This window comes from Phaseolus vulgaris, chromosome 1 (genome assembly GCF_051622355.1).
Source record: "Phaseolus vulgaris cultivar YP4 chromosome 1, ASM5162235v1, whole genome shotgun sequence".
NCBI lineage: Eukaryota > Viridiplantae > Streptophyta > Magnoliopsida > Fabales > Fabaceae > Phaseolus > Phaseolus vulgaris.
The window spans coordinates 21156521-21228609 of record NC_143498.1 but is presented as its reverse complement, the minus strand read 5'-3'; the positions used below and the strand labels follow the sequence as shown (position 1 = coordinate 21228609).

General features: G+C 44.1%; 1 protein-coding gene across 11 annotated transcripts; it reads left to right on the top strand.

Moving 5' to 3' along the window:
* Positions 1-37680: 37680 nt before the first annotated feature.
* On the top strand, positions 37681-43440 carry LOC137813681 (disease resistance protein RRS1-like). Of its 11 annotated transcripts, none has more exons than XM_090300928.1 (8): positions 37681-38089; positions 38848-38929; positions 39016-39102; positions 39192-39309; positions 39394-39710; positions 40080-41144; positions 41256-41558; positions 41670-43440. In XM_090300928.1, exons 6-8 carry the CDS (start codon positions 40428-40430, stop codon positions 43095-43097), a joined length of 2448 nt encoding a protein of 815 aa, XP_090157054.1. In that variant the 5' UTR covers positions 37681-38089; positions 38848-38929; positions 39016-39102; positions 39192-39309; positions 39394-39710; positions 40080-40427; the 3' UTR covers positions 43098-43440. The 11 variants fall into 11 exon arrangements, with proteins under 11 accessions (XP_090157054.1, XP_090157049.1, XP_090157048.1 ...); XM_090300923.1 differs by having other exon boundaries at positions 38827-38929; XM_090300922.1 differs by having other exon boundaries at positions 38796-38929.
* Positions 43441-72089: the final 28649 nt, after the last annotated feature.

The following is a 72089-nucleotide window of genomic DNA, read 5'->3' as shown; positions in this document are numbered from 1 at the left end:
ACTTTTACTGGTGCCTCTACATTGCCCCAGGGGTTACATCTTCTCGCCCCCAGAAACACTGAGGACTTTCACTTGTGCCTCTACATTGCCCCAGGGGTTACATCTTCTCGCCCCCAGAAACACTGAGGACTTTCACTTGCCTCTACATTGCCCCAGGGGTTACATCTTCTCGCCCCCAGAAACACTGAGGACTTTCACTCTTTCTCGCCTGCACTCGCTCGACGGCGAGGAGGTCTTTTACTTGCCTCTACATTGCCCCAGGGGTTACATCTTCTCGCCCCCAGGAACACTGAGGACTTTTACTCTTTCTCGCCTGCACTCGCTCGACGGCGAGGAGGTCTTTAACTTGCCTCAGGACGCGCGAGGGCGTTGAGGTCTTTTAACTGGTGCCTCCGATCGCCGAAAGACGATGAGGACTTAAAAACTTTAACTGATGCCTCCAATCGCCGAAAAACGATGAGGACTTAAAACTTTAACTGATGCCTCCAATCGCTGAAAAACGATGAGGACTTAAAAACTTTTTAGAAAGCATGCAATATACCTTTACTCGCCTTAAGTCACGTATAAGTGACAAGGTCTTTCTTCAAAACTTTTTGGAAAACAGCAAGCATGCAATCTGAAAACGCCTTATACTTCGTAAACTCTTCTTTTATTGGGTGGCCTCATTAAAAACCCTCCTTAGGGAAAAAAGAGTGCCCCCTTCAAACTGTTTTATCAGAGACCTTGTAATGTAACTTTTGTGTTTGCCTTTACTTACAAAAGTTCTCAACTGTAATACAACTTCAAGTGCGTGGCGTTCCAAGTGCGAGGGATCGCCCCTCCTTCCAGCGTTTCTAAGCGGTAGGCGCCGTTCCCGAGCACCTCGGTTATCCTGAACGGTCCAGTCCACTTGGGCGACAGTTTATTCTCCATCTCGTACTGGTGGGCTTTTCTCATCACCAGGTCACCTTCTCTAAATTGCCTTGGCATCACCTTCGAGTTGTACCTTCGTTCAATCCTTCTCTTCACCGCCTCAGCTTTCAGTCTCGCCTCTTCCCTGACCTCGTCCAGTAGATCCAGGTTCAGCCTTCTCTCTTCATTCGAGTCTTCCTCTACATAGTTCTAGAATCTCGGCGAGCTCTCCTGGATCTCTACTGGAATCATCGCATCACACCCATAGACCAAACTGAACGGGGTCTCATGGGTTCCTGACTGCTCGGTGGTGTGGTATGCCCAGACTATACGGGGCACCTCCTCAGCCCAGCTTCCCTTGGCTTTTTCTAGCCTTCTCTTCAAACCTCTCAACAACACCCGATTAGCGGACTCCACCTGGCCATTTGTCTGAGGGTGCTCGACGGATGCAAACACTTGTTGAATTCCCACCCCTTCGCAGAGCTTCTTCAACAGGTGGCTTGCAAACTGAGTCCCATTATCCGACACCAGGCGTTTAGGCACTCCAAACCGGCACACGATGTTCTTCCACACGAAACCTTCGATCTTGTGTGCGGTGATCTGGGCCACTGGTTCTGCTTCGATCCACTTGGTGAAATATTCAATCGCCACCACCAAGTACTTCATCTGCCTGATCGCCAGCGGGAAAGGTCCCAGGATGTCGATTCCCCAGGTATGAAACGGCCAAGGGCTATAGATCGACTTCAACTCCTCGGGAGGCGCCTTATGCCAATCGGCGTGCTGCTGGCATTGTTTGCAACATTGGGCATACTTCTTGCAATCTTCTCTCATGGATGGCCAGTAGTATCCTGCACGGAGAGTCCTCGCGGCCAGAGCTCGACCCCCGACGTGGCTTCCGCATATACCTTCGTGGAGCTCCGCCATGATTCTCGTGCACTTCTCGCCATGTATACATTCCAGGAGCGGGTGAGTGAACCCAAACCTGTACAGATCGCCATCAATCAGGGTGTACTTGCTAGAATTCTTCTTTACCTTCCTAGCCTCAGTCGGATCCAGCGGGAGAAGGCCATCCGCCAGGCACCGCTTGTACTGGGTTATCCAAGTGTCTGGCTCATGGGTAGCGCAGACCTGCATCACGTTCACCTTCTCTCCCCGGCAAGCTCTAATTCTCGGCGATCTCAGAGTTTCTTGCGTCAGGGACTTATGGCTTCTCGCGGCTTTCTCCGTCGACTTGCTGATCTGAAGGACCAGGTGATCTGCCACAAATGCTCTCGGCGTCTTCAGAGTTTCTTGAATCACCGTCCTCTGCCTACCACCCTTGCCTGAGCTGGCGAGCTTAGCTAGCAAGTCAGCTCGGGCATTATGCTCTCTGGGCACATGCACTACTTCAAAGGAGGCAAAAGAACTCTTCAACTCCTGCACATATTCCAGATAGGCCGCCATTTGTGGATCTTTAGCCTGGAACTCGCCTGTTACTTGCCCTGTGACTAGCAGCGAGTCACTCTTAGCCATCAGCACCCTAGCTCCCATCTCTTTGGCCAGCAAAATTCCGGCGATCAGCGCCTCATACTCCGCTTGATTGTTACTGGCTTTGAAGGCAAACCTCAGAGATTGTTCGATCAACACGCCATTGGGTCCTTCCAATATGACTCCAGCACCGCTGCCCTGCTGGTTCGACGATCCATCCACCGAAAGTACCCAACGGAAATCGTCCCCTTCAACTCGCGTTGCCTCAGATGAGAGCTCGACCACGAAATCTGCAAAGACTTGCTCCTTAATCGGGCCTCGGGGCTCATATTTGATATCAAACTTTGACAATTCTACTGCCCACTTCACCATCCTTCCTGCAACGTCAGGCTTCTTCAAGACCTTCTGGATGGGCAGGTCAGTCATCACCAGTATTGTGAAGCTATGGAAGTAGTGGCGCAACCTCCTCGCCGAAAATACCACAACCAGCGCAGCCTTCTCCAGGGCCTGATATCTCGTTTCGGGGCCCTGCAACACCTTGCTCACAAAATAGATAGGCTTCTGAGCCTGATCTTGATCCTGGGCGAGCACCGCACTCACCGCCCTCTCAGTTACAGCAAAATACAACCTGAGAGGGTTCCCACCAGCGGTTTGCACAGAACCGGCGGGCTCGCCAGATACTCCTTCAGCTTGGCGAAAGCTTCCTCGCACTCTTTCGTCCACACAAACTTATTGTTGCGCCTCAAGCACTGAAAATAGGGATGGCCCTTTTCTCCGCTAGCGGACACGAAGCGGGACAGGGCTGCCATCCGACCTGTTAGCTGTTGAACCTCCTTCACCGTAGCTGGGCTCCTCATCGCCAGGATGGAGGCACACTTGTCAGGGTTGGCCTCTATGCCTCTTTCAGTCAAGAGGAAACCCAAAAACTTCCCAGCTTCCACGCCGAAAATACATTTCTCTGGATTCAGCTTCAATTTGAACTTGGCGATCGTCGTAAACAATTCCTCCAAGTCGGCAACGTGCTTGCTCTTTTCCGGCCAGGTCACGACCATGTCCTCGACGTACGCTTGCACGTTCCTTCCCAGCATCGGTGCAAGTACTCGATCCATCAGCCTCTGGTACGTGGCCCCCGCGTTCTTCAGCCCAAACGGCATCACCTTGTAGCAGTAGCACGACCTCTCCGTCATGAAGGCTGTTTTCTCTTCGTCCATGGGATGCATCTTAATCTGATTGTACCCCGAGAAGGCATCCAGGAAGCTCAACAGCTTACACCCCGCAGCACTATCCACCAGGGCGTCTATGCTTGGTAAAGGATACGAATCCTTTGGGCAAGCTTTGTTCAGGTCGGTGAAATCGACGCACATGCGCCATTTCTCGTTACTCTTCTTTACCAGCACGACATTCGCCAGCCATTCAGGGTATTGGACCTCCCTGATGTGGCCTGCAGCGAGGAGCTTCTGAGTTTCATCTCTAATCGCCTGCCTCCTTTCTTCGTTGAACTTTCTTCTTCTTTGTCGCACTGGTCTCACCAAGCTGTCCATCGCCAGATGATGGCACAGGAAGTCGGGATCAATCCCGGGCATGTCCGAAGCGGACCATGCAAACACGTCCAGATGCCGCTCAATCACCTTGGCGATCTGGTCCTGGAGCTCAACCTCCAGAGATCTTCCCAACTTGAAGATTTTTCCCCCGATCTCTTTCTCGAGCCACTGCTCGACAGGTTTTGGCCTGGATTCTCGGGCGATCACCGCCCTGGCGATTCCCTGTTCTCTCGCTTCCTCAGGGCGATTCCGCGCCTCTTCCTCCTCCAGACCAGCGTTTCCCTCCACTAGCTCAGCGTCCACCATCTCCACGTCCCTTCCGGCGGTCTCGTCCGCTACCGTCGATCTGGGCTTCACGCCGGGAGGTGGGGTGGTTGTCACATAACTCACTGATCTCTTGTTTTTCAGGCTATTCTCATAGCACTTTTTCGCTTCTTTCTGATCAGACTTGATCGTGATCACCACCCCCTCCATAGACGGCAACTTTACCTTCATGTGCCGAGTCGACGGAATGGCGCCTATCCTGTTAAGCGTGGGCCTTCCCAACAGGATGTTATATGCTGAAGGAGCGTTTACGATGAGGTACTTGATTTTCTCCGTCCTCGAACCAGCCTCATCTGCAAACGTGGTTCTCAGCTCAATATATCCCCTGACCTCCACCTGGTCACCAGCGAACCCATATAGGCACCCTCCATAGGGCCTTAGCTGGTCAAGGGGCAACTCCAGTTGCGTGAAAGTCGGCCAGAACATCACGTCTGCCGAACTTCCCTGGTCTACCAGAACTCGGTGGACCTTCCTTCCCGCCGTAACCAACGAAATAACTATGGGATCGTTGTCATGGGGCACAACGTCCCGAAGATCCTGCTTGGTGAACGTAATGTCTACCTTCGGCGAGTGATCTTCAAACATATCCACTGTCATCACCGACCGCGCGTACTTCTTCCTCTGCGATGCGGTGCATCCACCACCTGAGAAGCCTCCTGCGATGGTGTGGATTTCCCCGTGGATAGGCATCTCGTGTTGCTGGGCTTCTCCACCTGCTGGCTGGGAACTCGACGCTCCCCCCGTCCTCCTATCCAGCAGATAGTCGTTTAGGAACCCGCTCTTAACCAGATCATCGAGCTGATACCCTAAGGAAAAACACGAGTCCAAAGTGTGGCCAAAGCCCTGGTGAAACTCACACCAGGCGTCTGGCTTTGGTCCCAGCACCTTGTCGCCCACCTTCTCAGGTGCTTTCAACCTGGCAGATATATTGGGAATGGCGATCAGGTCTGCCAATCCCATAACAAACTTGTGCTTAGGTGGGCGATTGTATTCCCGGCGTGCTGGTTGCTGGCGTCCCTGGCTCCTCCCCTTGTTCCTCCTATCGTAAGGTTGGCAAGTCCTTTGGTCCCTCCTGGCCGCCGCCACTGTCTCCAGCACCCTTTGCGGCTGGATCCTGGTCTGGGCGCGTGGCCTAGCGGGAGCCACGCTCCCTCTCTTTTCGGCGACCTCACTTTCGTCGGCGATGTGAGCCACCGCAAGTCGCCTGACCTCAGCAAACGTTGCAGGGTGAGCCCTGATCAAGGCCTCGCAGAATGGTCCTGGCAGCACGCCCTTCTTGAATGCATAGACTAGCATTTCTTCATCTTTAGCCGGCGATCTGACCATCTGCGCTCCGAAGTGATTCAGGTAGTCTCTGAGGGACTCTCCCTGGTACTGCCTTATATCAAACAGATCATAAGACACCCTGGGCGGTGCCTTGTTCACGATGTATTGCTCGACGAAAACCTTAGAGAACTGCTAAAAACTAGTTATGTGACCGTTAGGTAGACTCACAAACCACTCCAACGCCGTTCCCTGGAGCGTGCTTACGAACATCTTGCAATACACGGCGTCTGACCCTCCCGACAACATCATCTGCGTATGGAACGTGGTCAGATGGGCCTCTGGATCCTCCACGCCGGTAAAGACAACCTTGACAGGGACCACGCTCGTAGGAATGGGCGTGTCAGTAATCGCCTGAACAAAAGGCATAGGGAAAACGCGAGGTGGCGATGACGGCGCCACCTCTTCAGCAGAAGAACGCCCTTGCTGCTCCTGAAGAGCTTGACGCAGCTCCTCAGTCACCTTGCTGAGCTCCTCATTCCTGGCGCGAGAGGCGACCAGGTCCTCATGCATTCTCGCCTGCTCTATGCGTGAGGCTTCCACAGTTGCCTGCAACGAACGCATCATCTCTGCCATCTGCGCCATGGTCATGGCAGCGGCGCCTTCGGCAGCGACGGGCGCAACTGGACTTGAGCGATTGCTTCTCATTTTTCTCATGAAACTCAGCGAATCACAGGATGCAGCGAACAATACTTACTTTAGCTACGATTGAGTCGGCGATCAATCGAAAAAACTGTGCGAAACTCTGGGAGAAAACTCAAGAACACCGTAAATCTTCAAAGAAAATTGTAACTTCAACAGCAACCACTGCTCTTCCCGCGGACAACCGAACGGACGAAAGAACTCAACTCCACCGAACAAATCGCGCGAAAACAGCAGGAAAACCTCACTTCACCGATCGAAAACCCAAGCGAACGGTGTGAAACGCGAATTCACCGAACAAATTTCAAGCAAACAGCGAACGATGGTTGCACCAGCACACAACCACGCAGAAGACTTAGAAAACCTCCAAGAACTCACGTTGTGGATGGGAGCAAGTTTTACACGGCCCCACGGTGGGCGCCTGATGATCCTGCCTGTTGACCAGAACGCTGGAAACTGCCTCGTCCAAGGATCGACGCGTGCACCGCTTCAAACCTCCGTTCCTCTACGAGATCCACCTCAAGAACCTGCAAAAGAAACAGAGCGGCGCCGCTGCGGCCGAACGCACTCCAACGCCCAAGTCAGTGACCGAATCACCAAATACTAAGAGAACAAGAACCGTGCAAATCCTCTCTCACAGTAAGCTCTATGACTCGCAAGCGTAAAGAGTATAATCTGAACGTGCGTACCTCAGAAAGTTCGTTGAGAACTCTTATATACCTGGTTACTTTCTCTCTCCTGGCAGTTACAGACCTAGACACGTGGCTCGCATCCAACTGTACACGTGCCATCATCTGGAGCCTCCTTGACTTGGGCGCTGCTTCTACTCTCGTTTTGCTAAGTTACCTATGCATGGTACTGCCCAGTACATAGCCAACTTGGGAGTGCGATCTCTACTGGAACTGGCGAGTTAGGGTGCCTTCGTACACCTTCCCTGTGGTCTCGTCGGCCGCCTTCATAATCTGCACCACCTTCATCTCTGGCGATGTGCTTGCTCTGGCGATCTCCAATCACTAGGTCGCCTGAGTTTTCATCTGGCGACTACATCTTTAACCGGGTGATCGCCGGTTCTGGTATGCTGGAGATCGGAACACGCCAACTTAATAACTGACGACTTCACGAGCCCCCCGACTTCCTTCCTTTCTGCCAACTTGGCGCCTTGTCAACACGCCTATACTGTAGCTTGACGCCACGTCATCACTTCCGACTACCAGGGCGGTACAGTTTTCATCTTGTTTCTTTCCATTATATGTTCTTTAATTCTACACCTCATCATCATCAACACCATATAACTGTACTTTAGAAGAAAACCTTCACACTTACTTAACCACTGGGTTAACTTTGTGTCCAATGGTAATAATCTTCTTTGGGTTTCTTGCCACATTCTACTTAAATCAAAAACTCATAAACAAAGTGCAAACCATAAAATGTGCAATCCTAAAATCAACTCACATTAAAGCACATCCCTTACGCGAAGCTGATGAATCGAAAAGCAAGGGGTATGAGTTTCAAGTGTGGACAACGCTATCATCCCTTACATTAATGCACAAAAAAGTAACAACACTTGTTGGTGTTCGGAGATGATGAAACGAAGAACAAAAGAGGAAAAATTATTGCGATTGAATTTAAGGAGGAAAATGACAGAGATCCTTTGGATTGTGGATTTATGAGTTTATTTGGCTTCATGGATGCTAATCAAGGTTGTAAGATTTCCCCATCAACATTACTATTAGAGGGTAAGGTGAAGAGAGTTTCGGTGTTGGTTGTGATTGACAGTGGTGCAAGCCACAATTTCATTTCTCCACAAGTGGTGTCAATTCTTGGAATTGTAGTGGAACAAGGTAAGCCTATAGGGGTGAGGCTAGGAGATGGGCATCGTGTGGCTACCGGAGGCAAGTGCAGGGGCATGAAAGTTCAATTGGGAGAGTTCCTAACTGAGGTGCATGCGTATGTGTTGGAATTAGGGAACCTATACATGATTTTTGAGGTCGTTTGGTTATAGAGGTTTGGTAAAGTAACCTTTGATACATATGACAATCAATTTCTATTGGAATAGGGAACATGTGGAATTGAAGGGTCAGAGAACAAGGGGCTACCATAGAAAGAGAATATGTAAGTAGTACAATAAACAACATCATTCTACAGTTTGATGTAGGGGTAATATGAGGAATTCTAAGCCTAGGAAAGAACAACAACTATATGAGAGGCAACGTGCTAAAATTCAAGTAGTAATAACACAATTCAATGAAGTATTTAGAGAGGCAGATGGTTTACACAAGTATTTAGTACTAGATTGAGTTGCATAAGGAGGCTGAACTAGGAGTGTTTGACCTTATCATTATTTGTACCACCATAAGGATGAGATTGCGAGATATGTGGATGATATGCTACAATAAGGTATCATTAGGCGCAACTCTAATGCTTTCTCCAGTCCAGTCATTTTGGTTAAGAAAAAAAGATGTTTCTTGGCATTTGTGTGTGAACGACAGGAAATTAAATGAAATGAGTGTACCAAATAAGATTCTAATTGTTGAGGAGTTGTGGTATAACACTACTTTTCATGGATCTATAGGAATCACCCTTTTTGGGGTAGTTTATGGGAAAAAATACCCCTTCGTTGATACCATTTTCGCATAGAGACACAAGGGTGGCACATGAGCTGGGGGATAGAGAAAAAATTGAAGTAGTTAATCTAGTTGTAGAATTAAATTTTTTTTGCCCATTTTTAGTTAAACCTAAGACCCATTCCATTGTAAAGAATATAAACTCTATAAATAGAGATTATATGAAGAGAAACATAAGTGCGACTTAGATAGATGTAGATTAGACACTTAGGTGCGATAATAAAGTAATTTAGTTTAGTTTTCTATTTTTTGTTAACTATTTTTTATGTTTCCAATTTTATAAAGAAGTTCTTCATTTTCTACAATAATTTTCTCCATCAATTATTATCCTTTTTCTTTTTATGTTTTGCATTTTTTTTCAAAGTTGAATTTGGTTTAGAAAATGGGTAATAGCGAAATAAAAATATTGTTAGACAATGCTCTATTTTAGTGTTTTCATCTTCAAAATACTTTTGAAACTCTATTTTTAATCGAAAGTAGTTTTGTGAGAACACACAAACTGATTTGTTGTGTTTTCTTCAGTAACAAGGATTCCAAATTTCAGGCTATTGCAAATTGAAGTTGAAGATTACTAACCATGGTTTTCGTTCCTTGCTTTTCATTCCAAATCTAAATTTCACTTTTCTTGTTTGCAATTTGTTTAAATTCTTGTTTTTTTATTTTTATTTTGCACTTCACAATTTCAGTTTACAAATTGTTCTCGCCGGTTGACTCGGTTGCTGATTGACTCGAACTCGCCTGTCTCCTCCTGAGAATCGAACTTCCTAGGGGTGAAGAACTTCTCACCTCCAAAGACAAAGGGCGTCTTTACGGTCGTTTGCACTCCGACGCTCAAGTCAGTAAGGGATAAAGAAATAGTAATGTGTGTAAAGCAGTTTCAGTCTTAGAAACGGCATACCTTGTTAGGGTTCTTACCACCCTATTTATAGGTTGTAACTAGGGTTACTTCTGTGATGCTCCCACGTCTCTGAGTGGGCTTAGGGTTCCCGGGAGAATGTCCCTGCGTCGCTATTACACGATCTTAGCGTAATCTGGCGCATGGGACTTCCCTTTCCTGGAGTGCATAGACCTAACAGCGTAGCCGCCAAGTTACCTACTCACGTCCCAGTGCTTGCGGCCTCATCTATTATGTAAGTGCCCTAAGTATTCACGTGCCAAATCCTAACCCTAACGGGTCTTAGCGCCTCCAGGGAACACTTGATTGTGCCATACCCGAATGTAGCATACACACCCCATGCATGATCCTCTCGTGATTTAGGCCTTTTTGGTATCTGGGTGTTAACTCATACTGTTTGTGGAGCCCAGCTTACGTGGCCCAATATTGCTATCAGTCCACCAATGTCCGATGTCCGATGTCTTTCTCTCAGGCCGATGATCGAGGTATGGCCTGTACACAAATTATGTTCAACTAAATCACAATTTAATTCAATTGCCATTTACTTTTCTAGCAATGCTTTGTTTTACGTTTCTTCAATTTATTTTTCTCACAATTTACATTTCCAGTCATTTATTTTTCTCGAAATTTAAGATTCAATCATTTAAGTTTCTCTACAATTTACTTTTGATACTTTCATTTTCTTTCTTTCCCATTATCTCTTCATATAACCATTAGAAGGTATAGTAAGTGATTTCTTTCCAGATGGTTTAATAGTTGTACGAAGAAATTTTTTGCATAATTCATTTTCCTTTATCCACAAATTTTTTTAAACGGTCTAGCAAACGATTGCAGACTGATGACTTTTTACGGCAAGTGCACCACGTTGTCAAAAGTAATAATGTGTCCCTAAGGATGAATATCGAACCCACAAGGAACAATTGAATAATCAAGTAAAATATTCACTAAATATAAATTAGAATAATAAGTTTGTTGAAATTTGTTATGATGGTAATGATTAATAAGAAAACAAGGCAAATAGTTGTTGCTTCAATTGGAAAAATAGGGATTGGGTTTCATCTTTCTCACTCTTTTGTATTTTGATTAGTCTTGATAATATTTTGCCCTTAGATTGATATTGATGCTCGTATAAAAATCATTTATATCGATTCCTCGCATATAAAACTATTAAGATGTTTCATAAATATCGATTTCTCGCATATTTATAAAAACAACTTAGTATTTACATCAGACGTTGATAGCAATTAACGTTTCAAGTCTATTCCTAGTACTCCAATATGTTAAGTATTATTGTTTAGGTCAGAACCATAAAAATACTTTCGAGTCAAATTTAAGATTCTAGATCAAGAATTAGAAGCAACATAATAATACCAATAATCAATCCAGAACAAAATATTATATTCAGATATCTCCTCAATACATAAGAGTTTGAACAGATTACTCCCAATCCCAAAGGGTAGAATTAACAACACATGTTCTAACATCTTCTATTCTCCCAATTGGGTTACAAGTCACTCAATGGTGTTTTCCTCTCAATCTTGCCCACTAGGGTTGTGCCTAAAGCCTCTTATTTAACCTATTGCATGTGCTTTAATGACTTCTTGCTTGGGCGCTAATGGGCTCGCTTAGGCGAGTAAAACGTAAAAAGGCACAACGTTACTGACGCTATCTCGCTCAAGTGAGATTCTACTCACTTGAGCGAGATCCACTAGTAGCATCTTGGCTTTTTGGGAATTGGGGAAGCTTTGGTGAGTGTTGATGCATTCCAACTTTCTCTTTTTAGCTTTATATATTTTTCTTTTGCCCAATTATCTCCATTATTCCCTAGAATTCTGAAATTAACACAAATTTGGAAATAAATCATTTTTATTCAAAATTAAAATCATAAAATATGTAAAAAAGGTATAAATTCATAAATTAGGGGTCATTTTATACTTATTTTAGCAATTAATACTCATAAAGGCCTACATTTTAATTTTAATATGAAATATTATTGAAATTTGACACTTATCACAAACTAAACAATTTAATGTTATGATTCAATGTTTCTATTTCATTCATTTTGTTTTTAGTTTACATTATATTTTAACTTCATGTATTTACTATTTTGTCATTTACTTTTCTGTTTTTTCATTTTCAAGTGTTACTCAACGATCTACTAGATGATTGTCTATAAATAGTCTAGTTCTTAGTTTGCTTTACATTTCAGTTTATTTTATATTACTGTTCCTGCCGGTTGACTCGATTGCCTTCGTACGTCTACGACGATCACACGCCCAATTATCTCTGCCTTCGTTTGTGCCTTTCTTCGATCAGACACCTAAAAATGCAAAGACAAAGGGCGCCCTAGAGGTCGTTTGCACTCCGACGCTCAAGTCAGTATAGGGTTAGGGAAACATCGAAACTTAGCTGTAAAACGCTCTCTGTGTATTTTGTGTGTAAAGCTGCGTAAGAATTTGCGTACCTTCTTAGGTTTAATACTACCCTTTATATACTCTAAGGTTTCCAGTAACCGCAATTAAGGTTACTGAGGGTGTGCCTTAGCGTCGCTATCACCCACTCTTAGGGTAATCTAGCGCGTAAGGCTCCCTTACTGGAGTGCAACCTCTGACGGGATGACCACCTGGGTACCAACTTGTGCACCTAATCTTTGGGGCCATCCGTCCTGGGGGTGCCCTGGCTGTTCACGTGCCATGCATGCAGTCTACCCCTGGAACGCAACCCTAATGGGCCTTAGCGCTTCCACGACTCTTTACTTGTGTCGCGCCTGAATGCGCTATCCACACAACACGCATGAGCTCTTTGTGACCTAGGACTCCGCCCTTCTCTTTGGATGATTTACAGATAACTGGTGTGCTTTTTGGGATCCACCTCTTGTGGCCCACCTCTCGACGTCCGATGTCTCATCGCCCTCGGATACTGCTGAGGACACATCAGTACATCCTGGTGATCGATGCCTGACCACTCCTCGACCCTCTGGCGTACTGTTTGCGAGGCACTCTGGGTATACCGCTCGTGGGACCCAGCTCACGTGATCGACGCCTGATTACTCCTCGCCCTCCTGGGTGTGGTGTCTGCAAAGCCCCGACCCAAGCCGCTCGTGGGACCCAGCTTACGTGACCCCACGTCTACTAGCGGTCAACGATATCTGAGGACTGGTTGGTACAATTACCATTTTAATTCCAATTTTCCCCTTGTTAATTTGTAAAAGAAAGATTACATACAATGGCTTTCACACGTGACATGTCCTTGGATTCAACCTAGACCCAATACCACATTAGGGGAAAACTTAGTTTTATTTTGAAAAATTGATGCAAATGAAGGTTCATCAACTTACAATCTTGTATGTTGAAGCGATGCAAGATCTCAGTAAGAAATTCTTATGATAAATTCAAATCTTGCTATCTTTTTCTCTCGACGAATTTGCATCCCTAAAATCTTGTTTGTTGGTCCCAAGTCCTTCATATAAAACTCCCCATCCAACTCTACCTTCAATTATTTGATTTGAGCTTTGTTATGGCCTACCACCTATTTTTCATTCACATACAACAACAAAATGATAAAATCATTCTCATTAAACCTACTGTAATAAGTACAATGGTATGAACTCAGTTTGTTTTAACCAAGGCTAATAATGAAGGAATCAAATCTCTTCTACCAACACTTAGGTGCTTACTCTAAAATGTGCAAAGATTTGGTCAACCTGCAAACCAAGTTTTCTTGTTTTTTAAAGCTTTATGGTTGGAGCATGACTACACCCTTGCTAACAATAACCTTGTGGATAATGGAGTCCGACAAGCAACACCACTTCACATTGTTAGCATAACAATACATTTTCTAGATTTTGGATCCAACTTTGTTCTTTCTTGGGAGTTGTACATCACGTACACAGGACAACCTAATACATGTAAGGAAGAATAATCAACCAGTTTTCCATTCCACTTCTCCATTGGTGTCTTCAAACCTATCATTTTTTATGGTGATCAATTGATCACGTAATAAGGAGTTTTAACCAGTTTTTCCCTAAAAGACTTGGTCACTCCCACTGTACTTATCATAACTCTTGTTTTATCAAAAGTAATTATGTTCATTTGCTTTACAAACCATTTTTTTAGGTGTATGTGAACCATAAAATTGTCTTGTAATACCCTTTTGCTTGTAGAATGCTAAGAAATCTCCATCTACATATTCTCCTCCATTATCTGTCCTCAAGAACCTACTTTTTCCCAATTTCAAGCTCTACTCGTGCATTTAATTCCTTGAATATTGCAAGCACATCAAGCTTTCTCTTGTTAGGGTACACCCAGTGTCTTCGAATAATCATCAATAAATGATACAAAATATTTTTTTTACCTCTGAGGGATAATACTGATGATTCCCACATATAAGCATGAATAAAGTTTAATGTGTTTGATTCTGATAGCCTCTCCAACAAACTTCAATCTATGTTACTTTCTTATCACACAATACTCACAAAAAGATAAAGCAACCTCTTTGAGCCTAGGTAAAAGATTACGTTCTTCAAGGATTTGAAAACATTTCTCTAACATATGTCCCAGCATACGATGCCACATTGTCATTGTTTCTTCTTGACTTCTTGATGAAACTGTTGCATTTTCTTTTTGCAATGTATCTTAGAAAACCACATACAAATTTTCCACGATCTTTTCTACTTTCACCATTGCTAGATTCCCCTTCACCTCCTTTAAAATTATAGCTTTAGTATAGATCTTACACTCGAGATCATCTAATTTCCCAATAGACAATAGATTTTTCTTCAAGTCCTTCATATGTGTACCCCTTGAATTGTGTAAACAATGCCATCATACATTTTTAGTTTGACAATACCAACTCCAACAATCTCTTAAGGTGCCCATGAACATGGATCCACTTGAGATAGGTTCATAAATGTAAAACCCACCTCGACGTGAAGTCATGTGCCAACTTTCACCTGAATCCACTGCCCACCTATCATGTAATTGTCTTCTACCATAAGAGCTAAGCTCACAAGAATATCTCATACAATTTGATAAGAGTATCCCAAATCTTATTCACAACAATCTTCTCCATAATGCTGGATAAAACCACATTTGCCATTACTAAGTGAATATTTGTGATAACATGATCATTCATTTCTTTCCACCTTATATTCATGATTTATACAAGTTTTTCTTTAATTGCATTTGTACATTTGTCATTTCTAAAAATTGTCTTCATCTTTAGTTTCCACAATAGGAAATTATTCTCATTGAACTTCTCTATCTCATATTTTATTGTCATGACTTTTAAACCAACTTATGCGCTTCACACTATGAATATTATTCTCTACTAAAACAATTATAGTAGATTATGAACTAATACACTAAATACAGGTTGTTCACTAATGGACATGCTTAAATACCAAGACTTTCCTTGATAGGCCTTCCTAGACATGTACTTTCACAATACCACACTTTATATCCAATAACAAGAATAATTCATTTCTGATGTGGAAAGTTAGACTACCTGCAATAATAGAGCATAATCATATTTTTCTATATCACTATTTTGGGGACAATAGACAATGATGTAATTTTACTAAAGGAAAGAAAATTAGAGTATCCTTCTCTCAAACTCTAAGGAGAAAATAATAACACCCTTTCTTTAAAATAGGAAAAACAACTATAAGAAGAACCTTATAGGAGAAACTAACTTTCTCAACCACTAATAGAAAAGAAAATGAAGAGATTTAGGTGTATTTTTTATGGCATTCTCATGGAGCTCTTATTGGATGTTTGTGGAAGATGGTGCGGAAGCTTAATGGAGGAGATGAACAAGGTCCTCCTAAGAGGTGTGGTGACCTTGAAGGTGCATGAAGAGTGTGGAAATGGGGAGGTTTGGCCAGCCCCTTTGAAGGTGGTGAAAGGTTTGAAGATTAAAAGCCTATTCCTAAGAGAGTTTAGGCAAGGAGTGAGAATGACACAATTTTGGCAGCATTTCACTATTCAATTAATCTTTTAAATACATGAGCCAAACCCTCTTATTTATAGTGTTTAGAGGGCTGGAAATCAAAAGAAAGTGGAGGGAAATTCAAATGAGAAGCATTTGAATTTGGAGCCAATTCCTAGTCACAAAGGAAGTGTGACTTGGTTTCTATTTTTGGCACCTCCTAAATCTATACCTACACCTTCTTTTGTGTCACATGGAAGGTGTGACTTAGCTTTATACATTTGCACCTCTTATATTTATATCTACACCTCCCTTTATGTTCTACTAAAAATACTCAAAAGTAATTACAAAAGAAAGACATCCAATGATGCTTAGTTTGCCCATATCTTCTATTTGTTGGGCTTGAGTTGAAGGTTGAACTTGTATTTGGGCTTGGGCTTGGGATTTTTTCTATCATGGGCTTAGGCCTCTTCCATCATCCCCTCCCTCTTGAAAAGGATTTGTCCTCAAATCCAATGCTTCTTCGTCATCATCATTATGTGGATGTATGTGGCTGGATGGTTTCCATCATCCCCTCCTTCTTGAGAGGATCTGTCCTCAGATCTACAGGTTTGATCTCGAACAACAACCTTATTCCTATTTTGAAAACTAGGCTCGTCCTCCAGGATCAAATGTCCATCTCTGTGAGTCATCAAACAAATCAAATGTGTTAGTTTGAGTAGTTGTGTAAACATTAATTTTAGGAAGTTGTCATTCCTTTTGTTTTTCTATTGTTTTTGGCAACTTCTCATAATATTTCTCTATTTGTTGTTGTGTTTGTTCTTGAATCCTCTCATGCATTTTCTTAACAAAATCATCTTTTGTAACTCCTTCCTTATGCACAAAGGTATGTGGATTAGGAAGGGGTAATAAATCTAAAGGAATAAGAGGATCAAACCCATATACAACTTCAAATGAAGAAATGTTAGTAGTCTTGTGAACTACTTTATAATTATCCCTAGAGTTGTGATTGTCTCTCATGATTACTCTAAGCATAGTAGAAAGAATGATATTTTCAACTTCATTTTGGCCATTTGTTTGAGGATGATTAGAAATTGAAAAGTTCAACTTAGTTCCAAGTTTTTCCAAAAGAATCCTCAAAAAATGGTTTTCACATTTTGGTTCTTTATCTAACACTATGCTTGGAGATAAACCATGAAGATGTAGCACTCTCTAGAGAAGAGTTTATCCATGAAAATCGAATCAAAACCTTTTGTTTTCCTAGGAAGCTCTAATATGAAGTTTGTGTCTTCCCAAGGATCATTTACAAAAGGTGAAGGAGTATAGAGTTCTTGAGACATTGCCTTAGGTGTAGTTTGAAAACAATAATTGTACCTAAGGTAATGTCTTTGAACCTCTTTTCTCATGGGTGACAAAAGTTTTCCTTTTAAAAGCTCTAGAGTTTTATCAACTCTAATTTGGCCCATGAGTTCTCCTTCATGAAGAATTTTTCTCTTATGTGTTAAGATAGTCTCGTTGTTACAACCATTGTTTATGAGAATTTGTACACTTGGCAATGGTTGTCTCAATAAGACATGACAAGTTTCTTTAGGCACTACCTAACATAAAAAATTCTGTTTGTAGATGCTTATAGATAACTTGACATTCACTTGGTGATATCCTAGCACATATGAGAAATATTCCATTTCATCTTCATCTATGCAAGCTTCTTTTAAAAACTCTTCTTTTTTTATTATGCTTGCAAGTGTTCCTTTACAAGAGGTAAGGCTAGGTTGTTCAACAAGAAGCATGTTTTCAAAGGTATTTTTAAATCTTTTGTCTTGTTGAATGACCTTGTGGGAAGGAACACTCTTCTCCCACGCCTTTTGTTTCTCAAGGGTCTTCTCATGCTTTTCTTTTTCTTTTTCTTTTTCTTTAGCTTCCCTTTCGACTTCCTCTCTTTTCTTTTGTATTTTTCTTTCCTTTCTTTATGGGAAGCAAACAATTTTTCTACCCTCATTTCCCAATCTAGGCAAGCTTCTATATTTTCTTTTCCATGGAAATGGGGTTGGTCTACCCTAACCTCTCTTGGGTTTTCTTGTTCTTTTCTATCTCTTCTATGTCTTCTAGGGGGTGCTTAATAATAATCATTTATTCTAGGGCTTCCCTCCCCAAAATAATCATGATCTTTAGAGATAGATGCATGAGAAGGTAATTTTTTTAAAATGTGAGACTTCTCATCCTTTGCTTTAGTCAATTCATTAGTTTTAGCCTCATTCTCCAATTGTTTAGATGAAATTGATTGCATATCCTTGGAAAGTTGTTTCAAAACAGATTTCAAGGATTTCACCTCACTTTTAAGAGATTTAGAGGAGTGAGAAGACATGACTAAAGCTTTGTGTTTAGAAATGTTTTACTTTTAAGAAAGAGGAGGGAAGCTAATGAAGGTAGTTTTCCAGGTAAGAGAGGTGAGTCACAATGGACTACTTAAATACCAAGTCTTTTCCTTAGCCAAAAACTATCCCTCAAGACCTTCACACAAATCTTTCTTTAGGTAAATCACTTGAAACACAATGAGGATGTAGAAATCAAATTTTGAATGCAAGAAAACAATGCAAACTATTTAACAAACAAAACAAATAATCAAAGCTTTAAACAAGACTAAACAAAAGCAATTAACAAATGCTAAATTAGATAGTTCTAAACTAGTCGGCCCTAGGTGAGGCTTCTTGGACACTTGGAGCCCTTGAAGACACACTCACCGTCTAATTGCGTAATTAAACAAGTAATTAACAAGAGTTAAGTTGAAAGAAATTAAGAAAACTCCCTTTGTTGATCTTTTTTTGCTATTGGCACTTCCTTGGTTGTCTTTTCTTTGTTGGGCCCTCCAAGTGTTTGTGGTGTTTTTTGGTAAGTAATTGTTTCTGCCCTTGCCTTTGTTCCTCTTAGAATTATGGACTTAATTCTCCAATCCAGCACCTATCAAGCAAACTAGACCTCACTCAAGTCAAATTTCCACTCAAATAAGCACCAATTGAGAATGAATCCAGCACCAAATTTAGAGGCCAAAGAATTAAAGCAAGAAACAATTTAATTAGAAAAACAGTACCACACAAATGGAGTTAAATTGTGACAACTAGAAAGAGTTCCAAAGAAATATTAGACAAGCAAATAAAGGTACTCAAATAAAGGTAGGCACACAAAATGGATCCTAAGAATAGCACTAGAATTGATTTCAAAATAAAAAACAGCACCACTAAAAAAAATTGTTGTGGCCCAGAGAGCGTGATTTCCCCCGATTTATGCTGAGATGTCCTTTTCATATTTGCTTCTGAAAATTTATATGAAAATAATTCAAGATCTTAACTAAATTCTGGCGTTGGTTTCACTCCAAACGCATGAACCATTTTTTTTTAATAAATTTTTCAAAATCAGTGTTCAGTTACGCCAACTGTAGCGCCAGATTTGCACATTGTTTTTATAATATTTATCATTTTTTTTCTATTGACTCTTTTGAGCTGATTCTTTTTTTGTCTTTTCTGTAACACGTCAATCTTGCATAATCCAGAGAATCAGAAATTTCCTATGTGGGAAAATAATTTTCTTAAACAAAACAGCCAGCACAGAGTTTTGTAAAATAGGGGATTCTGTAAAAACTGAAAAAAAAACAGCAAGATACCAAAAGACAAACACAATGGAATTGATGAAAAGGAATTTGTGTAGATCTAAACACAAATATGAACTCAAGCTAAAAATAAAAGGCACCAAAGGATCAAAAACACAACAAATTCAAAACAAACATTTAGACCAAAATCAAGAAACAAATAAGCCAAACAAAGTACTACTATGATTTGATGACATTTTGGAAAAACATGACTAGACAAAACACATATAGATTCAGAAATTAAAAGACTCAAAGAGCATAAAATGAACCAAATAAAATTGCAATAAGGACTCAAATACCTAATATAAAAAACAGCAACACAAAGGTGTATGGAATCCTACCACAAATTGCACAAGGATTGCTCAAGATCAATTAAACAAAGTGCACCGATTGGATTTTCCAAATAGCACACCAAATCAAAGTAAAAAATTAAAAACAGCAAGACAAGTATTAAAACAAGATGAACAACATGAAATAAAGAAGAACTCAAAATGAAAAAGACCAAGAACTACTCATCTTTGAAGAACCTATGCTCATGATACCAAATGATGGCATTCTCATGGAACTCTTCTTGGATGTTTGTGGAAGATGGTGCGGAAGCTTAATGGAGGAGATGAACAAGGTCCTCCTAAGAGGTGTGGTGACCTTGAAGGTGCATGAAGAGTGTGGAAATGGGGAGGTTTGGCCAGCCCCTTTGAAGGTGGTGAAAGGTTTGAAGATTAAAAGCCTATTCCTAAGAGAGTTTAGGCAAGGAGTGAGAATGACACAATTTTGGCAGCATTTCACTATTCAATTAATCTTTTAAATACATGAGCCAAACCCTCTTATTTATAGTGTTTAGAGGGCTGGAAATCAAAAGAAAGTGGAGGGAAATTCAAATGAGAAGCATTTGAATTTGGAGCCAATTCCTAGTCACAAAGGAAGTGTGACTTGGTTTCTATTTTTGGCACCTCCTAAATCTATACCTACACCTTCTTTTGTGTCACATGGAAGGTGTGACTTAGCTTTATACATTTGCACCTCTTATATTTATATCTACACCTCCCTTTATGTTCTACTAAAAATACTCAAAAGTAATTACAAAAGAAAGACATCCAATGATGCTTAGTTTGCCCATATCTTCTATTTGTTGGGCTTGAGTTGAAGGTTGAACTTGTATTTAGACTTGGACTTGGGCTTTTTTCTATAATGGGTTTGGGCCTCTTCCATCAATTTTCGTAAGTAAACACTGAGCTTCTTTTATAATGTGAAAAGTAAGCACCAAAGTAAATTCTCCCTGATATAGGACTTCTCTTCTCACACGAACAAATATTTTTCCAATAACACAAGCTTGATTACTACTTTAGCTGAAGAATATTACCCAAAATTAAATCATACAACTTCACCTTGGAAATCAGCAATCCAGTTGAATTATCATTGAATTGCACCGATCAACTCGTTTAGGATTAACGAATGTCGTACAGAGATAAAAAAAAATGTGAATGCAAATCACGTGAACCCAGAGGATTACCACAAAAAGTTTGAATCCTAAATTTCTATCTGTAACATCTAAATGAATTGCAAAAATTTAAAAAATGTTATGGAAATTCTGAAACTAATGACAAAAAAGTTTAATCTAAGCATTAATTACCAAATGGAATACTAGTAATCTCATGTAGGGTTGTTTTGAGAATTTCCACTAAAGGATTGACAAAACAAAAAATGTAGAAGGAATCATACACGAAGAAACACTAATAAGACTCATCCAACAAGCCACTTAAAAGCTAGAGTTTATAAAAGTCTCTAATTACAATATGATATTTCTTCCTGCACCCCATTATTACTAAATGCACCTCATACTAATAAAGAAAAAGACTAAACTGCACTCCCTCAATGCACCACACTTCCATTATCGTCACCACTACCAATTCCATCATCATCAATGCATTTTCATTCTCCACTACTGATCCTGCCTGTTGACCGTGACACAAGAACCTTGCCTCGTCAAACCTGGATCGACTTTTGCGCCGTGTTAGCCTCCGTCCTTCACCGCGATTCACCTCAAGAACCTACAAAAGACAGAACGGCACCGCTGCGGCCGATCACGCTCCGACGCCCAAGTCAGCGACTGAACCACCAAATACTAAGAGAAACTCAAGAACTCTAAGGAACCGTGCAAAAGTTCTCTCTCAGCGTACTCAAGACTCGCAAGCGTAAAGAAAAAATCTAAACGTGCGTACCTCAGAAGTTCGTTAGAATCTCTTATATACCTGTGCACTTTCTCTCTCCTGACAGTTAAACATCTGGACACGTGGCCCGCATCCAGCTGTACACGTCTCACCATCTGGAGCATCCTTGACTTGGGCGCCACTTCTTACTCTTCAGGGTTTTAGCTAAGTTACTTATGCACGACACAACTCAGTGCATAGTTGCCTTGGAGCGTGATCTCTTCTGGGTGGCGAGTTCGGGTGCCTTCGTGCACACCTTCCCTGTGGTCTCGCCGGCCGCCTTCATGATCTACTCTTCTTGCTTCACCGTGTATGTTCATGTGAGCTATCTCCCGAGCTCATCCTCTGGCCAACTGGGAATGACTATCTGACTTCATCTTCGGCGATGTCCTTGTTTTGGCGATCTCTAATCACTTGGTCGCCTGGGTTCACATCTGGCGACTTCATCTTCAACCCGGTGACTGCCGGTCTTGGTATGCTGGAGATCGGAGCACGCCAACTTAACAACCGGCGACTACATGAGCCCCCCGACTTCCTTCCCTTCTGCCAGCCAGGTGTCCCGTCCAACACGCCTATATAATAGCTTGATGCCACGTCATCACTTCCGACTACCAGGGCGGTACACAAGCCCCCCCAGTCTTAAGCGAAGACTTGTCCAGCGAAAAGACTAAAGGAGTCACGTCAATACCGATCTACGTGGCGCTGGCGCAGAATCCCAAGCGTTTGTACTTTCTGCTTTCCTGACACTCCACCAAACACTCTGCCAATTGCTCGACACGTGGCTTCATGAACGGTCATCTTTAGTTGTCGTTTACGCTTCCAAAAATCATTTGAAAAACCCTTAAACCCATTTCGTCTTTACTGTTCCATCATCTCTTTGCCTTCTCAAACGCTCTGAGTTTCTTTTGCAAAAACCCACGACGCTCTTCAACCTTCTGAATCCTCAACTTCCTTCAGCGTTCGTCTGATCATCGAAAGGTACTCCCTTTACTTCTTCTGTTGAGTTTTGCTGCATTTTAACCGATTCGCATCATCCATTAACTGCCTGGTGCATACGCTGTGGGTTGTTTCTTCTGCTTCTCCCTTCTCGTAACTTAGGGCTTCGTCTCCATTACAACGAACTTTCGTTCGTTCGTTTTTCATCCTTCCTTCACAATCGAGTCAGCCTCTGCAACCTTCGCTCACCTTTCCCTTTCTTTTTCCTTTGCAGTTTCCGCGATGGCTCGTTCAAAGATCACCGCGAATCCTCCTCCCTCGTCACGAAACCCTCCATCTCAAGCTCATAACCCACCGCGAGCACCTGGTGCTTCCTCCTCCCAGGCTGAGAGGCCTGCAACCTCTCATCCCAACCTTGCTCAGGCAACTCCACCCATCGCCGGAGGTGCCTCCATCCCTTCCCCAGACTACAAGAAGCTGTACCCATGGGCCACCTCGACTTTGCTGAAGGAGACCTCTTCAGTAAACTCGCCCCTGGCGGTGCTTCGATTGAAGAAAGGGGACGAGCCCAACCTCTCATTCCACAAGGAGCATGACGACAAGCTGACGGTGCTACCTTGCCCCCCCCGACGTGCCAGTTTGTGCAGACGACAAAGGGAACAACGGCGAGTTGTTCTGCTTTGTGTACACCACCTTATTCAAGAAGGTGAAACTTAGGTTTCCCTTTACTCGTTTCGAAAGGGAGCTACTAACCGAGCTCGACATCGCCGCCGCCCAGCTCCATCCCAACAGCTGGGCATTCGTGCGGGCGTTTCAGATTATATGCGCGCACTTGGGACTACCGGCCTCGGTGGACGTGTTCCTCTTCCTGTTCGAGGCCAAGAACCCTGGAGATCGCCTTTGGGTGAGCCTGAACGGGATTGCTGGGAGGTCGATCCTCTCTATCTTCCAGCAGTCCTACAAGGATTGGAAAGGCAAATTTGTCCAAGTGCGCCAAAACGACCAGGACGCTTCACTGCTCGACGACTTTCCCTTGTACTGGGTAAACAAGGGAAACAAAGACTCCAAGGGAAGCTTCAGGAAGCCAAGGAGCCCTGACAACATGGGCGCTTTGGACAAAGACCTGTGCCTCTTCTGGAAGAGCGTGGCGTCCGCTAACATCACCTTCCTCACTTCTGCGATCATCACCTTTGAGTTCTACGAGGGCCAACTCGAGGCTCGCATAGGTTAGTGCTTACCTCAATATCTAAGTCATTGCCCTGTGCTGTACCTCTGTTAACTGTTGCTGGGCGTCTTGTCTGTTGCGCACAAGACTTGGTCTTTATTTTCTGCACCACTTGTTTGTTTCGTTTGCATACTTACTCATGTGTTTATCTTTGTCTCTGAGCTGACCTATATACCTTTGTATTATGCAGATCTCATGCTGGGCAAAGGAAAACTGGTCGAATTGAGGGCGCTCGCCCGAGCCCATGGGTTGGCGTCGGGCTCCTAGACTGTGCCCAACTCAGTGGTGGAGATCGCCGCTGCCCAGGGCAGATCGCCCCCTAAAGGCCCAGCTCCTTCAGAAGCCCTGCCCGCCCAACAACGCAAAAAACTCATCCTCAGGAAACCAAAGGAAAAGTGGCAGAGATCGACCACTCGCTAGTGGAGGACGCTATGAGCACCGAACTGAGGGTGGCGCGCAAGGAAGCCACCGATCTACGCCACAGGGTGCACCTAGAGCCAGCACCAGGCTCCCTCAGCGCCTCCACCACCAGCGATTGCCCACCTTCCCCTTGCGGTTAAAGGGATGTGGGAACCCTTCTCAGCAAAACTCAAGATGATGGCAGAGGACCTCCCCTCCATCATATCAAAAGCTGTGGAGAGTTCCAACAAGAAACTTCAGGATGACATCTCCGTGCTCCAAGAGGAGAATCGCCTATTAAGGATCGAGGCGGAGAAGTTGTCCTGCAACCTCATGCTGGCAGAGATCGACCACTCGCTAGTGGAGGACGCTATGAGCACCGAACTGAGGGTGGCGCGCAAGGAAGCCACCGATCTACGCCACAGGGTGCACCTAGAGCCAGCACCAGGCTCCCTCAGCGCCTCCACCACCAGCGATTGCCCACCTTCCCCTTGCGGTTAAAGGGATGTGGGAACCCTTCTCAGCAAAACTCAAGATGATGGCAGAGGACCTCCCCTCCATCATATCAAAAGCTGTGGAGAGTTCCAACAAGAAACTTCAGGATGACATCTCCGTGCTCCAAGAGGAGAATCGCCTAATAAGGATCGAGGCGGAGAAGTTGTCCTGCAACCTCATGCTGGCAGAGATCGACCACTCGCTAGTGGAGGACGCTATGAGCACCGAACTGAGGGTGGCGCGCAAGGAAGCCACCGATCTACGCCACAGGGTGCACCTAGAGCCAGCACCAGGCTCCCTCAGCGCCTCCACCACCAGCGATTGCCCACCTTCCCCTTGCGGTTAAAGGGATGTGGGAACCCTTCTCAGCAAAACTCAAGATGATGGCAGAGGACCTCCCCTCCATCATATCAAAAGTTGTGGAGAGTTCCAACAAGAAACTTCAGGATGACATCTCCGTGCTCCAAGAGGAGAATCGCCTAAAAAGGATCGAGGCGGAGAAGTTGTCCTGCAACCTCATGCTGGCAGAGATCGACCACTCGCTAGTGGAGGACGCTATGAGCACCGAACTGAGGGTGGCGCGCAAGGAAGCCACCGATCTACGCCACAGGGTGCACCTAGAGCCAGCACCAGGCTCCCTCAGCGCCTCCACCACCAGCGATTGCCCACCTTCCCCTTGCGGTTAAAGGGATGTGGGAACCCTTCTCAGCAAAACTCAAGATGATGGCAGAGGACCTCCCCTCCATCATATCAAAAGCTGTGGAGAGTTCCAACAAGAAACTTCAGGATGACATCTCCGTGCTCCAAGAGGAGAATCGCCTAATAAGGATCGAGGCGGAGAAGTTGTCCTGCAACCTCATGCTGGCAGAGATCGACCACTCGCTAGTGGAGGACGCTATGAGCACCGAACTGAGGGTGGCGCGCAAGGAAGCCACCGATCTACGCCACAGGGTGCACCTAGAGCCAGCACCAGGCTCCCTCAGCGCCTCCACCACCAGCGATTGCCCACCTTCCCCTTGCGGTTAAAGGGATGTGGGAACCCTTCTCAGCAAAACTCAAGATGATGGCAGAGGACCTCCCCTCCATCATATCAAAAGTTGTGGAGAGTTCCAACAAGAAACTTCAGGATGACATCTCCGTGCTCCAAGAGGAGAATCGCCTAAAAAGGATCGAGGCGGAGAAGTTGTCCTGCAACCTCATGCTGGCAGAGATCGACCACTCGCTAGTGGAGGACGCTATGAGCACCGAACTGAGGGTGGCGCGCAAGGAAGCCACCGATCTACGCCACAGGGTGCACCTCTTCGCTCAAGAGAAAATTGAGCTGGAGAGCAAGCTGGTCCCCTACCGTCTCAAAGTGGCCGACCTGGAAGCGTCGATCAAAGCCGATGCAGCCAAGGTAGAAAACCTTGAGAAGAGGTCAGTAGATCGGGAGGTCTTCTTGGGGAAGGTCGAAAAAGAGAGAGATGACACCATGGCTAAACTCGCCGAGGCCAAAGAGGAAAATGAGAAGATCGCCGCATTGCTGGCCCAGGCGCAGGCGGAATCCAAGAAGGTTGCTGAAGACCTCCTTCAAGCTCGTGAAACAACTGAAGAACTCAAGAAACGAGCTGAAGAATTAGAGCAGCAGACCGAGGGGCTCAAGAAGCAAACTGAAGAACTCGAGCTAAGCTCTGCCCAAATCCTCGCTGCTGGGTTTGACGCCGCCTTGGAGCAATTTGCCTGCCAGTACCCTGATTTGGATCTCTCCATGGTGTCGCTGAACAATGAAGTGGTGGATGGGAAGATTGTTCCTTCTGAAGACTAGCTGCTTCCCTCCATCCATTATTCCTATGTTTTCTCTCTTACACACACTTACTTGTAATAATCTTTCCCCTTTTCTGTACATGTATTTTGAACTGATGCCACTGTGTTATGACATTTCCTGCTTCTTTATATAATCTCTCTGTTAACTTTATTTTCCTTGTATAAATCTCTTAAACGAAATTGACTTAGCAACTCCGCGAGCGCAACTGTTCACTAACTGCTTCGAACCATCAACTTTCGAATGATAGTCTTCTAACAACTTGTAACTTTAAGGCAATGAACCTCAGCGCGAAACTACCTTCCAAATAACTAGCTTCAACTCAACTAACAGTTTAAGACATAGCTCACCTGGTCGCCAAAGAGTCTTGGCGATACCAGCTTCCTCTTACCTTCACAACTTGGCCATTATTCCCTCATCTGGGGGTAGAGGCGCCTTTCGGATCCTTCTCTACCTCTCCTGACCTTCAGAACAGTAAGCCGGATAGCTAAGTGTTCTCTTCGAACCTACCTTAGCTATCCTTTAAACTTCTTCCACCCTCCACACCGTACCTGAACTCGCTCGAGACGAGAAGGATTTTATCTTGCCTGAACTCGCTCGATGGCGAGAAGGTCTTTAACTCGCCTGAACTCGCTCAGCGGCGAGAAGGTCTTTAACTCGCCTGAACTCGCTCAGCGGCGAGAAGGTCTTTAACTCGTGCCTCTACATTGCCCCAGGAGCTACATCTTCTCTCCCCTGGAAACACTGAGGACTTTTCACTGGTGCCTCTACATTGCCCTAGAGGTTACATCTTCTCTCCCCTGGAAGCACTGAGGACTTTTTACTGGTGCCTCTACATTCCCCCAGAGGCTACATCTTCTCCCCTCTGGAAGCACTGAGGACTTTTTACTCTAACTCGCCTGCGCTCGCTCGACGGCGAGGAGGTCTTTATCTCTTTCTCGCCTCAGGACGCGCGAGGGCATTGAGGTCTTTTAAACATTGCCGGTGCCTCCAATCGCCGAAAGACGATGAGGACTTTTAACTTTAACTGATGCCGCCAATCGCCGAAAAACGATGGGGACTTAACAACTTTTTAGAGAGCATGCAATCATAACTTCAAAACTTGACTTAAATCACGTTCGAGTGACAAGGTTTTTTTTTTCTTCAAAACTTTCGCAATAACGACAAGCATGCAATCTAAAACAACTTTAAACTTCGAAAAATCTTCTTTATTGGGTGGCCTCATTAAAAACCTTCCTTAGGGAAAAAAGAGTGCCCCCTTCAAACTGTTTTAACAGAAAGCTTGCAAACTCTACGTGTTTGTTTTTACTTACAACGCTTTTAACTGTAATATAACTTGAGGTGCGTGGCGTTCCAAGTGCGAGGAATCGCCCCTCCTTCCAACGTCTCTAAGCGGTAGACGCCGTTCCCGAGCGCCTCGGTTATCCTGAACGGTCCCGTCCACTTAGGCGACAGCTTGTTCTCCATCTCGTACTGGTGGGCCTTCCTCATCACCAGGTCGCCTTCTTTGAACTGCCTTGGCATCACCTTCGAGTTATACCTTCGTTCAATCCTTCTTTTTACTGCCTCAGCCTTCACTCTCGCCTCCTCCCTGACCTCATCCAGCAAATCCAGATTCAGCCTTCTTTCCTCATTCGAGTCTTCCGCTACAAAGTTCTGGAATCTCGGCGAGCTCTCCTGGATTTCTACTGGAATCATTGCGTCGCATCCATAGACCAGGTTAAACGGGGTCTCATGGGTTCCTGACTGCTCGGTGGTGTGGTACGCCCAAATTATACGGGGTACCTCCTCAGCCCATGATCCCTTGGCTTTCTCTAGCCTTCTCTTCAAGCCTCTCAGCAAAACCCGATTGGCTGACTCTACTTGGCCATTCGTCTGAGGGTGTTCGACAGATGCAAATACTTGTTGAATTCCCACCCCTTCGCACAGCTTCTTCAACAGGTGACTTGCAAACTGAGTCCCGTTATCTGACACTAGACGCTTGGGCACACCAAACCGGCACACGATGTTCTTCCACACAAAGCTCTCGATCTTGTGCGCGGTGATCTGGGCCACTGGTTCTGCTTCGATCCACTTGGTGAAATATTCAATCGCCACCACCAAGTACTTCATCTGCCTGATCGCCAATGGAAAGGGTCCCAGAATGTCGATTCCCCATGTATGAAACGGCCAAGGGCTGTAAATCGACTTCAACTCCTCGGGAGGCGCCTTGTGCCAATCGGCGTGCTGCTGACACTGCTTGCAACACTGTGCATACCTCTTGCAGTCTTCTCTCATTGTTGGCCAGTAGTAGCCTGCACGGAGTGTTCTTGCAGCCAGAGCTCGACCCCCGACGTGGCTTCCACAGATCCCCTCATGGAGCTCGGCCATGATTCTTGTACATTTTTCTCCGTGCACACATTCCAGGAGTGGGTGTGTGAACCCAAACCTATACAACTCGCCATCGATCATTGTGAACTTGCTAGAATTCTTCTTTATCTTCCTAGCCTCCGTCGGATCCAGCGGGAGAAGGCCATCCGCCAGGCATCGCTTGTACTGTGTTACCCAGGTGTCTGGGTCATGGGTCGTGCAGACCTGCGTCATGTTCACCTTCTCTCCCCGACATGCTCTTATTCTTGGCGACCTCAAGGTCTCTTGAGTCAAAGACCTGTGACTCCTCGCCGCTCTCTCCGTCGACTTGCTTATCTGAAGGACCAGGTGATCTGCCACAAATGCTCTGGGCGTCTTCAGAGTTTCTTGGATCACCGTCCTCTGCCTACCCCCCTTGCCTGAACTGGCGAGCTTAGCTAGCAAGTCAGCTCGGGCATTCTGCTCTCTGGGCACATGCACTACTTCAAAGGATACAAAGGAACTCTTCAACTCCTGCACATACTCCAGGTAAGCTGCCATTTGTGGATCTTTGGCCTGGAACTCGCCTGTTACTTATCCCATGACCAACAGCGAATCACTCTTAGCCATTAACACCCTAGCTCCCATCTCCTTGGCCAGCAAGATACCGGCGATCAGCGCCTCATATTCTGCTTGATTGTTGCTGGCTTTGAAGGCAAACCTCAGGGACTGTTCAATCAGCACGCCGTTGGGCCCTTCCAAGATGACTCCAGCACCGCTACCCTGCTGGTTCGACGATCCGTCCATCGAAAGCACCCAACGAAAGTCATCCCCCTCAACTCGTGTCGCTTCAGACGAGAGCTCAACCACGAAGTCTGCGAAGATCTGCCCCTTGATCGGACCTCGGGGCTCATACTTAATATCGAACTCCGACAGCTCCACCGCCCACTTCACCATCCTCCCAGCGACGACGGGCTTCTTCAGGACCTTCTGGATGGGCAAGTTGGTCATCACCAATATTGTGAAGCTGGGGAAGTAGTGGCGTAACCTCCTTGCCGAAAAAACTACTGCCAGCGCAGCTTTCTCCAAGGCCTGATATCTTACTTCCGGGCCCTGCAGCACCTTGCTGACAAAATAAATAGGCTTTTGGGCCTGATCTTGGTCTTGGGCGAGCACCGCACTCACCGCCCTCTCAGTCACAGCAAAATACAACCTGAGAGGGGTCCCCACCAGCGGTTTGCACAAAACCGGCGGGCTCGCCAGGTACTCTTTAAGCTTGACGAAGGCCTCTTCACACTCCTTCGTCCTGGCAAACTTGTTGTTCCGCCTTAAACACTGAAAATACGGATGGCCCTTCTCTCCGCTGGCTGACACGAAACGAGATAAGGCGGCCATCCGACCTGTAAGCTGCTGCACTTCCTTCACGGTAGCCGGGCTCCTCATCGCCAAGATGGCAGCACACTTATCAGGATTGGCTTCTATTCCTCTTTCAGTCAAGAGAAATCCTAGGAACTTTCCCGCCTCCACGCCAAAGATACACTTCTCGGGATTCAGCTTTAACCTGAACTTGGCGATCGTGGTGAACAACTCCTCCAAGTCCGCGACGTGCTTGCTCTTCTCCGGCGAGGTCACGACCATGTCATCCACGTACGCTTGCACATTCCTTCCCAGCATTGGTGCAAGTACTCGATCCATCAACCTCTGGTACGTGGCCCCCGCGTTCTTCAGCCCAAAAGGCATCACCTTGTAGCAGTAGCACGATCTCTCGGTCATGAAGGCAGTCTTCTCTTCATCCATGGGATGCATCTTGATCTGGTTATATCCCGAGAAGGCATCCAGGAAACTCAGCAGTTTACACCCTGCAGCACTGTCCACCAGGGCGTCTATGCTTGGCAAAGGATATGAATCCTTTGGGCAAACCTTGTTCAGATCGGTGAAATCGACGCACATGCGCCATTTCCCGTTGCTCTTCTTCACCAGCACGACATTAGCTAGCCACTCAGGGTACTGGACCTCCTTGATATGGCCTGCAGCGAGGAGCTTCTGGGTTTCATCTCTGATCGCCTGCCTTCTCTCCTCGTTGAATTTCCTCCTTCTCTGTCGCACTGGCCTGACTTGGTTGTCCATTGCTAGATGATGGCACAAGAAGTCGGGGTCAATTCCCGACATGTCTGAAGCAGACCATGCGAAGGCATCCAGATGCCGCTCTATCACCTTGGCAATCTGGTCTTGGAGCTTAGCCTCCAAGGATCTTCCCAACTTGAAGACCTTTCCCCCGATCTCCCTTTCGAGCCACTCCTCGACGGGTTTGGGTCTAGCTTCCCTGGCGATCACCGCCCTGGCGATTCCCAGTTCCCTCGCTTCCTCTGGGCGGTTTCTCGCCTCTTCTTCCCACTCGGCTTTCTCTCCCTCAGCCTCTGCGTCCATCATGACGACGTCTCCTCCGGCGGCCACCTCCATCGCCGCCTCAACAACCCGCCACTCTATTGGCTTGGGCTTCACACCGGGAGGCGGCGTCGTCGTGATGTAACTCACTGACCTCTTGTTTTTCAGGCTATTCTCATAGCACTTCTTCGCTTCTTTTTGGTCAGATTTGATGGTGATCACCACCCCTTCCATCGATGGCAGCTTCACCTTTATGTGCCTGGTCGAAGGCACAACTCCTATTCTGTTGAGCGTTGGTCTTCCCAACAGAATGTTATATGCTGAGGGAGCGTTCACGACGAGGTACTTGATCTTCTCCGTTCTCGAGCCCGCCTCATCCGTGAAAGTAGTTCTCAACTTTATATACCCCCTGACCTCCACCTGATCGCCCGCGAAGCCACACAAACACCCTCCATAGGGCCTCAGCTGGTCAAGGGGCAACTACAACTGTGTGAAAGTCGGCCAGAACATTACATCTGCCGAGCTTCCTTGGTCCACCAGCACTCTGTAGACCTTCCTTCCCGCCGTAACAAGCGAGATGACTATTGGATCGTTGTCATGAGGCACAACGTCCCTGAGATCTGCCCTTGTGAACGTGATGTCCACATCTGGTGAGTGGTCCTCAAACATATCCACCGTCATCACAGACCTCGCATACTTCTTCCTCTGTGATGCGGTGCATCCACCACCCGAGAAACCTCCTGCAATGGTGTGGATCTCTCCGTGGGTAGGCATCTCATGCTGCTGAGCCTCACCACCTGCTGGCTGGGAGCTCGACGCGCCCCCCGTCCTTCTATCCAGCAAGTAATCATTTAGGAACCCGCTCTTGACCAGGTCGTCGAGCTGGTATCCTAAAGCCAAACACGAGTCCACGGTGTGGCCAAACCCCTGGTGGAACTCGCACCAGGCGTCTGGCTTTGGTCCCAGCACCTTGTCGCCCACCTTCTCGGGCGCCTTCAGCCTAGCTGATATATTGGGAATGGCGATCAGGTCCGCCAATCCCATGACAAACTTGTTCTTCGGCGGGCGATTGTACTCCCGACGTGCTGGTTAAGGGCGCCCTGGGCCCCTGCCCTTGTTCTTCCTTGGATCATAAGGATGGCGAGTCCTTTGATCCCTCTTGGCCGCCGCTGTCTCCAGCACCCTCTGCGGCTGGATCCTGGTCTGGGCGCGCGGCCTAGCGGGGGCCACGCTTCCCCTTTTCTCGGCGACCTCACTCTCGTCGGCGATGTGGGCCACCGCAAGTCGCCTGACCTCAGCAAACGTGGCGGGGTGAGCCCTGATCAACGCCTCGCAAAAGGGTCCCGACAGCACGCCCTTCTTGAATGCGTAGACCAGCATCTCTTCGTCCTTGGCCGGCGAGCGGACCATCTGCGCCCCAAAACGATTCAAGTAGTCACCTTATGTCGAACAGATCATAAGACACCCTGGGCGGCGCCTTGTTCACTATGTACTGCTCGACGAAGATCTTCGAAAACTGTTGGAAGTTGGTTATGTGATCTGTAGGCAGGCTCACAAACCATTCCAGCGCTGTTCCCTGGAGTGTGCTCACAAACATCTTACAGTACACAGCATCTGATCCTCCTGACAGCATCATCTGCGTATGGAACGTGGTGAGATGTGCCTCAGGATCCTCCACGCCGGTAAAAACAGCCTTCACAGGTACCACACTCGCAGGGATAGGCGTGTCTGTAATCGCCTGAGCGAAAGGCATGGGAAACACGCGAGGTGGCGTTGACGGCGCGACCTCTTCAGCGACTGGGCGGCCTCGCTGCTCCTGAAGAGCTTGGCGCAATTCTTCAGTAACTCTGCTAAGCTCTTCATTCCTGGCCTGAGAGGCGACCAGGTCCTCGTGCATTTTTGCCTGCTCTATGCACGAGGCTTCCACATTCGCCTGCAACGCACGCATAATTTCCACCATCTGCGCCATAGTCATGGCGCCGTCAGCAACAACGGGCGCAACTGGACTTGAACGGTTGCTTCTCATCTTTCTCATGAAAACTTGACAGATCACAAAGAGCGATGAACAGCACCTCCTTCAGCGACGATCGATTCAGCGATCAATCGGTCAGAGCTTCGCAAAACTTCGAGGAACTTCAAGAACACAACCTCACCAGCAAACCTTCACAGAAACTCACAACTCCACCACAAACCACCGCTTCTTCCACGAAAATCCAAACAAGCGGCGAAACTCAGATCTCACCGATTAAAACTCGCGTAAGCAGCAAAAAACCTCACCTCACCGAACAAAAACTCAAACGAACGGTGGAAAATGGTTGCACTAGCACACAACCAAACAGAAACCGCAGAAACCTCCAAGAACTCGCGCTGTGGATGGGAACAGGTTTTACACGGCCCCATGGTGGGCGCCTGATGATCCTGCCTGTTGACCGGGACGCAAGAACCTTGCCTCGTCAAACTTGGATCGACTTCTGCGCCGTGTTAGCCTCCGTCCTTCACCGCGATTCACCTCAAGAACCTGCAAAAGAAAGAACGGCGCCGCTGCGGCCGATCACCCTCCGACGCCCAAGTCAGCGACTGAACCACCAAATACTAAGAGAAACTCAAGAACTCTAAGGAACCGTGCAAAAGTTCTCTCTCAGCGTACTCAAGACTCGCAAGCGTAAAGAAACAATCTAAACGTGCGTACCTCAGAAGTTCGTTAGAATCTCTTATATACCTGTGCACTTTCTCTCTCCTGACAGTTACACATCTGGACACGTGGCCCGCATCCAGCTGTACACGTGTCACCATCTGGAGCATCCTTGACTTGGGCGCCACTTCTTACTCTTCAGGGTTTTGGCTAAGTTACTTATGCACGACACAACTCAGTGCATAGTTGCCTTGGAGCGTGATCTCTTCTGGGTGGCGAGTTCGGGTGCCTTCGTACACACCTTCCCTGTGGTCTCGCCGGCCGCCTTCATGATCTACTCTTCTTGCTTCACCGTGTATGTTCATGTGAGCTATCTCCCGAGCTCTTCCTCTGGCCAACTGGGAATGACTATCTGACTTCATCTTCGGCGATGTCCTTGTTTTGGCGATCTCTAATCACTTGGTCGCCTGGGTTCACATCTGGCGACTTCATCTTTAACCCGGTGACCGCCGGTCTTGGTATGCTAGAGATCGGAGCACGCCAACTTAACAACCGGCGACTACATGAGCCCCCCGACTTCCTTCCCTTCTGCCAGCCAGGTGTCCCGTCCAACACGCCTATATAATAGCTTGATGCCACGTCATCACTTCCGACTACCAGGGCGGTACAACTACAAAATAAGAAGAGTGAGCGAACTCATTAGAAAAAGCTCATTCTAGAAGACATTTCATGTATTAAGCACAATTTGTTGAAGAAAACGCGTTCCAGAAAGTATTACATATGTTCTAGAAATTTTGTTTCGAAAACCTCATTTTGGAATACATTTCATGTGTTCTGGAATACTTGTTAGGAAAATCCCATTCCATAAATCCTATTCTGAAAATTTTGTTATGAAAATTCTGAAAAGCTTGTTCCAGAATATTTTCAGAACAGGTAATTTGGAAGTCACTTTTATGAAAAAAAAATGATCATTTTAAAAGTTATGGGATGTAGGAAAAAAGTATTACAATAAATATAGAACATAGAGGCAAGTCCAATAAAAACCTAAAGCCATTACAACAAAAATACCAAAGTACTATATTACCTCTATGCCTCTGCTTGGTCCTTTGGGAGCTATCATCCATTATGTCATCTAAATGTATTTGAAACTTGTCAATTATGAAAAAAAAGTCTTATTACGGAATACAATAAGTGAACTCTTCTTCTAGTCTTCTTTTTTATTTATCTTTTTGGACAAAGATTGGAAGAAATGTTTTGGACGAAGATTGGAAGAAATGTGTTTGCAGAAGCATTTTGAATTTCGTGGTTGAAGTGTAATAGAGGAATATATGAGAGTGAGAGATGATGTCAACTCACTAGGAATGAGTTTAAGTTAAGTTTTGAAGGAGACTAACCTAGGGAGAACTTATGAATAAGTAGAATGACAAAAAAATGACAACATTTCATTACTAATTTCAAGTTAAAAATATACAAGAGAGAACACTCCTATTAATAGGAGGCTTAAGGAAGAATGTGAAAGAAACTTTAAGTTGAAACCTTGAGCCCAAGTCTAGTCATGCCTTCTCCACGAGTGAAACTTGAAAGGAAAGCTACAAAATCTAACTTGGAGTCGAAGTAGCATGCCCCTTCACTTGTATGACTAGCATAGGGTTTCAATTGGGCTATGACCCAAGAGAAACCCTAGTTAGGTTTCAAAAAATCCTAATCTAATATATATCCAAATACAAGTCCCAAATCCTAGTCTACTTGGTTCAAATTTATGGTCAAATTATTCTATACTACTTGACCTAATACATGACCCATGAAATTCTAATCTACATTATACAATTATTTAAATCAAAGCTTGAACCAAACCGAGTGATCATCATTTTAGACGATACAATTATTTAAACCAAAATTTCATGAGAAGAAATTCTTTTACTAAATTTTATAACTATTCTTCATAAATAAACTTTTCAGTTATGAATTTCTTCCAATTCTTTAAAATGTGTAGTTTTGACATCATTATTTTTGTTTATCAAGTAATTGATAAAAACCCATCTAACCTCGAAACATTTGGCTAAGAAGATTGGAAGTAGAAAATGGATCTCAAAAGACTCTCATCTTAGGGAGAATTAATTTTTGTCTGCTCTTATATTTTTATCTAGTTTTATAAACATTGTTCAGAGTAGTATAGGAAGTGTTTTGGACCAGTTAGAGTAAGGTGTAAATAGAAAAGCAAGAGTCTAGCTAGAGTTACTGATGAGAATCAAATAAAGGAGGCTTTTATTAATGAAGGAAGAGGACATTCGCCTTCACATTTGAAGTTCTTCCTTCTAGTATTCTCAAAATTAAAAGAAGACATAAAATAAAGATAAGGCCCAAGCCCAAAAAGGCCAAGTCCATCCCATGAGGGGCAAGGCCAAGCATTAAAGAGCATCATTTGATTTACTCTTGTAGGAGGTGTGGATATTAAATAAGGAAGTGTGAAAATGTAAAATAAAGTCACATTATCCATGTGACTTAGGAGAGTAGGTGTAGGTGTAGTTTTTAGGAGGTGTCATAGTAGAAAAAGGTCACACCTCCCATGTGACTTGTTTTTTGTGGGAATTTCAAATGAGTTTTATTTGAATTTTCCCACCTATTTTCCAGCACCCTCACACTATAAATAGAGGTGTGGGCTTTTGTAAAATTCAGATTGGAAATTAGCAATAGAGAAACTCTACTCAATTTGAGAGAGAATTTGTGAGAATTTGATTTCTCCTTCACCTTGTCTTATCTTGAGTGCATTTGGTTCTCTCAAGTGGCGGCACTAGCTCACTCATCTTGGAGCCTTCATACTCTAAGTGGCGTGATCATCAAACCAAAGCATCCATCTCCATAAGTTCTTCTTTCTTTCATCTCCATTTTATACGAAGCTTAAACATGTCTTAGTTTCTTTTGTTCGGTTCATCTTCCTTTCCTTGCACTTTTGTTCGGCTGTTTTCATTTGATTCTGTTTTAATCCAGTTCAGTAGCTTCTTTTCATAATTTTGTTCGGTTCATTTGCTTTCTTAAGAGTTTTAATCGATGCCTTTGCCTTTTTTACACAATTTGTTCGGTTCAATTGACAATAGATGGCTCCTCCATATGAGTTTGGTGTTTGGTGCAAGTCTTGGTGAGTTCTTGAAACATAGAACCTTGATCCAATTCTATTATAAGTGCCTAAGCTATCTCCAACTCAAGTTGAGTCCATAGAATGTCAAAGAATCATCTCTTCTTTGCTAGTCAATTCATATCAGTTACAATTGAGCCTCCTTAGATCCAATGCAACTCTAGACCATCTAGGGTGCACAAATAAATTACTAGAGTGCAAATAGAAAACATGAAGTGGTAAGGAAGACTTGAAGATCCACATGTCATCCCCTCAATGGAGATGACTCCCACCAATGCCAAAAGGCCATTTGTTTTCATGGAAATGAAGAAGATTCTCTCCAATTAGAGGATGACACTTGTCAACCTCTAATTTGAGAGGATTTGCTCCAATTAGAGAGAGTCATTTATCCTTCTATGAGTAGAGAGTTTTTAGGGTTAAAGCTTACACCTTGGCTACCCATAGCACTATAAATACAATTGCTATCCCCCTTGTAAATTACCTTTGAATAGATTATTGAATTGCTGCAAAAATTTCACCCTAAACTAGACATTTAGCTCACTCTTTTCTAGTCTTATTTTCAAGTGTTTTAGCAAGGAACCTTTTAGGAGTTGGCTAACCTCTCTTAAGCTTCATTATCATTCTCCATACACTAATATTTCACAGTTTCTTTCACTCATTTTAGCCACCCAATCCCACCAAATTCCGCACCCCAAAATACAAAACAAAAGATTCATAACAATGCAAGTTAGGATTGAATTAGTAATACTCTTAATATTTGACTCTTTCTGCCTTAATGTGCATCATGTGGTAGCGCTTTGGTTATCTCAGCCATTAATTTGAGGGGATAGTGGGAGTTATATATATACACGGTTACTCCTACTTGTCTTCAACTATTGACGACAGTAAATTCAAAAACAATCTTCAACCCCCACTTCATCCAACCCTTTAAATTATTCTTGTGCTGATTATAACACCACTCACGAGTTTGCAAGGTGGAAAAGTCAAGAGACATAAACGAGTTTGCTTAGAGGATGTGGGACCTATGCTTACAAAAAATCGAAGCCTGTATTCTTGACATGCCATGAACAGTGTTCTGACATCTCTTATGTCTAATTCTGCTCTCATACTTGAGTAGGAGGTTGAACGTTTTGATCCCATTTAATTTTATGCACTATGCAGTTGTTGTCTAGTTATTCTGCGTAGGGATCTCAGAAGCTCTAGTGTTGAAGTGAAGAATCTGCACGGGTATTCATTCTTTTCTGTTCCAGGAAGTTGTACTGGATCTCTGGTCAGGCCTCTTTCTCCATTTCCACTTAGAAATAATAGAAGTTAAAGGGATATGACTTAGTTGAATTTCTTATTGTTTTCCACGTTTTAACACAGAATATTTGCTTAAAGAATGTAAATTTTGCCTAAGAAAATAGACTATGGATGGTTCTGTGACTGTCTAAAATGTAAAATAACCCTTGTTAAAAAATATTTGGTGTGGCAGATTGAACTTTTCATTGAAGTAATTAAATCCATTCATATATTTTGTATTATTGGTCAAGCTTGCTTTAGTTCCGACAATAGTTTTAAGGGCATCAACATCTAGCTGCAGTTCATATTGATCATCTAATATTCTGTTTTCATCTACTTTCAGTTATTACATTTGTGAAATTTTAACTGATATGTTGGTTTAATTTCTGGAGTCTTCCATCTGCTGACTGTCTATTCTATTGCGAATATGTGTTTCATATTTATATTCTTTTCCATTTCAATGTTTTTCTCAGGGCCAAGATTGTTTAAGGCCAAGTTTATGTTCAGCAGTGCCTACTATTAATAATAGAAGTTGAACCATGTATGCTGAACTTGAATCTTGTTTGGTTTGATTGAAAGCAAGCACACATTGGTTATACTAGACATTTAAGATTTATTACACATTGGATAGAAGTGTATACATAAAGTGTATTCAATGTTGACAGTGTTTTCTTCTGTCTATTTAATTGCTGCAGTGTTTTGAACATTGTGCATATTTTTTATCAGTGGTTGGTATCTGTCTGACAGTGAGCTGTGTTGAAAATGTCAACGTGAAATTAATCTGAAGTTGAAGTTTATGACTTCGGGTTTCTTTGTGCCCGGAAATAGTGTAATCTTCATTATTCATCATGTTTCTAGTCTTTTTTTTCGTCAAATCATTTACTTAGCTCCTGATTTGTTCAAATGGACTATCAGGTTTACCAAGTAAAAAGCAAGGCACTAATCAAGGAAAAATAAATCTCCAAGGATTTCAAAAGGCCTCAAAATCACGATAGCAATTTGGTAAACATGTTTATTTGTTATTTGGTAAATAAGCAGAAGTTTGATGTTTGAACTTTTGATCCCATGTTACAAAGATTTACACATTGTAGGTACAGCATTGGGAATTCACAATGGCTGAGCTTCAAATGATAAGTGCTGTTGCTTCTTTCTCTAACTCTTCCTCCATGGTGTCTTCTAAAAAATATGATGTTTTTCTAAGCTTTCGAGGTGAGGACACTCGCATGAACTTCACAAGCCATCTTCATGAGGCTTTGAAGCAAAAAATAACTTGAAACCTATATTGACTACCAGCTTGAGAAGGGAGATAGAATCTCACCAGCACTCACCAAAGCAATTGAAGATTCTCGTGTATCGATTGTGATACTCTCAGAGAACTATGCTTCCTCAAAGTGGTGCTTAGAAGAACTCAGCAAGATTCTGGAATGCCACAAAAACCATGGACAAATTGTGATTCCAGTGTTTTACAACATAGACCCCTCCCATGTTAGGAAGCAAACAGGGTGCTATGAGCTAACCTTTGCAACACACCATGGAGAACTCAGGTGCAACAAATGGAGAGCTGCTCTCACTGAAGTAGCCAATTTAGCTGGGTGGGATTCTCGAAACAGGTAAATAAAATTATTTGATATTGAGTAAAGTCTTAAAGAAAATATGGGAATGATAACATATTAAATTAGATTCTGTTTGCAATAGAAAGTTAAGAATAATATAATCATGACATAGATATCAAATTATAGTTCAACAAAAGTAGCCAAATCTTGATATCAACATACATATACAAGTGAACATTGAGAAATATAGTTTTCTTTCCTTCTTTTTGTGTGCTTGTTCAATGCAATTACTACTTTGCAGTGAAGATTCTTTGTCTTTTTAATCTGTTTAATTTATAGTAAAAGATAATTACTTTTACTTTTACTTTTTCTTTTTGAATGTTATACTTATAACACATTTGTTTCTTTGTTTCCCTTCTTTGCCAGGATTGAATCTGAATTCCTTAAGGAGGTTGTTAAAGATGTTCTACGAAAACTGACTCCTAGATACCCAAACCAACTTAAAGGACTAGTTGGAATCGAGAAAAGTCTTAAACAGATTGAATCGTTATTAAAAATTGGTTCAAGTGAAGTTAGAACCGTTGGAATATGGGGCATGGGCGGAATAGGTAAAACCACTCTTGCTATTGCTTTATATGACAAATTGTCTTGTGAGTTTGAAGGTCGCTGTGTCCTAACTAATTAAGAGAAAAATCGGACAAGCTCGAAGCTTTACGTGATGAACTTTTCTCGAAATTGTTAGAGAATAAAGATCATGGGATTGAAAATTTTGACATGAGGAGGCTTCAACGTATAAACGTGTTCGTTGTTCTTGATGATGTGGGTACCTCAGAGCAGTTAGAAAAGCTAATTCTAGAATACGACTTCCTAGGACCAGGAAGTAAAGTCATTGTTACAACTAGAAATAAGCAAATACTTAGTCTAGTTGATGAAATATATGAGGTTGAAGAATTGAGCTCATATCACTCTCTTCAACTTTTCTGTTTGACTATATCTGGAGAAAAGCAACCTAAAGATGGATATGAAGATTTATCAAAAAGAGCAATTTTGTATTGCAAAGGTATTCCTCTGGCTCTAAAAGTTTTGGGTGCAACTTTACGTAAAAAAAGTAAAGTGGTATGGGAATGTGAATTGAGAAAACTCCAAAAGCTTCCAAATATTGAAATTCATAATGTGCTAAAATTAAGTTATGACTGCTTAGATCGCTCTCAAAAGGACATATTTTTAGACATTGTATGCTTCTTCAAAGGATGGGAGAGAGATAGGGTAACAAATATTCTGGAGGCTTGTGATTTCTTTGCAGCATCTGGGATAGAATCCCTTTTAGATAAAAGTCTCATAACAATTTCAAATTATAATCACATAAAAATGCATGACTTGATACAAGAAATGGGCTGGGAAATTGTTCATCAGGAGTCTATCAAAGACCTTGGAAGGCGAAGTGGATTATGGAAACATGAGGAAGTGCGTGATGTTTTAAAATATAACAAGGTAAGTACACGATACAATATGATGGAATTGCTTCTATTTGATATTTCTTGTATCGTTTTAGAATGTTGCTAGTATATAGACTTGCTAATTATCATTTCAATTTTTTGTTAGGGGACTGATTTTGTTGAAGGCATAATTTTAGATTTGGAGAAATTAGGTGGAGATTTGTATTTGAGTTGTGATTCCCTTGCAAAGATGACTAACATGAGATTTCTTAGAATCCATAGACGAAAATGGGGCTGCAGATTTAGTGTGCACCTTCCTGATGGTATTGAATCTTTGCCTAATAAACTGAGGTACCTTGAGTGGGAAGGATTCTGTCTTAAGTCTTTGCCATCAAACTTTTGTGCTGAACAACTTGTAGAGCTTCACATGTGGAATAGCAAGCTTAAAAAGCTTTGGGATGGTATTCAGGTATGTATTAATTTGTACAGGCTACAGTACCAACTGGTAACTGTTCCTTTCAACCTAACAGTTATGAACACAATAATTGTTTAATAATGTTGTGCTTCTTTCTTGCTACAGAACCTTGTGAATTTAAAGACAATTTTCCTTGATGACTCTCGAGACTTGATTGAGATCCCAGACTTATCTATGGCGGAAAATCTTGAAAAAGTGTCCCTTTATGATTGTGAAAGCTTATGTCAGCTTCATCCATCCATCTTATCTCTTCCCATACTTAAATATTTAATTTTAAGTGGTTGCAAAGCCATTCAGAGCATAAATCTTCATTCAAAATCTCTTAATGTACTGAGACTCAGAGGTTGTTCATCTCTCAATGAATTTTCTGTGACATCAGAGGAGATGACACATTTGGACTTGTCTCAAACCGCTATACGTGAATTGTTGTCACCAATGATCTCTCTCCCCAAGCTTACATATTTGTACTTAAGTGGCTGTAGACATATTGTAAACATCAATGTTCATTTAAAATCTCTCCGTGTACTAACACTTGTTGGTTGTTCAAATCTCAAAGAATTCTCAGTGGCATCAGAGAAGTTGACACTATTGGAGTTACCTGACACTGCTATATGTGTATTGCCATCATCAATTGGTCACTTGTTGTCTTTAGAAGAGTTAGACCTACGTGGAACTAATATTGAGTGCTTGCCTGCAAGTATCAAAAGCCTTTCAATGTTAAGAGTGCTTTGGTTAAATGATTGCAAGAAACTGGTATCTCTACTAGAGCTTCCACCATCCTTAAGAGAACTTTATATAAATGATTGTTGGAAACTTGTGTCTCTGCCGGAGCTTCCACCATCAGTGAAAGAGGTGAGTGCCTTTAACTGTCTTTCTCTAGAGGAAAGCATCACACAAGAGCTAGTGTTACGACACATCTTACAAAATTGCATACCCTCCAAACATCAACAATATCTTTACAATCCTGTGTACATTGATGGTGGTTATTTCATCTTTCCCTGTGACCACGTCACCTATAATTGTGGGTTTCATGCACCAGAGAGTTCAATAACTATTCCTTCTCTTCCTAAATCTCACTTGTGGGGTTACATTTTTGGCATCATTATTGCTAAGGGACCAATGTCAGATCATCAGTTTTCTTGTTCTATCTATCGAGAAGATATATTGGTAGGTGGTGTTCATCGAAGGTTTATAGGCTGCGAAAGTTTAATTTCAGATCATTTGTTATTTTTGTACCATGATGTTAGCAATTTTGGTGGAACAAATGAAGTGGATGGTCCTTTTAATAGCATTACATTTGTGTTTGAATTTAATGGTGATAATGACACCATAAAAGGGTGTGGGGTCTTTCCGGTATATGGGACATCATCTGGGTTTAAGTTGGTGAGTAGTAGTAGCAAGGAAATCTTCTATGATGTTGAGTCACAACCAAGAGCAAATGGAGCTAAAATTGGAGGTTGTGATAAACAAAATTGGGAACAACTTTCAGTAACCAAGAGAAGAAAGACTGTACCTGATACTCTCTTCCTGTGATCACTTACTCGGTATGAGTTAGAATACTCTTGGTTATAGAAAAACATTGCTTATGTTGCAGATTTTCTTTTGAATCACTTGGAGAATATTGATGGGAATTAAGCACCACCTTGTTGGGAAAGTCAAAGCAGCAGCAATCATTAGTAAGTGTTGTGGTCTACCTCTTTTCATTTAGAAGTAAAAAAGGATTCTAGTGTGCTATTTAATCTATGTATCCATGGAGATACATGAGGGTTAACAAGTTACGGTATTGATGATTCAAAATTTAGATGTAAAAGTACAATCATGTGTTGCTTGTAACTTTTACTACTTTATTTCCAAGTATTGGAATTAATTTGTTTCATTCCTTCGAGTTTTGTACATTATGTGTCATATTTTGAGATAAGGTAGCTAAACAAGATTAGTAAAGTTTTAGAGGAAAAATACATTGTCTCAAAACTTTAAGATGTTCTTGACATGATATAATTGCTACAAAGTTCCTTTCATCAATGTAGAAGGAATTTTTAAAAGTTCATTTGATGACCGTCACAAAACCATCATAGTAAAAAATGGAGCTTTGAATGATAGTTATGAATTGTTGTTATAAGTAGCTTTTAACAATAGTCAATTGATGTTATAAGTAGCTTTTACTAGCAATTATGGATATAAGTAGGGTCATATAGGGAAGAGAAACACTCTAGTCAACCATTAGAGTATGTTCTAGCTTGAGCTACTAAAGATTATTTTAGTTGATTTTCAAGAATGATTATTAAATTAATTGTTGTCGTATGTACAATATTTTTAAAGTCACTCTACTTTTAAGTTTTACTCTAAACATAATAAAGTGTAAAAATAAAAACTAGTCTAAGAGATGTAATGATAGAAAAACACTTCCATGTGCATGACAATTTTTTTTTCTTTAATGTTTTGGTTTGATTTTCTTCACTGGATGATGATGAATAGCGGAAGCAGGTAAGAAGTGTAACAATGTCACAATTTGGAGATGAAAATTATGAGTTTAAGTCTAGGTGCAATTAGGCCAACACTACTATGAAAATCTAGAATGCGACTAGCAAGAAGACAACTCTACAAAAAACTTTGACAAGTAGAAGTGTCTCAAAAATTGGACAACAATTTATTACTCAATTTAGTTAAATTTCATGTACAAAGAACAACTATCTATTGAAGATGAAGTTTGCAAGAGAAGCTTATAATCCTAGATGACCTAACCATAACCCTAGCTTAGAGAACAAGTTTTGTAATTCCTTTCAAATGAGAGTTTGAAATTGTCACCCCTTCATTGGTACAAATCCTCTCCATTGGGAGAATGACAAATAGTAAAGGCAACACATGTCCATGTAAGAAGTACCTATCCCTAGCTTGTCAGTTTTTGACCTAACTTACATCCCTTATTCTCTTTGGGAGTAAGGGTCTCTATGATGTTCTCTCTTCCTATTTGTCCCCTATCCATGTTTACTCTTAGATTTTTTTTTTTGACTTTGCATGTATTGAGAAAACATAGTTCTTAGCTCTTCCTTTATATATTTTTTTGTATTTTGTAGTTCATCTCTCAAAAAAATCTCCCTTATGACCCTTCTTACTTCTATACACACTATAATGATTTGAATGATCACTCATTGTTTATTCAAAAGTTTTTTTTCACAAAAAAATTCACAATGTTCAAAAATTGAGCAAAAAGGATTTTCACAAATGGTTTTAATATTTTGGTGAAGTTTCTAAAACGAAAAGTTGTTGAAAGTTAACTAAGTAGACTAACAGGAAAAGATGATGGTTCCCAAATAGACACGCTTAAGTACCTGGTATTTCCTAGCATGAGTTTTCCTCATATCACTTTCACAAAATCTCTTAGTAAACACTTCAAAACGATTTTGTCCAAATGTGTTTCTGCAATGAAATGCTAAAGACTTGAAGATCAACAATTAATTTTGAGATTATTAAGACCTAATTATCACGGAGACCTAAGAAAGAAAATAAAAAAGTAAATTTATGACTATATAAATGAAAGCAAGTAAAAACAAAATGAAAATCTTAAGTGAAAATGCAAGTAACACTTTAAGCCTCTTGACACATTTATGTTGAATAAGGTGCTTTGATGATTTCCAAATTAAGCTTGAAGACTTGAAGGATATGCTATTGTGTGTGTGTAGTTAAGAAGATTTTGAATTGTTAATTTACACATAGTTATGATCCAAACTCATATGATTCTAAATAACTTTTGAAAGTTTTGTTTTTTAAATTTGTGTTAATTTTAGTCAGTTGTTTCGTGCTTTAAATTAGTTGAAAAATCTTTTGTTCAAAGTTTGGTGACTACAACCAGTTTTTCAACCATTTGATTTATCGTTTCAACCGATTGAATTACATTTAGTGTTTTTAAAAGGATTTAAATTGTTTTCTTTTGTCTTTTCTGTGACGCAAAAACAGTCGGTTATTTTGAAAAATGAACAGCTTGTTTTATGTGTTGTCTTTAATAGAAAAAGAAATTAATCAGTTTGTTTTAAAATCAATCAAGTATTTTTTTTAACATAAATTAATCAATGATTTAAAAATGATTTGTTTTCTTTTTTCTTTTCGGTGTCACAAAAATAGTCAGTTATTTCGACAAATGAACTGGTTGTTTTATATGTTGTTTTTAACCACTTTATAAAGACTATTTTGTGATCAATTGAAAAAAATAGTTTTATAAAAAACGTTTTCAAAAAAAGATCAAATAACTTTTAATCAATTTTGGAGTTATGGATCATTGTTTGTGTGTGAAGTAGGAATTTTGGTTTTCTATTCCATTGTTCTACAGTTTTGTAAAGCCCAGGTGTATTCTATTTCTTTCTTTTCAATGTTGTATGGCATGTAAATCAATTTCAGATAGAGTTTATGGAAACTGTGGTGTTGTTAAGAGTGTTGTGTGTTCTTGAGGGGTTCAATATTAACATTCTTAGTGTGGTTTGTAATCTAGTTTTTATTGCATAGTGAATTCTCAGTGGTTAGCTGAGGGCTGGATGCAGCTCTCGGTTAAGAGTGAGCTATAAATATCTCTGTGCTAATTTCTCTTTCCTTACCCTGATAAACTATTTTATATATTGTTCTGTGTATTCTGCTGCATTAAACAGTCAGTTGTTTCGATAACATAACTGGTTGATATTTCTTAAACAATTGTTAATTTTCTAAATAAACTAGTTGAACAGATAAATCAATTGATTGATTTTACAGATCTTTCCACTCTACTTCCAATCTTTGTGAAAATCTTGTTAAAACAATTCACGTACCTCTTGTTTAGGCCATACATTTTAAGAATTTCCACGAGAATAAGATATTACTATTATAATGTTTAACTATGAGATTTCTTTAAAGGAATTTCCCAAACATAAAGCAAGAAAATACTACAAATGAATAATTAACACAGTTCTGTGACAATATGATTTTAAAAAATTTGATGTTTTGATCGTAGTAGCTTGTTGACTCTCCATCTCAAGTGTTTATCACTCTTCCTTTTGAACTTTTACTTGTTTGTTCTCTAAAGAAGAGTAATCCTTAGCTTGATCTTTTTCTTCTCCAATATGATACCTACCAATGTTAGTCAACTTTTTCCAAAGATCACAACTAAGAGATCATTTCCATCTCAAAAGGCCAATAAAATTCAAAAAAAAAAAAATCAAAATAAAGGATGCTAAACTTAAAAAAGATTTGAATCATAACAATATGCAAAGAGTGATTTTAAAGACTTAGAATAAAGAAATTAAGGCTACAAAAGTAGTAGGCACATAAATGAATTCCTAGGAATGGTTCTAGTATAGAATACAAAACAAAGCAAATTCTAGAATACTTCTGGCAATGATACTTCTTCAAATTTTTTAAAACATATTTCTCTAATGAACTCAAGCATGAAATTTTTATCTCAACTTGTTAACTCAAAATAAGGATTGGCCGCAACAAAATTTGATTAAATGCACCATTGGACAAGTCAAAACAGTTTTTAGACCAAGGGAAAACACAAAATTTTCAATCTTCGTTTTCAATGCTAACATCCTGACTCTTTTGATTTATCAATTTTTTTCCAATTTGAGTAACGATGCACCCTTTTAACACAACATCAATAACATGTTGAATTATTCAAATCCAATTCCATGCTAAAAAATATAACATATTTTTCTCACAAAAATTTTAGTGTTAATAACAAACAAAATTCCAACGATAAAAGTCCTAAAGAAGGCCAAAAATTTAAACAAGACAACAAGACAAAATGGAAACCTAACTATAAGAAATTTGTCAATGATGTAATAACAAGTTATGGAACTCAAATTCAGAATGTAAAATGCACTTAAAGCACAATTTAACTGTAGTTCAACTTTAGACATTTCATCAAACACTTACTAGACATAGTGAAGACATTTTCACAAGAACTTTGTATACTAGTTTATACTAATTAATTTTATGACAATTTTTTGGAAACACATGAAGCATGGCATAATATGTAAAGAAAATAGCGGAAGGATGTAAGAAATGCAACAATGTCACAGTTTGGATATGAAAATTATGAGTTTGAATCTAGGTGAGGTGAGACCAACACACTAGTTTCTAGAGTGATATTGGACCAACATTACTAGGAGGAGTCTAGAATGTGTCTAGCAAGAAGAAAACTCTATAGAGAACTTTGACAAGTATAAGTGTCTAAAAAATTGGATAGAAATTTATTACTCAATTCAAAGTTAAATTTCTTGTACAAAACACTCCTATTTATAAGAGATAAAGCTTGCAAGAGAAACTTCTAACCCTATAGACCTAACCCTAACTCTAACTTGGAAAACAAGTTCATAAATCCTTTCAAATGAGTGTTTGACAAGTGTCACCCCTCATTCACTACAAGAAAAAAGGATTTTAATGGAGGTTAATATAACCCTAGGAATTGATTTAATTAACGAAGGTTTTTTAACCTTCGTTAAGTTCCAACTGTTATTTTAAAACCTCAGCAAAATAACAGAGGTTTTTTTAACCTTCATTAAATTTCGAAAGTTTATCTTAAAATCTCAGCAAAATAATGGAAATTTTTTTTAACCTTTGTTAAATTCCAAAGGTTTATTTTAAAACCTAAGTAGAATAACAGAGGTTTTTTTAACCTTCGTTAAAGGTTTATTCTAAAACCTCAGCAAAATAACAAAGTTTTTTTTAACTTTTAGTAACTTCCAAAAGTTTATTCTACATCCTCAACAAATTAAGGAAACATTTTTTTAACCTTTGTTAAGTTTTAAAGGTTTATTCTAAAATCTCAACAAAATAATGGTGGTTTTTTTAACATTCGCTAAATTCCAAAGATTTATTATAGAACCTCAATAAAACACTCCATATTTTTCAAAACTTCAATAAATAATGTAATCGGCACCTGTGGAGCAGGTCGGCTCGGTGGTCTGGTCGCGATAGTGGGCCACGTAAGTGGACCCCCAGAGATGCGTGTGTTGAAACCCATATATTTGAAAGGCCTAGTCAGCGAGTAAGTTCCTGCATAGGGGTGTGTATAGTACATTCGGATCTAGCACAAGTAAATATTCCCTGAAGACGCTAAGGCCCGAGAGTGCTAAGGGTTTTTAGGGAAAGTTGCATGCATGATACGTAAAGGATTAGGGCACCTACAGAACAGATGGGCTCCGCAGCGATGGTACATTGGTTGGTACTCTGACGACCATACTGTTAAGATTGTGCACTCCAAAGGAGAAGATTCTGTGTGGTTGTTGGGCTAAGATTGCGCAACAACGTAACAAAATGTCCTCCTAGTAAACCTAATTTCACTAGAGATAAAGCTCTAGTGAGAGAAGGGTCGTTACAGTGAGGTAACCTAAAAGTAGTCTATAAAAGGGAGTTGAGATCCCTGATAAAGGTACACCGTTTCTAAGCTTGAAACTATTTACTTACTAATTGTTTCTTAGCCCAGTACTGACTTGATCGTTGGAGTGCAATCAACAGGTAAGGCCCCCTCTGTTTCAACGGAGCTGCTCTCCAGCATCCAAGAGTAAGCACAGAATTTGCCAGAAATAGGAGGAGCCCTCGCCTGCCTTTGAAGTCAACCGGCGGCCAGGTCAACCAGCAAGAACATTTGGCACCCACGTGGGGCCCGATAAAACTAGGTCCAATCCACAGTCGTGTTCAAAGCCATCCAACAACATGAGAAATACTAGGCAAGGTACATCTTCACGTGAGGGAGGAGAAAACGTCACCATACAACAACTTATGGAGACCATTCACGCCCTTCAGCAAACGGTGGTGGCGTCCAAGGCTGATCAGGACAGGATTCTGGCTGAGGTTCAGGCCGAGCAAACAGCAAGTCAGAATCGATTCCAGATCGATTTGGATGCGTCATGAACAAGCAATGAAGAACTGTGTAGGGATAATGAGGAATTGCGCAGAGAACTGCAACGCATGGGGGAGCGCGCAATGGGGGAGCAAGCTAATTTCTTGTAAATCAATGTCTATCACTATTATAAACTTTCTAAAGACTCATATATCAAATATATACAATAAATTCATGCAAATACCACATAAAAACTAGTTTCGAGTCTTTTCATGCTAATTTCTTGTAAATCATTGTCTATCACTATTATAAACTATCTAAAGACTCATCTATCATATATATACAATAAATTCATGCAACTACCACAAAAGAACTAGTTTCAAGTCTTTTCATGCTAATTTAATGAAAACCAATGTCTATCACTACTATAGAGACTCATCTATCAAATATACCCAAGGCAAAAAAACTAGGCCAAGCGACCAAACTTGGCTAAGCCAAAACCCAACCAAGATCAATTCCTTTTGCAACTGTTCCTGCCGGTTGACCCGGGTACGTCTTTCTGTGCAACCTTGCCCGTCTGCTAGTGACACCCTTTTCTGGTAATCTGTGAACACCTGCAAAGGAGTGAACAAATGGGCGCCCTAGCGGCCGTTTGCACTCCGACGCTCAAGTCAGCTAACAAGAAACACCAAAACTCTGCACCTTCGTGTCAGAGCACCGTGAAATGCCTTGAGTCTTTGTCTTTTATTTCTTTAACCTTTGCTCTTACACTTTGAGTGGGAGGAGAAAAAACTGAGACAAAGTTTTCTTGAACTTCTTTTTTACTTGGGTGACCTCATTAAAAAAACCCTCGAGAGGGAAAAAGAGTGTCCCCTTTACAACTTGTATTTCGTTACTCTTAACTAACATAACTTCACTGAAATAAAATTTCAAATTGGCCGCGTTCCAGCTGCGTGGAATGGGACCTCCTTCCAAAGTCTCCATATTGTATGCACCATTCCCCTTGGCTTTGGTGATTCTGAAGGGTCCGGTTCATTTGGGAGATAACTTATTCTCTAGCTCATATGGGTAAGCCTTCCTCATGACTAAGTCACCAACCTGGAATTGCCGCGGCTTCACCTTGGAGCTATACTGTCGCTCCACTCTTCTCTTCACTTCCTCAGCCTTTATTCTTGCTTCCTCCCTGGCTTCGTCTAGTAAGTTCAGGTTCACTCGCCTTTCTTCATTGGACTCTTCAGCCACAAAATTCTGGTAACGTGGCGAGCTCTCGTGGATCTCAACTGGAATCATCGCGTCTGACCCGTATACTAGACTGAAAGGCGTTTCCATGGTGGCAGATTGGGGTGTGGTGTGGTACGCCCATACAATCCTCGGCACTTCTTCTGCCCACGCCCCTTTAGCTTTCTCTAATCTTCTCTTCAGCCCTCTCAACAAAACTCTATTTGCTGACTCTACTTGTCCATTCGTCTGGGGGTGTTCGACTGATGCGAACACCTGCTTGATGCCTACCTCTGCGCACAGGTTTCTCAGTTGTTGGCTTGCAAACTGGGTGCTATTGTCGGACACCAGCCGCCTAGGCACACCGAAGCGACACACGATGTTCTTCCAAACAAAGTGCTGCACCTTGTGCGCAGTAATCTGGGTCACAGGCTCCGCCTCTATCCACATGGTGAAGTATTCAATGGCGACGATCAGGTACTTCATCTGTCTTATCGCCAGTGGGAACGGGCCTAGGATGTCGATTCCCCACGCATGAAAGGGCCATGGACTATATATGGATCTCAGCTCCTCTGGCGACGCCTTGTGCCAATCAACGTGCCTCTGACACTGCTTGCAACGCTGGGCATGTCGCACACAATCCTCTTTCACCGTTGGCCAGTAGAAGCCGGCACATACCACTTTAGAAGCTAAAGACCTTCCCCCCACGTTGCTCCCTCAAATACCTTCGTGGAGTTCAGCCATTATCCTGGTGCACTTGTTGCCGCTTACGCACGTCAGGATGGGGTGTGTGAACCCGTGTCTGAACAATGTCCCGTCTACCAGGGTATATCTTGCAGCGTTCCTCTTAATCTTCTTGCCTTCTTCTGGTTCCGCTGGGAGAATCCCATCCGCCAGGTATTGCCTGTATGGCGTCATCCAAGTGTCTCCCTCGGCCAAAGTATATACCTGTGTATGCTTTCCTTCCTCGGGTGCGTCCGCATATGTGCTGATGCGAGGTGTCTTCATCGTATCTTGAGTCAAAGAAAGATGACTCCTCGGCCTTCCTCTTGCTGTACAAATATGGAGGACGTCCATCCTGTTATCTTCCACGAATTTCCGCGGAGCTTTGAGCGTCTCTTGGATCACTGTCCTCTGTCTGCCCCCCTTTCCTGAGCTGGCCAGCTTGGCAAGCAGGTCAGCTCTGGCATTTTGCTCCCTTGGGACATGTACTAGTTCAAGAGCGCTGAATGCTCCCCTTAGCAGCTGGACATACCTCAGGTACGCCGCCATTTGCGGGTCCTTAGCCTGAAATTCTCCCGAGACTTGCCCTGTGATTAGCTGTGAATCACTCTTTACCAAGAGGTTCTGTGCGCCCATTTCTTTGGCCAGGAGCATCCCTGCTATCAGTGCCTCGTACTCAGCTTGGTTATTGCTCGCTTTAAAAGCGAAGCGTAGAGCTTGCTCGATCAGCAAGCCATTAGGTCCTTCCAAGACTATTCCTGCTCCACTTCCTTGTTGGTTGGACGAACCATCGACCGAGAGCTACCACTTCGATCTGGGTCCGCCTCTTGGTCGCCTCCGGGTGATAGCTCTGCAACGAAATCCGCATATACTTGACCTTTGATAGATCCTCTGGGCTCGTACCGGATATCAAACTCCGACAACTCCACTGCCCAGCGAACCATCCTTCCAGCAACATTAGGTTTCTGTAGTACCTTCTGGATGGGAAAGTTCGTCATCACCACTACTGTAAAACTGTGAAAGTAGTGGTGGAGCCTCCTGGCCGAGAATACCACGACCAATGCTGCCTTCTCCAGCGACTGATACCTCGTCTCCGGGCCTTGCAAGGCTTTACTCACAAAATAGATGGGCCTCTGTACTTGGTCCTGCTCCTGGTTTGCAAAGCACTGGTGGTGTCGCCAAGTACTCTTTCAACTTGAGGAATACTGCTTCACACTCGTCAGTCTACGCAAAGCGGCTATTTCTCTTGAGGCACTAGAAATAGGGATGCCCCTTCTCTCCTCCTGCAGAAACGAACCTTGATAACGCTGCCATTTGCCCTGTCAGTTGTTGCACTTCCTTCACTGATGTCGGGCTCCTCATAGCGATGATGGTTGTGCACTTATCAGGGTTTGCCTCAATTCCCCTCTCCGTAAGCATGAAGCCTAAAACTTTCCCGCCTCAACCCCAAAAACACACTTCTCAGGGTTCAGCTTGAGGCGATACTTTGAGATGGTGGCAAACAACTCTTCCAGATCTGTTGTATGTTGCCTCCTATCGCGCGAAGCTACCACCATGTCATCCACGTAGGCTTGTACGTTCCTCCCTAACATAGGCGCCAGGACCTTGTCCATTAACCTCTGGTAGGTGGCGCCTGCATTCTTTAACCCGAACGACATCACTTTGTAGCAGTAGCTACATGTCTCTGTCATGAATGCTGTTTTACCCTCATCCCTCGGGTGCATCTTGATCTGATTGTACCCCGAAAAAGCGTCCAAAAAGCTAAGCATCTCGCAACCCGAGGCACTATCCACCAGGGTGTCAATGCTGGGTAGTGGATATGAATCCTTGGGGCACGCCTTGTTAAAGTCTGTGAAGTCCACAGACATCCTCCACTTTCCGTTTGCTTTCTTCACCAGAACGACGTTGGCCAGCCACTCGGGGTATTGGATTTCCCGGATGTGTCCAACACTCAACAACTTCTGTGTTTCTTCCTTCACCACGAGGCGCCTTTCTTCGTTAAACTTTCTCCTCCTCTGTCGCACAGGGTGAACCGTGGCGTCCATGCTAAGGTGGTGGCATAAAAAGTCAGGGTCGATGCCCGGCATGTCTGAGGCGGACCACGCAAAAGCATCTAAGTGGCGTGAAATCACCTCCGCTACTTCGTCCTGTTCCTCTTAGCTCAAAAAATGCCCCAGCTTGAACATTTTGCCGCCGATCTATCTCTCCACCACATTGGCCGTCGGTTGGTCTCTGCTATCTTCTTTTGGGGGCGTCACCTCGTAGTGCTCTCTAGGCGACGCCTCCTCTACGGGCGAAGCGTCGTCATGCCTCTCCTCTGTGCGCGCGTCTGCTTTAGGCGTCGCCCCTACGAGTGCGGCCTCGCCAGGCGTTGACTCCGTAGGCGTCGCCTCTTTCGAGGGTTCTACTTCCATCGCTGTGTCTGAACTCGATGGACGTTCGAATACCATGAACACACCTCTCTTTGTCTTTAAACTGTTTTCATAGCATTTTCGCGCTTCTTCTTGATCTGACTTGATGACGATCACCTTGCCACTGAGATCCGGCAGCTTCATCTTCATGTGGCGCGTGGAGGATACTGCTCTCAGCCTATTCAACGTCGGTCTTCCAAACAGGATGTTGTAAGCCGAATTGGCGTTCACAACTAAGTACCAAATGCTTTCAGTACGTGAGGCCGCTCCATCTGTGAATGTCGTCCTCAACTCCAAGTAGCCACGCACTTCCACCTGGTTGTCGGCAAACCCATACAAGCATCCGGTGTAGGGTCTCAAAAGGTCGGGGGACAACCGTAGCTTGTTGAATGTCGACCAGAACATAACGTCTGCCGAGCTTCCCTGGTCGACTAGAACCCTGTGCACCTTCCTTCCAGCCGTGACAACCAAAATGACCACGGGATCATTGTCGTGCGGGACGACATCTCGTAGGTCCGCCCTTGTGAACATGAGGTCTGACTCCCACGGGTCGCCTGAGATTTTTTCGTCAACCGAATTTACTCCCCTCGCATATTTCTTGCGTTGGGATGAAGTGGGTCCCCCTCCCGAAAAACCACCAGAAATGGTGTGAACTTCGTCGTGGATCGGCATCTCATGCGCTTGATCCTCCGCTGGTTCCGGCAGTGCTACGGTCGTGGCGGTTTCAGTGAGATAATCCTTCAAGAACCCGCTTTTTACTAACTCGTCTAACTGGTACCCCAGCGATAGGCAGTTGTTGATATGGTGACCGAAAGCTTCATGGAACTCACACCAAGAGTCCTTGCGAGGCCCCAGCACCTTGTCAGACTTCGCTGGTCGCCTCAATCTTTCGGCTATATTAGGTACGGCGATCAGGTCCTTCAACTTCACCATGAAGTCGTACCTTGTTGGTCTGGCCCTTTCCTTGGCCGGACGATTTCCTCCCGCTTGACCTCTAGGTTGGGGTTTTCTCGCCTCGTAGGGGCGTTTCCCTTCCTGATTCTTCCTTCCCGTCGTGGTCTCGTTGAGCCTGACGGGTTGAGCCCGTGTCTGTGCCCTCGGGCGTGTGGGTGCGACACTCGTGCGCTTCTCACACACCTCTCCCTCAGAGGCAATATGCTCCACCGCGCGACGCCTTATTTCAGCGAAGGTCCTGGGGCGGTTGCGAATGATGGATTCGCAAAAGGGGCCAGGGCATACGCCTTTTTTGAACCCGTACACGATCATGGGTTCTTCCGTAGTGCCGACCTTCACTACTTGAGCCCCGAAACGGTTGATGTACTCCTTCAAAGTCTCACCCTGATATTGTTTTACGTCAAATAGGTCATACGAAACAGGTGGTGGGGCCCTGTAAACTAGGTATTGCTCCCTAAATAACTGCAACAGCTGCACGAAGTAGGAGATATGGCCATCTGGAAGGCTAATGAACCAATCCATGGCCATTCCCGTCAAGCTCATGAAAAGCTTGCATCTTACGGCGTCGGAGCCGCCTACTAGCACCATCTGCGTGTGGAACGCGGTGAGATGTGCTTCGGGATCCTCCATCCCTGTGAAAGTCACCTTGGGCCCTGTGAACGTGTTGGGGATCAACGCCTCCAAGATCTCCTGCGAGAATGGTGTGGAAAACTCCCTTGGGGGGGTGAGACGTTCGGTCTCATCTGGGTCGCGTTGCCCTTGGTTGTTGCGCAAATTGCGACGCAATTCCTCTTTTGTGCGATGAGCTCTTCATTTCTCGCCTGAGAGGCCGCAAGATCCGCCTTCATGCGTTCTTGCTCCGCCCTCGATTCTGCCATCTCATCCTGCAGCCCCTGCACCATGGCCATGACCTGCTGCATGGTCATTTTCTCGCTCGTAGCGCGCGCTGGACCTTGTCTCGTGACCCTCATTCTTCAAGGTTTTCTCTGAATTTCTCCTGTTGTTATGGTAGCTCTAATAAACTCTCTGGAATTGTCGAACTGAAACTTGTGATGGGACTGATGTTTTAAATCGGCCCCACGGTGGGCGCCAAATGTTCCTGCCGGTTGACCCAGGTACGTCTTTCTGTGCAACCTTGCCCTTCTGCTAGTGACACCCTTTTCTGGTAATCTGTGAACACCTGCAAAGAAGTGAACAAATGGGCGCCCTAGCGGCCGTTTGCACTCCGACGCTGAAGTCAGCTAACAAGAAACACCAAAACTCTGCACCTTCGTGTCGGAGCACCGTGAAAGGCGCTCTGAAGGTGGTAAAGAACTGTATATTGTGTGCTGTTTTCTGGTTCTGGCAAACAATCCCTTCTAGTCCCTTGTGCGTAGCCTGAGGGCTCGAGCAAGCAACTAGAGTGTGTTCTGGGGAAAATTTACCAAAGGTCCGATCCCCGATTCCAACGTCTAAAGCTCCCTTTAAACATCTCTAGCATTTAAAACGTCTTAAAGCGCATTTAAGGTGTAAAAACGTTCGGCGCCTTTAAGACGTTCAAAACACTTAAAGCATTTAAAGTACCTTAAAGCGTTCGAAACGTAAACTTAATTACATAATCTTGATTACCTCATACCTAACAAACTATCCGGAAAGCATTGATGTTTCTGTTCTTCCCGCCACGTGTCCTCCTGACTTGACCGTTATTCTACGTGGAGGGCCTCACAGCACTGTAACCCAATTGAGGGATATTTCATCGTGTGAGTCCTCATTCCTTGAGTGCATCTGGCGTAAAGGGGTGACTTTTTGGGTGCCAAATCATGCGACCCAACCTCTAGTCACTCACCCTGGGAGTGTATCCACCTTCCTCTCGCACCCTGCACCTGGTTTCCCCTGGGCATGACCTTCTCTTGAGTCGTATCTATCCCAAGGGTCTCCCTGAGGTGGCCTGGGTACTTCACGAGTCAGGCTACTCCTTACTGGCGCTAGTACTATGGCCTTGAAGCCACCTTTCTCTTCTCTTTATTACTGTTCTGAGCTAGGTGGGCCCGAAGCCTCTCGTGGTGTCACTCCCTCCATGGTCTTTCCTACCCGTGGGTATCGGGGAGTAACACTGCTGATGACTTGCTTGACGACGCCTTACCTTGGCGACGCCCTTATCTTGGCGACGCCTTGTCTTGGCGACGCCTTATGTAGTTGCTCTGTTGACTTCCTTCTTTGGACCCTTCGTGTGGTCCCACCATATGTTGACCTTGGCCCTGACGTTGACTTTGACTTTGACTCTGGTCGACGCCCGGGGACGGGACGGTACAACATCCAAACTTTTGACAACGCATTTTGGATGCATTTGTGCAATTCCCCACCAAGATTGCTCAAAAACCATGATTTCACTTTTTCACCAATTTTGCTACCAATGCACAAAAAGCCAATCCACCCAACTTGGCTAAGCAAAAACCCAACTAAGATCAATTCCTTTTCCAACCAAACTTTTCACACCTCATTTTGCATACATTTGAGACACTTCCCCACCTTGATTGCTCAAAAACCATGACTTCACTTTTTCACCAATTTTGGTACCAAGGCACAAAAACTAGGCCAAGCGACCAAACTTGGCTAAGCCAAAACCAAACCAAGATCAATTCCTTTTGCAACCAAACTTTTGACACCTCATTTTGGATGCATTTGTAACAATTCCCCATAAAGATTGCTCAAAAATCATGACTTGACATTTTCACCAATTTTGCTACCAAGGCACAAAAAGCCAATCCACCCAATTTGGCTTAGCCAAAACCCAACCAAGATCAATTCCTTTTGCAACCAAACTTTTCACACCTCATTTTCGATGCATTTGTGACAATTCTCCACCATGTTTGCTCAAAAACCATGACTACACTCTTTCACCAATTTGTCTAACAAGACACAAAAAGGCAATCCACCTATTAAAAAGCACGGATTCAAGAAGAACTCAAAAAGAAAATGACAAAGAGTTACTCATCTTTGAAGAACCATAGCTCTGATACCAAATGATGGATTTCCTATGAGCTCTTCTTGGATGTTTTTGGAAGATGGTGCGAAAGCTTAATGGAAGAGATGGACAAGGTCCTCCTAAGAGGTGTGGTGACCTTGAAGGTGCATGAAGAGTGAGGAAATGGGGAGGTTCGGCCAACCCCTTTGAAGGCTGTGAAATGAAGATTAAAAGCCTATTCCTAAGAGAGTTTAGGCAAGGAGTGAGAATGGCACAATTTTGGCAGCATTTCACTATTCAATTAATCTTCCAAATACATGAGCCAAGCCCTCTTATTTATAGTGTTTAGAGGTGATCCTGCCGGTTGACTTAGCGCAAGAGCGTTGCCTCGTCACGATCTTCCTCACCAGCTTGACACCACGTGCCCTCCAAGTCCACTCCACAGATAGCCTCTCTGAGAACCTGAAAAACACACAGTGGCGCCTCTGCGGCCGGTGGCGCTCCGACGCTCAAGTCAGTGACAAGAACACCCAAAAACTCAGAGAGAATATGCTCTGTAGGACCGTACTGTAGGCACACAACCCTAGCAGTATCAGCCGTAATGAAAAACGTACCTCTGCAGATCCTGTTAAGGTTACCTTTATAGCTAGGTTTCTTCTCTCTCCAGGCCGTTATGCTTTTGGACGCATGGCTCGCATCCAGCCCTGCACGTGTCGCCATCTGGGCTGGGATAGCAGGTAGCGCCCAGCCCTACACGTGTCATCATCTGAGCTAAGGCAACTTGAGCGTCATTTCTCCATTGCTCCCAACCCTACACGTGTCATCATCTAGATTGGAGTAACTGGTACATCCAACCCTACACGTGTCGTCATCTGGATTGGGGCAACTTGAACGTCATTCTTGTGTAGTAACCAGCCACATAGCTAAGTCCTCCACTCAAGGAGCAAGCTAGCGCACAATGCGCTGTGAAACACCACCCGACAAGGCGAGTATCGGATGCAACAAGGTGCATCATCTTTGTGATATCGCTCGTCGCGAGTGCCACCTCCTTACTGCTACGTCATGCATGCTCTAGCTGAGGAAACCTTGCCACCAACGAACGTCCCCTCTGGGAATCCTGTCGCTGACGAGCAATTCGTTCCCTTCAACCCACTCAGCCTTCACGCCCCAGGCTGGCGCAACAGTCATCTTACTGAACTTACATGCTTGAGATTACCCTTCTGAGCCTCTAATAGTTTCAACTGAGTTTACCGGGAGATCCGGCGATGTACTCCTCATGGCGACGTGTAAACCACCCGAGCTCCTAGCATTCCTCGGCGATCTCTCACCACCTGATCTCCTAGCACTCTCATACGGCGACTGCGTCGTAACTCTGGTGACCACCGGTTACGCACACTAGAGATCAGAGAACGCCGACGTAGTGTAACCGGCGACTATGCTCACTTCTGAACCATTCATCTTCTCTAGCCTACGTGTTCCACTGAGCACGCCCCACTTGGGCACGCGCAAGACACGTCATCGCTCCCGATGACCTGGTCGGTACACAAGCCCCCCAGTCTCGAGCTGTGACTTGTTCAGCGAGGAGACTAAAGAGGTTTAAAACTGGCGGCTTACGTGGCTCTGCGCGTTGGCGCTAAGACTGTTCATTGACTCGACGTTTCACCAACTCCTCCGATCAGTCGACACGTGGACCCATCGACGGCCATTGTTCACTGCCGTTTGCGTTTCCCACAACGTTCGAAACCCTTAAACCCTTCGCGCTATTCACTGTTTCATTATCGTTCTTCGTCTTCAAGCATTCTGAAAACTCTCTCTGTGAACTACAAAACCTACGTCTCCCTCAATCTTCAACTTCCTTCAACACTCATCCGATCGTCAAAAGGTAACTCTTTTACGCCTTCTACTGATATTTGTTGCATTTTAATCGGTTTGCATCATCCATTAACTGCCTGGAGCATACGTTGTGGGTTGTTTCTCTTTTTTCTCGTAACTTAGAGCTTCGTTCTTGATAGCGTCTTTCCCAGCAAACTCTCATTCGTTCATTATGTCTTCTTCGTCTTCGATCGAGTCATTCTTTTGCTATCCTCATTTCCTCCCTTTTCTTTCCTTTGCAGTTCCTGCGATGGCTCAGACAAAGTCCACCGCTAACCCTCCTTCCTCATCGCGAAACCCTCCTCAAAATACTCGTAGGGTTACCACTGGGACAAACCCTCCACCAACACGCAACCCCCCAGAGCCTCTGGTGCTCCTTCCTCACAGGCTGAGAGGCCTGCCTCATCCCATGCCAATCTTAACCAAGCAACCCCTCCGCAGGCCGGGGGAGCCTCCCTTCCTTCACCAGACTACAAAAAGCTCTACCCCTGGGCCTCCCCGATTCTACTGAGGGAAACTTCATCGATAAATACTGAGGTGGGGGTACATCGACTGAGGAAAGGGGATCAATCTGATCTCTCATTTCACAAGGAGCACGACAGCAAAATGACAGTGCTGCCTTGTCCTCCTGGAGAGCCGATTTGCGTGGACGATAAGGGGGGCAGCGGTGAGCTGTTCTGCTTCATCTACGCCACGCTGTTCAAGAAAGTGAAACTTAGGTTTCCTTTCACTCGCTTCGAGAGGGAGTTGTTGACCGAACTCGACACCGCCCCCGCCCAGCTCCATCCCAACAGCTGGGCGTTCGTGAGGGCATTCCAAATTATTTGCGCGCACTTGGGGCTACCAGCTTCGGTGGATGTCTTCCTCTTTTTGTTCGAGGCAAAGAATCCTGGAGATCGCCCCTGGGTCAGCCTGAACGGGATTGCTGGGAGGTCAATCCTCTCCATCTTCCAGCAATCCTACAAAGACTGGAAGGGGAAGTTCGTCAAGGTGTGCCAAAACAACCAAGACCCTTCACTACTTGATGGCTTCCCCTTGTACTGGGTAATCAAGGGGCACAAAGACTCCAAAGACAACTTCAGGAGACCAAGGAGTCTCGACAACATGGGGGAACTGGACAAAGACCTTTGTCTCTTCTGGAAGAATGTGGCCTCTGCCAACATCACCCTCCCCACTGCTAAGATAATCTCCTTTGAATTCCTTGAGGACCAACTCGAAATGTACATAGGTTAGCCCCCTTCCCAACACCAAGATCCTCACTTCGTGTTTAAGCTGACCTAGGGCTCTTACCGCTTTGTCTTTGTGCTGTTTACTTAAGTTACCTCCGTATGTATATGCCTGCACGCTCTGTTTTTGCTTTGGGGCATACTCATTGACTTTTACCTTGTGCAGACACAATGTTGGGCAAAGGAAGACTGGCTGAACTAAGGGCGATCGGCCGAGTCCACAAACTCGTGGCGGGCTTCCAAACGATCCCGAACTCTGTTGCGGAGATCGCCGCCGCCCAGGGCCAATCCCCACCAGCTGGCCCAACCGCTGCTGCTGCTCTTCCAGCCCCCCAACGCAAAAAGCTACCTCTTAGGAAGGCCAAGAGGAAAGCCCCCAGGGTAGTATCTGACGAAGACGCGGATTAGAGCACCGAGGATGGGCTAATCTGCAAAAGAAGGAGGGTGGCGGTTTCCGAGCCCCCAGCAATTGAGAGCGCCGTTCCAAACTTCATCGAGGACCCTCCCAGTGCCTCCACTCCATTTGAGTCCGCTGGGGGCGTTCCTGTTTCAAACGCATCAATTGCTGAGGCTGCTCCTGATCAACTCGCTGATACGCAAGCCTCCTCACAAGCTGCCGATGAGCCGCCTGCCTCACCACCGCGCCTCGAAGCTCCCCCCGCCGTTCAACCTTGCAAGGGCGGTGGTGAACACCAACCTTCACCTCCACCAGCAACCTCAGGCCTCCCAGCCGCTCTTCAAGAAACTTTGAAGTCCTTCACTGTGCGCCTAAGTGCCATGGTTGACGGTTGCCTTCCCCAAATCGTCGGCGAAGGGCTCAAAGACTCCTTGGAGAAGCTTGAGCTCGACAATCGGATCAACCAGGAGGTGGCAAGCACCGCGAAAGCTGAAGCCGAAAAGACCAAATGCGATATGATGATGCAAGGCTTGAAGTTTTCGCGAGTAGAAAACGCCCTTAAGGACGAGCTCCAGAGTGTGCGACAAGATAACAAAGAGCTGCGCAGGAAGCTTCATGACAAACTCCAAGACGCTGTGGAGCTGGAGAGCAAGATCGTCCCTCTGAGGGAGAAAATTGCCGCGCTGGAGGAGGCAAAGAAGACTGACGCTCAGAAGATGGCCAACCTGGAAAAGAGGTCAATCGAGAGAGAGACCCTTCTGGGAAAGGTTGAGCAAGATCGGGATAAGGCCTCCAAGAAACTCAGTGAAACTGCCGCTGAGCTAGCTCGAGTTCGCGAGGAGAACAGCGGGTTCAAGACGAAGATCGACGAGCTTCAGCTCGAGGCTGCCCAGGTTCTAATCTCCGGCTTTAGGGTTGCTTTGGAGCAGTTTTCTTGCAAATATCCTGACCTCGATCTTTCTGAGTTCTCAGTGTACAACGAGGTGGTGGACGACAAGATCGTTCCCCCGATCGACTCATCTCCTTGAAGACTCCTATGCTTTACCTTGTTCTATAATAATTTTCATTTTGTTCGAACTGTTCGATGCTCATGTGCGCATATATGCACATATACATATATATATATATAATCTTCTATCTCATCTGCTGCGCAACCAACTGATTTAGCTAACATAACTGGCGAAACTTGCTCAACTGCGTGAACTCAGCAATACTTGGGCTTGACCCTCCACGTACCGCTATTAACTCGAGCAAATTGTTTAACCTTATAACAAACTTGGCAAACTGTTAACTCAAAGTAAACTTGAGCAACTATCAACTCTTCGGCGATGACGTTCAATAAAACTTGTGAACTTAAGGCAACAAACCTTAACATAAAATCACTTACTAGGCAGCAGGTTTTGACTCAGACTAGTATTAAAATACAGTTTACCTGATCTGCCAAGTGAAGTGCCCCCTACTTCTGTCATCGCCCGGAACTCTTCTGATCTGGCACTCGCCGCACAACCCCTTCACTGTCTCAACCTTCACGCCGTAGGGTTCTGGCGACGTTATCTTTCTTCTTTGCATGACTTGATCATTGTTCCCTCATCTGGGGGTAGAGGCGCCTTTCAGATCCTTCTCTACCTCCCTGAGTTTCAGAACAATGATCTGGATAGTGAGGTGTTCTCTTCGAACCTACCCCAGTTATCCTTTATCTTCTTCCACCCTTCACGCCATTCCTGAACTTGTTCAAGACGAGAAGGATTTTAACTTGCCTGAACTCGCTCGACGGCGAGAAGGACTTTATCTAGTGCCTGAACTCGCTCGACGGCGAGAAGGACTTTATCTGGTGCCTCAACTTGCCCAGGGTGTACATCTCCTCCCCCCTGGATGCACTGAGGACTTTTTCTCGCCTGAACTCGCTCGACGGCGAGAAGGTCTTTTTCTCTTGCCTCAAAATGCACAAGAGCGCTGAGGGCTTTTTACACTACTGGTACCTCCGATCGCCAAAAGACGATGAGGTCTCTAAAACTTTTAACTACTGCCACCGATCGCCGTAAACGACAGGGACTTTAAAACTTTAACTATCGCCACTAATCGCCGAAAAACGATGGGGACTTTAAAACTTTTACTATTGCCACCGATCGCCGTAAACGACAGGGACTTTAAAACTTTAACTATTGCCACCGATCGCCGAAAAAAGATGGGGACTTTAAAACTTTTACTATTGCCACCGATCGCCGTAAACGACAGGGACTTTAAAACTTTAACTATTGCCACCGATCGCCAAAAAACGATGGGGACTTTAAAACTTTAACTATTTGAAGCATGCAATATGACTTTACTGTTGCCCTGGATCACATACAAGTAATAAGGCCTTTTTTCTAAAACTCCCGAAGCCATAAGCGTGCAAACATAGAAGCTTTAAACTTTGAAAAACTCTTCTTTATTGGGTGGCCTCATTAAAAACCCTCCTTAGGGAAAAAAGAGTGCCCCCTTGAAATTGTTTTAACAGAAACTATTCAAATCTCTTCATATTCGTCTTTACTTACAAGGCTTTAACTGTAATACGACTTGAGATGTGTGGCGTTCCAAGTGCGAGGAATCGCCCCTCCTTCTAACGTCTCCAAGCGGTAGGCGCCATTCCCGAGCGCCTCGGTTATTCTGAACGGTCCCGTCCACTTGGGCGATAACTTGCTCTGCATCTCATACTGATGGGCCTTCCTCATCACCAGATCGCCGCTTCTAAACTACCTTGACGTTACCTTAGAGTTGTACCTTCGCTCAACTCTTCTCTTTATTGCTTCGGCTTTCACTCTCGCCTCCTCCCTGAACTCATCCAGCAAATCCAGATTCATTCTTCTTTCTTCGTTCGAGTCTTCCGCCACGAAGTTCTGGAATCTCGGCGAGCTTTCCTGGATTTCGACAGGAATCATCGCATCACATCTATAAACCAAACTAAAGGGGGTCTCGTGGGTTCCTGACTGCTCAGTGGTATGGTATGCCCAAACTATGCAGGGTACCTCTTCAGCCCACGATCCCTTAGCTTTCTATAATCTTCTCTTTAAACCTCTCAGCAACACCCGATTGGCAGACTCCACTTGGCCATTCGTCTGTGGGTGCTCGACGGATGCAAACACCTGTTGTATCCCCACCTCTTCGCACAGTTTTTTCAAGAGGTGACTTGCAAACTGAGTCTCATTGTCTGACACCAGGCGTTTAGGCATACCAAACCGGCACACTATGTTCTTCGATACAAAGCTCTCGATCTTGTGTGCGGTGATCTGGGCCACTGGCTCCGCTTCGATCCCCTTGGTGAAGTATTCAATCGCCACTACCAAGTACTTCATCTGCCTGATCGCTATTGGGAAGGGTCCCAGAATGTCAATTCCCCAAGTATGGAACGGCCAGGGGCTGTAAATCGACTTCAGCTCTTCTGGGGGTGCCTTGTGCCAATCGGCGTGCTGCTGGCATTGCTTGCAACGCTGGGCGTATCTCTTGCAATCTTCTCTCATCGTGGGCCAGTAATAGCCTGCACGGATAGTCCTTGTCGCCAGCGATCGACCTCCAATGTGGCTCCCGCAAATTCCCTCATGGAGCTCAGCCATAGTCCTCGTGCACTTCTCTCCGTGTATACATACAAGAAGGGGGTGTGTGAATCCAAACCTGTACAGCTCGCCGTCAATAAGGGTAAACTTGCTGGAGCTCTTCTTTATTTTTCTGGCCTCAGTTGAGTCAACTGGAAGCACACCATCCGCTAAATAACGTTGGTAAGGCGTTATCCACGTGTCTGGCTCGTGGACAGCGCAAATCTGCATCGATCTTGCCCCTTCCGCTGGGCGCACTCTGACCCTCGACGCCCTCAGAGTTTCCTGCGTTAGGGATCCATGACTTCTCGCCGGTCTTCCCATTGATCTACAAACATGGAGAACTTGGTGGTCTGCCACGAATGCTCGAGGTGCTTTCAAAGTTTCTTGAATGACAGTCCTCTGCCTACCCCCGTTGCCCGAACTGGCGAGCTTGGCTAGCAAGTCAGCTCGGGCATTCTGTTCTCTTGGCACGTGCACCACTTCGAATGAAGCGAAAGATCTTCTTAGCTCTTGCACGTACTCTAAGTAGGCTGCCATCTGCGGGTCCTTGGCTTGGAACTCGCCAGTTACTTGTCCTGTGACCAACAGCGAGTCGCTCTTGGCCATCAGCACTATCGCCCCCATTTCCTTAGCCAGCAGGATTCCAGCGATCAAAGCCTCATACTCTGCTTGGTTGTTGCTTGCTTTGAAAGCGAACCTCAATGATTGCTCTATCAACACTCCGTTGGGACCTTCCAAAATGACCCCAGCCCCGCTGCCCAGCTGGTTGGACGACCCATCAACAGAGAGTACCCAGCGAAAGTCACCCTCGGCGTTCTGTGCCACCTCGGAGGATAACTCGACCACGAAATCGGCGAAGACTTGCTCTTTGATCGATCCCCGGGGTTCATACTTGATGTCGAACTCCGAAAGCTTGACCGCCCACTTCACCATCCTTCCAGCCACATCGGGCTTCTTCAAAACCTTCTGGATTGGCAGATCAGTCATCACCAGTACCGTGAAGCTCTGGAAGTAATGGCGCAACCTCCTCGCCGAGAATACAACCGCCAATGCTGCCTTTTCTAGGGCTTGGTACCTTACCTCCGGGCCTTGCAACACCTTGCTAACGAAATATATAACCGATCGGCGCATCATAGCGCCACGCCTTCTGCCTCATGGCGCTTATCTAGACGATGATCGCGCGTCCTTGCTGATCACCGATCACCACCTGATCACCGATCACCCCCCGGGTGACCCTCTCCAAGACACATCAGCTTCCTTACCCCATGTGTCCCACTAAGAACGGTCCACGTGGCTATCTGTTGCTGACGTCACCGACTACCGATGACCGACCGGATCACAAGTTATTAGAAACGCTTTTACTTAAGGTTGATGTGAAAGAAAGCGAAGAAGCTATGATTGCTAGGTTTGTGAGTGGTCTAAGGAAGGATATTCAAAATATTGTTGAGTTACAAGAGTATTCATCATTGGATTCTTTAGTTCATCTTGCAATGAAGGTGGAAGCCCAACTTGCTAAGAAAAATTCTTTCAAATATGCTTCCAATGATGGTTACTACAACAATTCTTGGAAAAACAAAAAGTCTTTTTCTAAATTTCCTTCCAAAGATTCTTCTTTCAAACTAAAGGAATCTAAGCCATCTACTTCTAGGCCTAAATCACCAACTAAATCGTCTAGTAAGAAATGCTTTAAGTGTATGGGTTATGGTCACATTGCGGCTAATTGTCCTTCTAAAAGGAATATGTTTGTGCATAATGGCATTGTTATGAGTGAGCACGATTCGGATTCACCTAGGCATTCTTCACATTCTAAGGCATCTAGTGAGAATGAGAGTGAAAGTCCAATAGAAGGGGATTTGTTAGTTGTGAGAAGACTTCTTGGACAAGTTTCACAACCTTTTGATGAAAGTCAAAGGGAAAATATTTTCCATACAAGATGTCTTATTCAAAACAACATTTGTTCCTTAATAGTGGATGGGGGTAGTTGCACTAATGTTCTAGTACAAGAGTGGTGGAGAAGTTAGCCTTACCCACTATCTCTCATACCAAGCCTTATAAATTGCAATGGTTAAGTACCAAAGGTGAAATCATGGTTAATAAACAAGTCCTCATTAACTTTGCAATAGGAAAGTATAAAGATGAGGTTTTATGTGATGTTGTGCCCATGGAAGCAACTCATCTTCTTTTAGGAAGGCCTTGGCAATATGATAGACTTGTTTTACATGATGGCCTATCCAATACAATGTCTTTTTCCTTCCAAGGGCGCAAGGTTATCTTAAAACCCCTCTCTCCCAAAGAGGTTCATGGGGACCAAATAAAAATGAAAACTAAAATAGAAAATGAGAAAGAAAAAGAAGTAAGTACTAAACCGAGTCACACCAGTTTGCCCACTAAATCCAACATGTTGACTCATGCTATGCCTCAAATGGAACCTCCAAGGTCTTCTTCTTCTTTATCTTCTTCATTACCCAAGGTTCCTATTTCAACACCAACTTGGTTAAAAAATGTTAGGGATGATTTTTTCTTACCTCCTAATGGGTTTCACCATTTAAGAGGTCTTTTTCCAAAACATATCATCATTCCCAAACAAATTTTTCCAACTTGGTCGATTTATAGAACCTCCTTTTCTGAAATCCCATTGTTTACAAATGCTAAGTCATGTTTGCCTTTTTCTTCCACTTTTAATTGTAAAAATAAACTGACTTTGTTATATGCAGGGATTCAGAATTCGTGGACGAATTCTCTCCAACTCGAGGAGTATGATGAGAATCAAATAAAGGAGGCTTTTATTAATGAAGGAAGAGGACATTCGCCTTCACATTTGAAGTTCTTCCTTCTAGTCTTCTCAAAATTAAAAGAATACATAAAATAAAGATGAGGCCCTAGCCCAAAGCCCAAGCCCAAGCCCAAGAAGGCCAAAGTCCAAAAAGCCAAAGACCATCCCATGAGGGGCAAGGCCAAGCATTAAATAAAAGAACATAATTTGATTTACTCTTGTAGGAGGTGTGGATATTAAATAAAGGAGTATGAATATGTAAAATAAAGTCACATTGTCCATGTGACTTAGGAGAGTAGGTGTAGGTGTAGTTTTTAGGAGGTGTCATAGTAGAAAAAGGTCACACCTCCCATGTGACTTGTTTTTGGTGGGAATTTCAAATGAGTTTTATTTGAATTTTCCCACCTATTTTCCAGCACCCTCACACTATAAATAGAGGTGTGGGCTCTTGTAAAATTCAGATTGGAAATTAGGAATAGAGAAACTCTACTCAATTTGAGAGAGAATTTGTGAGAGCTTGTCTTCTCCTTCACCTTGTCTTATCTTGAGTGCATTTGGTTCTCTCAAGTGGCGGCACTAGCTCACTCATCTTGGAGCCTTCATCCTCTAATTGGCGTGATCATCAAACCAAAGCATCCATCTCCATAATTTCTTCTTTCTTTCATCTCCATATTCATATGAAATTCCTAAAACATGTTTAGCTTCTTTTTTTGGTTCGGCAATTTAGTCTATTTTCAGCTTTGCTTTGGTTCTTAGTTTCATTGGTTGTTTCTAGTTGTTTCTTCTTCAATTCTTGCTGAATTGTTCGGTGCATTTTTGTTCTTGATCATTTTAATCGGTGCTTTTGCCTTTTTACACAATTTGTTCGGTTCAATTGACAATAGATGGCTCTTCCATATGAGTTTGGTGTTTGGTGCAAGTCTTGGTGAGTCCTTGAAACATAGAACCTTGATCCAATTCTATTATAAGTGCCTAAGCTATCTCCAACTTAAGTTGAGTCCATAAAATGTCAAAGAATCATCTCTTCTTTGCTAGTGGATTCATATCACTCATAGACCCCCCGCGTGGAGGTGAAGAAGAGCGCGAGTAGACAACTCGATTGGTCCACCTTCTCTTATAAGCAGGCCCCACATCCGAGTCGTCATCCTCGGAAGAAACGACAAACACCCTCTTGCCTTTGTCGGGAGGGGCTATGGAGGGAGCGTTAGCTGTAGCCAGTGGGACTGCAGCAATGGGAAGGGGTGAGCTAGGTGTTTGAAGTGTTGGAGGAGAGTTGGATGTTTGGGCTGTGGAAGGTGTTTGCGATGTGAGAGGGGAGTTTGGTGTTTGGTGGGAATCGGGTGTTTCGGTAGAATGAGATGGTGGCGATGGATTGGACTGAAGGGGGGAGGTGCTGGAGGCGCCGCCCTTTGCAGACTTCGCGCCAAGACGAGCCTTCAAAGACCTAGCCAAATCAGCTTGTGTTGCAGAATCCATCACTGATGCTGCACCAAAGCAAACCAAGCAACAAAAGATTAGTTTGAGAGAAGCGTCAAATGCGGAGGGCGATGCGTGGAAACACAGAATTAAAATTCGAACTCAGGGCCAAGTACAAGATTCCACTCTACTACGAAGGTAAATTCACGAAGCAACAGCACGCGTGGGGGTTAGAGCAGATAAACATTGCTTACAATAATTAGAGAAAAGCACGACCAAGAATTAGGTATGAAGAAAACAAGTAAAGGACGAGACTCCCTACCAAAATATGCAGAAAGGGCGTTGGCCTTGAATTCCCGAGATATTAGTGTCGGGGTGTGGAAGACGACTTTCAGGCCAGCCAACGCCACACACACCTCCCTATCAGCAGAGGCCAACTCGTCCAGAGATTTAGGTTTGATCGGATCTGGCTTCTCCGTCCAGTATAGAGGGAAGCCATCCAGGGCTGTAGGGTCGTGCTTGGCGCAACACACCCTGAAGAAGTTACCCTTCCAACCTTTGAAGGAGTTTTGGAAGAGGGTGAAGAGGATCCTGCTAGCGACCCCAGAAAAGCTCACCCAGAGACTTTTCCCTTGGTTTTTCACTTCAAAGAAGTGAAGGAAAACATCCACTGATGGTGGGATGCCCAGGCACCCACATAAGATCTGGAAAGCCCGAACGAAGGCCCAGCCATTGGGATGTAGTTGGGCAGGGGCTACATTGACCTCCGTGAGCAGCTCCCTCTCGAAGGTCGTGAAGGGAAGGCGCAGGCCGATGCGTTTGAATACCGCTTGGTAAAGGAAGAAGAAGGGTTTTCCCCCATTGGACCTGTCGTCCATGCAAACTGGCTCCCGAGGGGTGCCATGACGAATGGAGATATAGGAATCATGGGTTTTGCAGAAGGCGTTGAAGTTATACAACCCAAGTTACCTAGATGATTCTCTACGTCTTCAACAGTAGTGAAATTGGTGCATTCGTTCAAGAGCTCGTCGGAAGCCCACGAATAAAGGGACTTGTAGTGAACCCTTGGGGGAGGGGGATTGGGTGTTATTTTTGTACACGCCATGGATGGATGAAGAGCTGAAGAAAGAAGAAAAGGTAAAGGTTCAGCAAAAAGGGCTCGAAGAGGCAAGGAGGGAGAAAACCCTAGAAAAATCCTACCCACGCGGGAAAGAGAAGAATGGGGAAAAACGAAGAAATAAGAAAAACACAGAGATGCAAAAATGAAAACAGACCCAGGCAGTTATAAGGTTAATACAGTAACGAGCAAGAGAAAACAAGAGAGAAAAACCATACCTTTGAGGTTGGTGCGTAGAAAGGCGAGAGCTTTCGCGAGGAGAAAGAACACGAGAGTTGCAGAGAATCGCAAGGGCTTCAGAGAAAGGATGAAATAGTAGAAGAGAGTGCATTTTCAAAAGTTATAGCGTTAACTCAAGAAGCGCTAACGACGCGCACCCTCGGCCGTTGGATCGCGCCACGTATCGGAGGATTAAGCGCTAACTTGAAGCGCAAAGGGCACCAAGCGTTGACCGTGCGATTGAGCCACGTGTGACGAGATTAGAGCATGACCCAAAGCGTCACCTTTCTCGCTCAGAGAATGTCACATCGTCAGAGCACTCGAAGGTACGTCACATCAGCGGTATAGAGAATGTCACGTCAGCTGATCAGAGAATGACACGTCATCAGAATGTCGCGTGGACAATAGGGCGAGGCCTTAGTCTTCTCGCTGAAAACAAGTTATCAGCTCAAGACTGGGGGGCTTGTGTACCGTCCCGTCCCCGGGCGTTGACCAAAAGTCAAAGTCAAAGTCAACACATGGTGGTACCGCTCGAGGGCCCCAAAGAAGGGAAAGAAAGTCAACAGGTTGACCGCTTGGGGCATCGCCAAGTTAAGGCGTCGCCTAAGAAAGGCGTTGCCTCGCAAAGGCGTCGCCAAGTAAAGACATCGCCTAAGAAAGGCGTCGCCAAGATAAGACATAGCCAAGGTGAGACGTCGACGGTGTTACCCCCGGATACCCATGGGTAGGAAAGACCATGGAGGGGGCGACACTGCTCGGAGGTCTCAGGTCCGACAGCTCAGAACAGTAATAGAGAGAAGAGAAAGGTGGCTTCAAGGCCATAGTTCTAGTACCAGTAGGGAGTAACCTGACTCGTGAAATACCCACGCCACCTCAGGGAGAACCCCGGGATAGATACGACCCATGAGAGGGTCATGCCAGGGGTAAACCAGGTGCATGGTGCGAGAGGAAGGTAGATACACTCCCAGGGCGAGTGACTAGAGGTTGGGGCGCATGAGTTGGCACCCAGAAAGTCCCCCCATGCGCCAGATGCACTTCGAGGAAAGAGGACTCACACAATGGAATAACCCTAAGTTGGGTTACGGTGCTGTGAGGCCCTCTGCGTAGAAGATCAAGTCAGAAGAACACGTGGCAATAAGCACGTGTTCATCAATGTTTTAGTGAAAGTTTGCTAAGGTACGCGTTAATTTAGTTTACGTATCAAATGTTTCAAGGCACATTTTTATACGCTTTCAATGCGCTTTAACGCGCTTTAAATGCAGGAGGTGTATAAAAAGGGGCCTTGGGACATTTTAAAAGAGGGGGCCGAGATTTGACCTAATTCTCGCAGTGTTACACAGAGCACAAACCCTAGTTGTTTTCGCTGCGCACCCACTGTGTGCATAAGACGAATAGGGCAACACAGCTTTAGTCAATCAGTATTGTTTTCGACAACCCTTAGAACATTCAATCACAGTGTTCTACCCGGGGGTGCGTCACCTTTGATGTTTCTCGCTAGCTGACTTGATCGTCAGAGTGCAAATGGCCGCCAGGGCGCCCCTTTTTTCACTTCTTTTCAGGTACTCACAGACGGAGCAAAACGAGGTGCCCTAGCTCGTGAGGACAAGCCACGCATAAAGACAACCCAGGTCAACCGGCGGGAACAAAGTGAAGTCATGGTTTTTAGGCAATCTTGGTGGCGAATTGTGACAAATGAATCTAAAATGAGGTGTCAAAAGTTTGGTTGCAAAAGGAATTGATCATGGTTGGGTTTTGGCCAAGTTTGGTCGCTTGGCCTAGTTTTTGTGCCTTCGTAGTAAAATTGGTGAAAAAGTGAAGTCATGAATTTTGAGCAATCTTGGTGGGGAATTTTCACAAATGCATGCAAAATGAGGTG

What these genes read in the sequence shown, in the direction of transcription:
- LOC137813681 (XM_090300928.1), top strand. Translation starts at nt 40,428, where the DNA reads ATGAGGAGGCTTCAACGTATAAACGTGTTCGTTGTTCTTGATGATGTG. An exon ending in ATGTTTTAAAATATAACAAG is followed by an intron (nt 41,145 to 41,255) that starts GTAAGTACACGA and finishes ATTTTTTGTTAG; the next exon opens with GGGACTGATTTTGTTGAAGG. An exon ending in AGCTTTGGGATGGTATTCAG is followed by an intron (nt 41,559 to 41,669) that starts GTATGTATTAAT and finishes TTCTTGCTACAG; the next exon opens with AACCTTGTGAATTTAAAGAC.